We start from the raw sequence: 72,089 nt of genomic DNA on the forward strand, positions 1-72,089 counted from the left end.
GACAAACTCAGAAGTCCAGGACCAGAAACTAGTCAGGATCAGACATTCAGAATAAACACAGTGGGGTAAGCTTTTACCTCGGCTTGAACAATCTGGCACTGATGGCTGGGACAAAGCAGTTAAAACAGGAACTGGAACAGGTGGATCTGATGAATGGTAATGAAAGCTGGGCGGAGCTTGACAGGTGTATAGAATTAACCAATAATCCATTGATCAGTGCAGAGATCATAACATTTATGTCAGTGTCCTGACATAGGCTACGTTCACACTGCAGCCTGAAGTGACCCAAATCCGATTTTTTTGCCCACACGCGACCTGGATCTGATCTTTTCATGGCAGTCTGAACAACACAAATCCGATTTTTTCCAATGCGACCCAGGATACTTCTGATATCTGATACGAATCTGGTCTTTTCAAATGTGACCTATGTCTGAACGGCCAGGTCGGATTCATCTGACCTGAACGTCATTAATACCTGACAAAGGTCACTATTATGCATCTTGCTATGCAGAAGCGGCAAGAAAAACAACAACCATGGCACATGATGATGCGGAGAACAGTATTTATGTTTAACCATATTGAAAAGGTTGTGTTTTTATAGTTGGAAAAGACAGCTAGATGCGCTCCGGCACTACCATTCATGTTTACTTCCGGAAAAAAAGAGCACGCTGGCCCGTGACGTCATCGCGTCCTCTACTGCGCGTGCTAGACACTTGCATTGTATGACTGCGGTTCACACAGGAGATCATAATACAAGTCGCATACATTTGGAAATATGAACGGCAACGCAAAAAAAAAATCGGATTTCACAAAAAATCGGAATTGAGCATCAAGGCCTGCAGTGTGAATGTAGATATATTCATTGTATGTCTTGCAGTTTAAGGTTTGTTCTGGTGCAAAATAAACCCCAAATTGCATCTTGACTTTTTTGAACCCTTAAACAATTTCCTTGAGGATGGTTTTGTTTTCAGGTACAGCTATCTTCCAGTTAGCTCTTCCAGTCAGCTTCCCTTTCTCTGCACAGTAATAATATCACAGAAGACAGGAATCCAATAATTGTTTATTGTAATATTCCAAAGGGTATACATTCACACTTTTTAAGCTAGAGAATACTGGATGGAGTCATAGCTTTTCAAACACAAATTAAAAAAAGGGCTAAGGTGCCTGACAGAGACTTGTAAGAAAAGTTGAGAAAAGAGCTGTTTATTAACCCCGACCAATATAGCAATTGTGTCTATGCGCAGACAAGCCATAAAGTAGAGACTTTGATATTCTGTATTAGCTTTAGCTTAGTAACCAGTTCAGCTGTACAGTATAGAAGCATGGCTCATTAACACCTTTGTGTTGTTGGGTATCTCTAAACATAAAATCTCCTCAGTGTTTAGTGTATTTATATAATCATTGAAATACTTACCTGTTTAATCCTTATAAAAAATTACATAATTTGGTTTGAACACATATATGTTTGTATACTTGATATATCTGAGTAAACATTTTAAATGTGAATATTAAATTTGAAATATTGCAGTTTAAAGTAAAAAAAAACAACAACAATGTTTCTAATTATGATGTTCATTTGACTATCTAAACACTTTTGTAGGTTAAGTTTCCCATTGATCTCCTTATTGTTATTTTGAGTCTGAATGATAAGGATTTATATAAAATTTAAATATTACAGGTACATTAGTAATATTTATGAGTTCATAGTTTTTCTTTTAATGTTGTTTTAAAGGTTTTTACCTGTTTTCGACCAATTGTAAAGTCCTCACACATACAGAAATGGGTGATGAAAAAAGATCAATGATTGGTCTTTTGAATGGAATCCAGTTGGGGAAAAATGTGTAGATGCATCCATCCTTTTTAAGTGGGAAACTTGCATAAACATAAGTGTTATCTGTACAATGCTGACAGTAAGGAAGGTAGAGAGAAGCAGCATGCCTCATATCAGTAGTACTTAATTTAGCATAGGGATAACAAGCTAATACCTGTAATTTAAGCATCACAACTTTATACAAAATAATTTTCTTCGTGATTGGATGATATATCATGTTTGGTGTGTTCTGGCCTTTATGGGCTGGCCATGTCAAGTTTGCAGTTGTTTGCAGCTGCAGTACTATATGTATTAAACTGAGCTCTATCGGTTGCTCAAAGCTCGCAATATTATTGTATAACCATAATCTGCTCAATAATGTTATAAACAAATCCTTGAGGCAGTCACATGTTCAGATTTCAAATTAAATAAAATCGCACCCAAGCGTTCTCAGAGACACCAATTGGGTGAGTTTGGACGGTAGTCATTTTAACTAATATTATTTTGAACTGTCAGAAGAAATTGGTTATGCCACATTTTTTATTTTATATATTGTAAAAAAAAAAAAAAAAAAAAACTATTTATAATTTCCCTATCCATGGCCTCTTTATGGATCCAACCCTAACGTCAGCCAACTTTCCCCACATTTTCAATGAATGCTTTTTGATAAGACTCCTTCAGTGCTTGTCTTCGAGCCCAAATGCAGCTTTTGATCTGCCCCTGCTTCTGCACACCTGAATCAAATAATTGCAAATACCTCCTCAGCTCCCTCCAAGGGCTCCAGAAATCAGGTGATCACCCATTTATTTGAGTCAGGTGTGTAGACAAGGAAACACCTCAGACATGTAGGACAGTGGGTAATGAGAATGGGGGTTGAAAACCCTGCTTTAGATGATATATTTGTGTATACAATTTTCTAATTCTAATGCTAATAATCTGTAGCAATGTTTACTCCTAATTTACCAATTATTGAGTAGCAGAAAGGCTAATCAATTTAAGGGGAATTTCTTTTTATTAGTATACAGCCAGGTTAAGAAAATTGAAAGAATGAAGAAACACACACACTCATACAAAAACCACTCTCCTTAAAAGAAAAAAAGGTTTTATTTAGATCTTTAGTAAATTTGTTACCAAAAGCCTTTCATAGGAAAGATTTCTTTAAGTTCTTGATGAAAAAAAAAAAGGCCACAATTAATACCTCAGAATTCGGCTTACAAAATCCATTAAATAGATTTTTATATTGATTCGGTGATCAAACATTTTGATTTATGGAGATGAAGAGAAATCTGCTTTAAGTGACTGGTACGTTCTCTTCTCTCAATAGAAAAAGGGCTCAACATTAAAAAGGAAGTTTTATTTATTGATGTAAAGCTTCTAGACACTTTGATTGGCCCAAAAAATTAAATTGGAAATTAAAAAGTTTTTTTTTTTATTTATTAAGAGTTGTTCATTTTGAGAATTAGAATTCATTTTCAAAACTGAATAATTGATTATTATGTTAAAGCATTTTTTTGTTGTTGCATTTTTTCAACTGTTATTGAAAGTCAATTTTTCTAAATTAATTTAGTTTAAGGTTAGGCTTCTTCACAATGCCTAAATTTATTTAAAATATAATTTTTAACAATTCTACATTGGTATCAATAATCATGAATGCTATTTTTTGGCTCTATATAGTTTTTTCTAGGCCTTGCATTCCTCAGTGAAGTTATTTTATGTTCAAAAAAGTTCATACTGACCAAATCCTTGACGGAGAGTGATACAGGGTACGCAAAGTTTTTTGGAAATCTGTGGACATGTCTTGGCCTACATCCTCTTCCTATGCATCTGTGCCTTTAGCTGTGCTTACAGCTCATGTAAGAAAAAAAAATATCCCTATATTATAAAGTTACTGCAATGAGTTTAATCTAAACCTTTCTTTTCTCTACAACAGTCCACCTATAGTTACCTCTCAATAAATTCAATTCTCATTTAGAAATTAATTTACATCAATAATTTCATTCAAAAATGCACAAGTTATAAATTTCTGACGTCTGAAATGTCAGGTGTCAATTAGTTAGAAAATTAAGACTGACAAAATTTTGGTTCTTCAGAAAACTGATTGACAATATTTCGAAGAACAACATTTTGATAAAGAAATATCTCCCTACTGTATGACATTTCCAGTGGTTTGTTTCTAACTTTTTGTTGGAATGGCTATGACCTGGATGACTGAGAATCTTCACCAGCATACTGTATGGCTCGAGCTACTGTATACACACACTGCACAGTATATTTTTTCAACATTGCTCAAAGCTTTTTTTGCATGAATTACTGCATAGAAGCATCAGGGCATGGAGGTGACAAACCTGTTTCTCTGCTGTGGCATTCAGTTGCACATGTTGCTTTAGGCTTTTTTTTGCATTCAGCTTTTCCCTTTGTTGGATATTTCTCTTCCCCTTGTTTATACCCCAATAGAACACCCTTTAACATTGGTTAAAGCTTGAAAGAAGGCTTTTCGCTCCTATTTTTTAATCACCTTATTTTCTTACAAACAGCTTTTTGGATCCAGCTGCTACACACCAAAATTATCAACATAAAATAAATAAATATTTAAAATATATCCATCTGAGTAATCGAGTTCCAACTCTGAAGTGAATCACCTGTGAGGCCTCGCCCTTTGAAATACGCACACCAACTCGTTCAGGCAGACACATGACGCCGATCATTTTGCATAAAAGATTTCAGACACTTTTATTATTGTACAAGTGATACCGGCATAATGAAAGTGATAATACCCATGAACATGAAAGACAGTTTTTCCTTACTGTATATACAGAGAAATGTCTTCATATCAGTCATACACACACCCACACACACTCATACACAAAAAATGTCTCTACACTTTGAACAAATTGTAAATAACATAACATTAAATAAACTTCACCTACCTTTAGGTTTACAGCTGAGTATGCATATGATGACCATCTTTGCACTGCATAGAATTTATACATATAATTTTCCTTATGACCATTGTGGGATTTTCTAAAAATAATAATAATAATAATAAAAACAATAATAATACTGCTCTCATAATGCATATCGGTAGCCTGTAAATTAACATTAAAGAACTAAGTCTTTGGCAAACGCAAATACATTCACTTGAAAGATGGAGAAAAAAAATGACTCCAGCTTCACTGGAAAAAAAGAAGGACTTTGCCTGAAACATGCAGGACATAAAGTTAGGAGGGGACATGTTTAAGGCATTTATAGCTGAATTTGTCACCCTGCTTTTTGATTTCAGAATCATCCAATCAGAGTGAATCCAAACAAATTAGACTTGGAATGGCTGTTATATCCTTACTTCTGGGGTTGAATGCCAAAGACTTAATGAACTTAAACAGTGAGAACATAAAGTAGTATAGTGCACATCAAGTCAGTGAGATGATGAGCTTTTTAAAACTGTAAGTGCCTTTACAGACTGAGACGCATTAGACTTACAGTCATCTTTTTTTTTTTTTTTTACATAAAACAAATATGCACATTTATTATTCTGCATAACCACAGTCCAGTGTTGCAAACCTCCAAAATAGTGCAAAATGAACATAAAAATAAAACGCTCAAAAGGTTTTGCCTGATTACCTTCCTGACAAATAGAGAACAAGTCAAACATTAGCCAAGCTGTGATTTAATCCATACAAATTATAAAAAAAGGAATTAGGAAAATTATTTCAAGAATATCTTTCCTGGAAATCTTGCAAACAGAGGATCATGGTGCTTTAATATCATGACTCCCTCTACTTTTCAAACAGGCATTTATTCCATTTTTCGTGTTTACATTTTGATTGTGTCTCACAGATAACTTGTCCTAATCTTCTCATGGCATCAAAAGCAATTGATTTTTTTTTTTTCCCACTCAAGCTGGATGTTTGGTCAGTGCCTGCTCAGATGGACTGAAGGAAAAGCCGCTACAGCCTGCGCAAGTTGCTGCTCATCTCCCCTGATCTCTGTGCATTGGAATATGATTTGAGTGGGAGACAAAGGGCAAAAGGAAAAAAAGAAAATATAGTCGATACATTTTAAGTTGTGGACAGTGTCCCTACTGGAACCCCATTGAGAAAAGGAATGTACAGTATTGATCCGCTGTTGGATGAAATGGTGGCATCACAGGAGGGGAAATAAATTCAAGATGTTTTTTTTTTTCTTTCTAGAGTGCTTGTTTTTAAGCCACTGCTATTAGCCAAGGATTCAAACTTCCAGTGTTCGTCATGGTGTTTTTATTTCTTTTGGCTTTTTGTGTCCATAAAAAATCCAGAGAGAAGACGGCGGTCATCTTGAATCCATATATTTTCTTTCTTTTTTTTTTTTTTTTTTTTTTTTTGAGAGTCGGGAACATTTTATGCACTTTTTTGCCCAGTGTCCAGTGGGTCGTGCTGTTCACACCTGGGCAATATGGAGACTGAGGCCGTGGTCCTGCAGGTTGATTTGGTTTCCATGGTAACTAGTGACGGTCATAGGCAGTGGCAGCAGTGGGAGGGGCGGAGCCTCTCGATGCGGCACTATAATAATAAGGGGAACCTGAAAGTTAACAGAAGAATGAACCTTTTGAAACAACAAATTACAGCTTTCACTGTCATTTGACAAATATTGATAAGTGATAATACATACATTAAATTGCTCAAGAGTTGTATATGCTCTGATTGTAGATATTGGTATATTTTAAAGTCTAACCATTGTCTTTACCCATATTAAAGTTATCGAAGAAAAACACATCGCCTGACTCTACTAGAAATTCCTTTAAAGGAATAGTACACCCAAAACATGATTAGCCTTCATTTTCTACTCACCCCCATGCTGAACAAAACTCTGGAGTACTTTTTTGATATCTCAAATGCATCTGGAGATCTGGGAGGCTTCTTGCTGTCTGCTGACATTCAAATAATGGAGGTCTATGGCGCCCGAGACAGAAAGGTCCACAAAAGTCCACAAAAACGTGTCAATATTCCTCCATACTGCTCGTCCAATGTAATCCAAGTGTCCTGAGTGGGTAGCATCCAGAATTTACTCGAAACGAAGTCATTTAGAACGTTTTAGAGCCTAAACAGTAGTGTATAGGATTTCCTAATAGCGCCCCCATGCGCGCTCACGATTCTACGGAAGCCGGCAGACCAAACCGGAAGGAAGTGCGCATTCAGCGTCTGCTCTTCCAATAATGCAAGCGTAGAAGAAGAAATGTGCTGTTTACCTGTGCAAAGAAAGAAACAACGAAAGAAAAATGTCTGAGGACTTCAGTGTTGAGGAAGAGCATGAGTTCTTTGCCGAGCTGAATGCGCTGGTTTGGTCTGCCGGCTTCCGTAGCGTCGTGAGCGCGCATGGGGGCGCTATTAGGAAATCCTATACACTACTGTTTATGCTCTAAAAACATTCTAAATGACTTTGTTTCGAGTAAATTATGGACGCTACCCACTCAGGACACTTGGATTACATTGGACGAGCAGTATGGAGGAATATTGACACGTTTTTGTGGACTTTTGTGGACCTTTCTGTCTCGGGCGCCATAGACCTCCATTATTTGAATGCCAGCAGACAGCAAGAAGCCTCCCAGATCTCCAGATGCATTTGAGATATTAAAAAGTACTCCAGAGTTTTGTTCAGCATGGGGGTGAGTAGAAAATGAAGGCTAATCATGTTTTGGGTGTACTATTCCTTTAAGAAAAAAGTCTTCATAATTACACCTCAGGTAAATATTAAGTTATGGACTACTATTTAGAAGTTCAATGACTTTAAATCTTTAAGTAAAATTAGGAAAATTATATTATTATCAGTGGTTTTGTGAAGCTCTGTTATGTCTTCACTTAAAGTCCTTTACTGACTGAGTAAATACGCTACTATATAAATGGATAAAATACTTTTCTAAATCTTTTAGGTGAAAACTGCAAGGAAAAATTAAATTCATGAGTGAGAAGTCTAAATATATTTTTATGATCATTTAATACATTAAAAGTACAAACTTACTAGTTATAGCTTATCAATGCATCAGCGATTGTATGTTTGCAGTTTGGTGAGTTCTTTTTTTAGTGTGATAGAAATTAAAGATGTTGGTAGTTCCCTTCTTTTCTAATGGATAACTTCTAATAGCTCTATTGAGGAATCTGCAACAATTTTATATTTTATAGTCTTTAGAGGAAAATCAAACAGAATCTGTCGAATCTCAAACTGACAGATCAGACCTAAAAAGAACAAATCAGTAATCTGCAGGAAAAAAATCATAACATCTTCCCATAAATACCTTATTCTGATTTTTTTTCCCTGAACATTTGTATATTGGTAAATTTATCCATAAACAGCTCAAATCATAAATTTGTTTGGAATGGGTGTGTGGCAGCAGTAAATCATAAAAATCTGCTTTCAAATGTAGCAAAATCTAAAATAGTGTTGCACCGATACCGATACCAGTATCGGACAGGGCCCCGATACTGCCCTAAAATGGTGCTATCGGTATCGGCAAGTACCAACAAATAGGGCACCGATACCATTTTGAGAGCCATAAGTTTATTCAACTATTGTCACCCACTCCTGGTAGGCAATAAAAAGTTCTACTGGATTCACTTTGTATTAGATTCTTTCCTGCTTCACAAAGGTAGGCAGCAGCTTGACAAAGTCATGATGGCAATTATTTTACATTATTATGGTATCGGTATCGGCCGATACTGCACAGCCAGGTATCGGATATCGGTATCGGGGCCAAAAAATGGCATCGGCGCAACACTAATCTAAAATAATTGTTTGAAAAATAAGAATCTGAACACTTGCTAAATATACTGCAGTAATTTGAATAGTCTGTTAACAGCTATTTAAAAAAATCGGTTGATGATCTGGAAAGCCTCAACTCAAACATAATTTTGTTGTTGTGGATCTAAAATAATATGTTGTCTTTTTCAGTTTTTTTTGTTATAATTTGAATATACAGATAACTAAAGAAATGTTTATTCTTTAAACCTTTGCATATTTTTATTCAACGACTACTTTATAGTCAGGTAGGATAATTTTTAGTAGTATAAGCAAATTGTGCTTGTAAAGTTATTTAGATAAGGACATTTAGCGATGCACAATCTATTCTAAACAATAAGTAGGGATTTAGTGATTTCTGGATCCACTTATACCTAAGCTGATGGACTGCTATTAATGCAGCAACTCCAGTCAATCTCTATGAGGGAATTTGTTTAGCCATTTAATTTTCATGAAATTGTACTTACTTAGTAACGCTGGATTGCTGAATCGCCAGGCTTCATTGTAGGTTGTGTACTGTGGATGACTGTAGGGGTTCCCCGAAAACTCACTCCCTGCAAAACAAAACAACAAATCAATTAGCATTTCAATGCATCTAAACCCATGCAACTTCACATGCACTCATCCGTCGTCATTCAAAAAGGGACGCAATTTAAGACGGAGAGTGATAGTCATCAGTGTGCACCCAGTCAAGCAAGTAATTTATTTCTTTTTCATTTCACTTAAGTTATGCAACACTGAACAATACAGGATGTGACACTGAAGGTGGCTATCCCTGTCCCTTTTTATGGCTGTCTAACCCTTTATTTTGGGCCCTGCATATTTCAAGCCACTCTAATAAATACAGAGTGGTAATAAACAGCTTCATGCGTACATTTTTGATTTGTTGCCATAAATCCTGTTAATGTGTTAAAAACTGCAACCCCTCTGGTCTGAGCTCAGAGGTTTTATGCAGTAGAGTTTCCTTGTAGGTGAAGCAACTTGGAGCATGTCAGTGAACATTGCTGTGTGTATAACAGGTTTCTTTCTTTTATGAGACAATAAAGACTAGATTTTATATGAGGTTGGTGAGAAATGACTTTCCTTTAACAGTGTTTGGGTCCTGTCACTAAAAATTAGCTGTTGTGTATAGGATGAGTTGGTTATAGCACAAAACCACAAGCCATAGGATTAAGGTGCTGATCTTTTGCTGTTTGTCACAGAAGAACAAATGGAAAGTAAAAGCAGGGCTGTGTGGATTATTTCCCCCCCGTGTGATTTAGTTGTTTCAACATCTATAATCCAAACATAAATGTAGACTGCATTGCTACTGGGGGCACTTTGCTTCATTTTTACTGGCAGCTGTTATATGGACACTGCTGTTTGCAGAGATATAGTGGTAAAGCCTATTGATTTTAAAAGAACACATGTAAAGCTGGATTCTTTTTCTTTCCGATTCTGGTTTATTCTTTCTGCATGAAAAAAAAAAATACAGTAAATTAAAGTCAGCACAGCATATAACGGGGCAAGATTCAACACAAACAGCAAACATTTTACTTTCATTCTGATCTTTCTTCCGATTTTTATATAGAGTGCTACTGACTGAGCACTGCTGTTTACATATTTTTTTATCTACTTTTTTAAGCTAATGCTCAATTTTATTCTTTTCTATAGAAAGTACTCCTTATCAGGCACTCCTTTTAATTATTTCAATCAAAAGTTTAAGCCAAGACTGTTATTGGAGGACAGGATGAGACCTTATTACTTTTGTAGGATTTATAAACATGTATATTTTGATGGCAAAAATGTAGGTCAATATAATAACAACAAATGGCCACTTGCCCTAATATATATATATATATATATATATATATATATATATATATATATATATATATATATATATATATATATATATTTATTTATATATATATATATAGAAAGCTTCTTAAAGAAAAACATGAAAAACACATAGTGAAAGACACTTTTTTGTTACAACGTAACCTTAGAGTATTAATGCTTTATCTTTTTAGTTTAGTTTTTTTTAACCTTTTTTCCTTGACTTGTCAACTTTTTTCTAACTTAATTAACGCTAGATAATTTATCATTCAAGAGCTCATCCAATTGGTCCTGTACAGGCATGTAGCGGTATCTTTGCTGAATGGCTAAATATGAGGGACAGGGGGACTTGTAAGGGGTATGCAAGTGATGAAAAACTTTAACTTGCCCTTTAAACGGTTAATCCATACTTCTGATTTAGGTTTTAGTTTTGTAAACTCAAAAGCTGACTTGTTGCTTTTGGTAGCCATAGAAACTGTGCTTACCTCAGTGCATCTGTGTTAAGATAACACAGATTTCTTTCTTCCCATTTAAGGTACCTCTGGATCAGTACATCTTTTTTTCCCTTAACAAAGCCACTGTAGAACCAATTTGCTGCCCTCTGCCATCTCCTTAATTATCATACCCATAAAGATTGTTTCTGGTGCATTGAGTTTGTTTTCAGCTGGATGTTTTATCCTTCTTTCGGGTCCTAGATGAATTTGTGCTGCTATCAGCCTTGCAGATTGTTTGCTTTTCTTTTGCATTTCACCTACAGTCAGGTCAGTGTTTCTGTGTTTTTCGGTGGATGGAAACAGTGATTGACCTTTCTTTGTTTTTATTTTTATTTTCATGTAATCAATTTCTGACCCTGTGCTTTACTTTAAAACACTGCATCTTTCCTGAAACAACAAATAAACAAAAACATGTATCTATGCCATTACAATATCCCCGACTTGGTGTTTTTAAGGATGAAGCCATGGGTGGTACTGATGCTCAAATATTCTAATCCCTTTTTATTTTTATTTTCTTTAGAAAGCATTCACTGTTCAGTCCCTTTATGTTTAACTGTGTGTATTTCTTGGATGGAGCTATTGCAGTCATAATTTATGTAGTTTCAGTGTTTTTTTGTTGTTGTTTTTTTTACATAGAAATCAATATTAATTGCCGCCCTGCATAAGACAACATTAATATCTTCTCACCCAGATTCCAGCTTCTGCACATTTTCATTTGGAGTGTGACACCACATTAGAGTTAACCCTAATAACAGCAGGAAATACTAACGCATTTTCCAACTCACCAGGAACCATTCCAGCGAGCGTGGAGGTTGGGTAGCTGCCCTGGCCTGTGGGGGGAACGTGAGGGGGATACCCGGGTAAAGTTGTGTTGGCCATATCCCGGCCTGCAAAGACAAAGTAAAATCACCTGTCATCCAGGGGTCAATGTGAGACAGTTAATCTCATTTAAAAAAATACAAATATTGTTAGTTTTATGAAATGCAAAATAAGGCATTTTAAACAGCATGTGCTCCTAAAAATCAAAATATAAATGCAGGAAACATCAAGAAACATCAAATCACAATTATATAAAAATTCTAATAAAAAATAATACTGCTGCTAGCAAATGGGTATTGTGTTATTAAAAAGATGAAACCTATAGAAAATGTAAACTATCAACCCAAGAGGGCTGGTCACCAAGAAAGTTTAACCAAATAAAGCATGTTGGTCCGTTTTGCTGAAACATCATCAACAAATCAAAATGGTACTGAGTATTTAGCTTGTATGTGTTCCTGGTAAATTTAGGGCATTCTCATTTTAAGATGAGGCATAGTGTCAGGGGTTACCTCCTCCCAGATCCTGACCTGGGCATCATTATGCTCTGTAGTGATGCCCAGACATCTTTTCTTGTGACATTGAATGGACCTACTGTAACCTGATGCCACAGAGTTGTTCTGTTGGATTTTGGTCATGGGAGTGTAAAGTCCAGTCAAGGGTAACAATTCCTTTATCCTTTAGGAACTGCCTCTCTACCTTTGCTACATGAGGCTGGACATTTTCTACACTGACCCTCTGCACAAACTATAAGTCTTAGGATTTCACCCTGATACCTAATGCCAATCATGGTGCCATTTTTGTATTACAAGTTTGTTACTCCTTGGAGTTGCTTTGCCAGGCCAATACTACACCACCAAACCCTTACACCCCTGTCACATAAGTGCAGAGTGAAGCTACGATAGCTTTTTTCAACTATTGCTACTTTCTATGAGTCCTTTTTGCAAATAAATTTTCCTTTAACATTTTACATGGTTTACGCAAACAGCAAGTTGTGCCTTTGGCTATTCTTCTTTGCACAATGGCTCTAGATTATCCATTGTCCAACGTTCTTTCTTATTATCTGTTTTCTTATCTTCAGCTCAGCCCAAAGGTTATTTATAGGATTTAGTTTTGGGGGACTCAGATTGTCATATAAGAAGGGTGATACTGTGTCTGGTGAACCATATATTTAATCTTGTCCATTATGGTTTGGATCATCATCTTGAGAAACTTGGTTTTCAGACAGTGATACACATTTCCCATTAATTGAAGTCCAAATCCTTACTACACTGGCTCCCTGCTCATTTTAGAGTTCATTTTAAAATTCTCTTAGCCACTTTTAAGGGTTTTATGGTCTTGCCCTACCCTGTCTCACTTGGTGACTCAGATCAGCTGACCAGCTCTGTTGCTGGGGGTGCCAAGGACCCAAAGGAACCTCATGGGGGATAGGTCTTTTTTTAGAGAGGCCTCTTCACAAATCATTTTTAAATCTGCTCTTAATACCTGTCTTTTCAGTTTGGCTTTGTATTCACTACATTTGATTTGTTTTGTGCTTGTGTTTTATTTTTTTTTTTAACTTTAATTATATATAGAAATTACTTTTATTGCAAAGTGGCAATATGAACATAAAAAAAAACCTAAAACATCTTTGCCCAAATTTATTTTATTTTTTTTATAATTCCTGTTGTTTTAAACATTTAACATGTTTATTGAGTGAAACATGGGGAAGTTTGGAGAAAATTAATTTTTTATGTCCTTTTACCAGTTTTTTGACACATTTGCATAGTTCAATAAAAAGTTCCTTTCAAGAAATTGCCTAAAAGAAACCTGCTTTAAACCCCAAGGGGACAGAATGTTAATCTGTTTTATTTATTTAAGGTTCCTTCAGTTTTATTTAATGTAGAAAGTAGATGAAAATTACTAAAGGTACTGTTAGGAGCACATGCAGTGTTGTTCAGAAATACCTATATTCCAATATGATATTATTTTTACCCACCGATGAAAATTAAAAGTTGGACCATTACATTGTTTGTGTGTAAGGTTATCCTACTGCAATGAAAGCTGAATTTATTTTTAAGTATTTTTGCACCTTTCTACCTTAAAAATGTGTTTATAATAATAATTTTGTATGTTTTTATCATTTCTGTGTTAAAATCTGATTTCACAAATCGAAATTTCTAAACATTTTTTAATATATTGTTAGTATGTCTCAACAAAACTATCACAAAGCAGTCAACACAATATCTTCTGACCAAAAAAAACTCAACAAGATTCATTTCTTACATTATCTGAACACACCAGACTGTATTGTTTTGCTTGCAGTTGTGCTACTTAGATGAACCCAGTGCGCTAACTAATCAGTTAAAACTGGTTAATCTATACCAGCTTAACAAAACCCACGTTCCTGCCTCTTCTTTATGAACCGTACAGTCCGAACATTCAGGCTCTTTTCAGAACGCCATCCGTTGGCAGTCTGCAGATATTCAGCTCTGTAATTGGGAGTGACGGCTGGGCTGTCCTAGCTAGTCACAAGGACATTCGGACCCCAGCATGTATCCCCAATCTACACAGCGGATGGGGTAAAGGAGGCCCCTTCTATATTGTCATCCATGTGGACCCCTTGAACTCAAGAGAAGCTTGTCTCTAAATAGGGATTTAATGATGAATTAGCGGATGAAACGACAGTTGTTTATATTGGTGTTTTTATAAAACAAAGAATGTAGAAGAAGCGTTAACTTTATGGTTACACAGAAAGTATATCAATGGGTTTTGATAGCTTTTATAAGTCAATTTAGGTTGTTTTTCATTAGTTTGTCTGTCCATATTCATTAATTTATGGTGAACTATGTTTTTGTTGTATTACTTCGGTTGGCCTTTCAAGATCTATGCATTATTAAGGTTTCCTTTCAAATTTCCATCTTATGCTGCGTTTTTGCCACATATCCATTTTTTTTTCTTAGCCACATTTTTTAACCTTCTAATATATTTCCCCTCCTCAGCATTTTACCTTTACTCATTACATTTTTACACAGTCTTTTTTTTTTTTTTAGATGTATTTTTCCTACAGGAGTATTCAAAACCTGTGCCTACTCCTACATTGATTTAAAGAAGTCTAACCCCTGAAACTTAGATTTACTTAAACTTAAATCTAATATTGTTACAATGATAAACTGTAATGTGATTTGACTGGAATGTATTCGATGAACCAAAACAAAGCCATTTATAACAGTGAAGCAGAGGGAAAATTATACACACATAAAAAGTTTAATGTTCATTTGTTTTTACCCCATTTACTCTGGTGCGCCTAAACAACAAAATATCAGGAAGTCAAGTGCATACGGCTGTTCTCCGACTGCATCAGAGGATTATTAATTAACATTAGGGTACATACAGCATGATGCAGCCAAGAAACACAGCAGATAGGTCACAGATCTATTGTGAAGTTGTAGAGAGAAAGGATTAGGTTATGAAATCATCATCCCAAGCTTTGAACCCATAACAGAACCAGCTTCAATCTATCATCCTAAAATACAAGAGAAGGGTGGGGACAGAGAGCATTAATCAGAGAAACAGTCAAGATGCCCATGCTAAATCTAAATGAACTATCCACAGCTGAATGGAGAAATCTGGAAATCAGAACACAGCGACAGCATCGTCCTGTGGTAAAACCTTTCTTAAACAAGAACTAAAAAGCTGATCAGAATAGAATTTTTAGCTGCAGCTACATAACAATTTCAATAAGAAAGTAGAGGGTGAAGATAATTTTTAAACTGTGGGAGATGTTGATCTTCTGGGAGGACAAGCACTACTAACATGTACTGTAGTGAGGGCGAAAAAACGAATGGTTTAGATCAAAGTCTGTTGTTTGGTGCAGTCCAAGTTCAGGCCCAACTCAGATTCTGTGACGTAAAACCACTATTCATGGATCTTCATTCAGTCTGACTAATAAAAAGCTTAATAGTAAAGAGGAACTCACAACAAATATCTGCCTTCTGTTTTTCTCTCTATTTGTAACATTTCAAAGGGTATGAAATAGAAGTCTAGATATGAACAATACAGCAAAAACGATACAACAAACCTTTTACTATATTGACGCTAGTCAAAAGGCCCTAAGCTACTGAGTGCATTTCTACTGATACTTTTAACTTAGAAAAATGATATTTTTCCAAGGGATATTTCAGATTTAGAATTCATTCCGTAGACAAACTGGCTTGTGTTTTAGGACTATTCCGATTAGGGCTGCAACTAACAATTATTTTTCAAACTGATTAATCTGTTAGTTATTTTTTCTATTTAACAATAATAATTGGATAGCCAAAGGTTCCTAAAGTATAGTTTTTACAAAATTGCCTATAAATGGAAATGTTCATTTTACTGCTAAGTTGCTCAATTACTGTTGGAAAGCTGTATGCATCGAAATTTCATTTTGTATACACTCTGTTTATACAAAATGACAACATAATTTGTCTAAGTCTATTACAAACATTAATTTGAAAACTAAATGTACATCTAATTAAGTCCTGAAATCTAGTTTATAGCGACTTTTTAACCCTATTATTTAGTATTGGAACTAGCTTGAGGATACTTTTTCTTGTGTGCTTTAAAAAATATTTTAATTTGAAAAAGGTTTTATGTCCTCAAAAGGAATTGGATCAATTGATTAAGGGAAAAATCCACTGAAAGCCTATAAAGTCCTATGACTTTGAAATATCTGCTAAAATAATACAAAATATTGTCTGTTTATATATATTTTTTTATGATCAAAAATAAGCAAATGCAAATAATTAAAGCTTAAACTTTTACGTTGAACAGCTGTTTAACCATCTCTTGTTGAACAACTGTTCCCTTTTGTTTGCATCGATGACCATGCTGTATGAGTGGCTGCTGAAATGTGTCTTTTTGTTAAAGTGCTCGGACTCGACGGTCGAGAGTTAAAGAGCTTTGCAGAGAAGAGTGAGGTCATTCTGGACCTTTCATTTATTATAAGAATTAGTTAGCCACAAGCCAGTGCACATAAGTCAAAAGGAGCCGTGGGAGTACTGTAGTGGGGGGTCCTGCAGGGGTGAGGCCATTGTGTGCTTGTGTGTGCATGTGTGTGTGCAGACAAGGGTAACTACTGCCAGTCTCTGCAATCTGACTCTACTTTTATTATTACTGCAGCAGTCATAGCTGTGTCAATGAATGCCTTGTCTTTTCAATCATTTTCCAAATGTAAACATCTGACTTAAAATCAATGGTATATATATTACAGAATGTAAAAAAAAAAGGTTCCAGGATATCTTCAACTCCATGTCAAGAATGACATAGTCTTAAGATGATCAAGTAAGAGAGAAGAAAATTGTTAAACATCAATGATTGACTATTAAATTCGTTAAGGTGGTTTGGTCTCTTCATCAATACAAGTCCTGATATTGATTTCAAATCAGGGGATCAATGCTTTCAGGTCTAACCTCATTGGAGATTCCAGCCTTCACAATGACATAAATAGTACCATTAAGACTCACTTCATTATAGTCAGTGTTGTTACAAAACAGGTTTCTAATAAAAAAACAAAAAGAGCGATGTATGCATGCCTGCAATGGTTTGCAATTGCATTCATAATCCTTAAACTTCTACACATTCTACAAAATTACAACAGCAAACAGCAGTGGTTTCTAATGAATTTATATGTTGCAGGCAACTTTTTTTTTATATTTCATAGAACTACTCTGTGTTTCAACAGCTAGTCGTATTTTCTAGGGCATGTGTTTAATTTCAGCCTTGTGTTTGCCAAGTTTCTTGGCAAAACAGCCAATCTTAGTCAAACTGGATGGTAAGCATCTCTAACCTTCTGCGGCTCCTAGAAGAAGAAATTCTTCCATGATTACAGTTTCTTTTTGCTACACAAGTCGTGCCTCACCACACCTTGACGATGGTGTTACTATTTTTAACCGTGGTAAGATTGTCCAATACAATGTCCTGTGTTAGTTTTCCTCCATATATACAGGTTAGCATTTAGTTTGTTCTCAGCTGATCAGAGCATCTTCTTTCACATGTCTCCTGTCTCCCAATCACAACGTTGGCTAAATGCAAACAGGAATCTCCCAATGGCTTTCTTTCATCAATGGCTTTCTCTTAATTAGTTCCAAATTTCTAAAGCGTTGTACTATGGACTATCTTTTTGTCAGATTCTCTATACTGGCAGGACCCTTAGAGATGTGGTTCTATATAACTCCTCCACAGTCCCCATTGATCTCTTAGCTGATTATCTGATCTTTACAAGCCTGTTAGTTCAGCTAAAAGGCCAGGTTTTGGTAGGTTTGCTGATGTTCAATATTATTTTCTGCTTTTGGACTTAGAAATTGAACAGAGCTATTTAAGATTTTCAAAGCTTAAAATATAGCTTAAGCTTTGCTGATAATCAGTTGTTGTGTTTCAATTAACCATCATGTTACAAATGTTTTACTCTTTGATGAGGTGGTTTTTCTGTTGCATCAAATTTCTTACAACACTGCAATGGAAATACTTTTTAGCATTACATGAGTTATGTGATCTGTAGCTGGACTTCACTGCTTTGTAAAAAGAAGAAAAAGAAGACTGGAAATAGTTGGAGGATAATGGCGCAGCATATTTGGATTCATGTGCAGACATTGTTTATTTTACATCTAGTTTGCGACAAAGGGCACAGGTCGAACTAGAGCTGTGGCTGAAATAGGAATATAACTCATGTTTAAATCCACTGCTGCCTTGTTATTTTTTGGAATTATCATGTGAACAAACCTAGTCATGTGAAATTTTAATTGTATTTCTTATTTAATGGAAATACCATAGTTGCAAAAATTAGAATTTTAGAAATGTGTGAAATATTGACATAGTTTTGTGTATATTTGTAATGGAAATGCAGCTACTGCATTTTACTGCTCCTTAACTTTCTCCCAAAAAAACTCTGAGGTCTAAACAGAACAGCTATATTCACACTAGGGTTTTACTTATGAGGAAACATATGATCTTAATTCCAGTTGCACTTAACTATTTGGAGGTATCAGAATAAAGTGGGTTGAATATAGGACTGGAACAAACGATTATTTTGCAAAGTAATTAATCTGTTGATAATTTTTTTCGATTACTCAATTAATAATTATATAGCCAAAGGTTCATTAAAGAAGATTTTTACTAAATTAAACCAGGTGAAACTAAAAGTTTTCAACTTGAGGAGTTCTGGACAGAGCATATTGACATAAATGAGAAATGTTTATATCTTTATTGGTGTTGGTTGCTTTCCCAGCGAAAGGTATGTTTTACAGTCCCTAAACTCCAGTTTAATTAATTAATTACTAAATTAGTTGACAATTATTTCAATAATCGATTAATCAAGATCAATCTGATTAATTGTTTTAGCCTTAGTTGAATACATTTACATGTAGATTGGATTTTTATTTTTATTGTTTATTGTTGACAATTTGAACGCAAATTGCTCTTATGCTCATCTTTGTCCAAGAAAAGGCAATTTTGTTCTCTGATATTTTGTCAGAGAATGTGAAATACATCAAATATAGCATTCTAAATGCTTCAATGCTAAGTATGTCATTTAACAGTCTGAGCTGCGTCAGGTTTTTGGTGGTGGTTGCCAGCAGCTCTCTGATGCCCTTGCTTTATGTCCCCCTTTTAAAGCCCTCTTTCAGAGATTCACAAAACTCTCTGCACAGCAATGATAGCCTCATTAGCTGCCTCCTAGCCTTTTGTTGTTTTTACAAACAGAGATGTGTGTTGAGGTTCTCATTAAAAGATGGCCTTCTTTATTCTTTTTGCTTCCTCTGACAGTCCCCCCTTAGATTGAACGCCAACAAATCAAGCTATTTATTTTCCTCGGCACCCCCTTTTCTTCCCTCTCTACCCCTGTGAAAATCAATTCAAAGATTTTTTAGGTTAACTGTTACAAAAGCCTGTTGATTTGTGCCTCAAATTGAGAAATGGCTCATAGGAGTAGATGCCGAGGTGGGAATACAGCTCTCCTTACAGAACTCTAGGTTTGTTGATGTATAAGTATATTTTAATACATACACAATTACTTTACTACTGGAAAACAGATGATTTGATTTATGGGTTTTATTTTATGGCTTAGCATTGATCTGAACTCGTTTTCTTAACACGCACACACTGTAGAAAAACAGGGTGACCTTCTCTTTATTTGGCACATGAACAAAGTCATTTGTGAATGACTCTTTTGCTTGCGAGAGTATTAAATTTAGCATGACAGGGACACCTTTGTGTTTGCTACAACAACAACTAAGAATCTCTGACCTCCATTTTTCTGGGCAATATGCAGAATGTGGCAATTTATCAACTCCCCCAAAAAGGAAAAAAAAAAACGCACACCCTAATTAATTACAACTTAGTAAAGAATGCTTGGAGAGCCAAATTGCTTTAATTCCCCAAACACCAGCTCAAAGTCATTCATTATCAAATGTGTGCTCAAAGGTTAGTTTGCTTTTGTAAAGAAGAGATGAGCATTAATTTCAATGTTTTCCCCTGTGGGACAAAATGCCGAGGGTTTGGAAGGATGGTGGTGGTTTTGTTCTATTCTCTTTAAATTTTAGAACTTTATGTGAACCTCAGAGCTTCCTCACTTTAAATACTTTAGATAGATAAAATTCTAATTTCAAAGTGTAAAAGTTTCATCATTTTATTTTCTTAAGTGCAATTCTACTTTAAAGACTTATTACATGTATATATAAACTTATAAGTTAAAGCATTAATACTCTAAGGTTACGTTGTAACAAAAAAGTGTCTTTCACTATTTGTTTTTCTTGTTTTTCTTTAAGAAGCTTTCTATATATATATATATATATATATATATATATATATATATATATATATATATATATATATATATATATATATATATATATATATATATATATAAACTGCTAATGCTGTTATGGTTAACTAATAATAACAAAAAACAAGCTTTCATAGAAATTTGATAGAGAGGAGGATAAAAAATGTATTTATTGTAGGGCTGAAATATTTTTTTTATTAATATATTATTATTAATTTATATTAAATAGTTCCTTGAAGAAGATTTTTGTCACAGAATTTAGAACCTGTGGAACCAAAACCTTTCCATGATGAGTTTTGGATAGAGCAGATTTTTTTTTTTTTATCCTAAATTGCAAAATGTTTATATATTTTTCGTACAATTTTGGTATTATTTCTGCTTACCCTGTCAGCTAAAGACATGCCTTTGAGTTGCTATACTAAAGTTAATGATTAATTGATTACTAAATTAGTTAACTATTATTTCTATAGAATTTAATTATGATTAATCTGATTAATTTTCAGCCCTAAATCAATGTGAAAAAGTTTCGCCACCTAAACTCTATGTCCTTGAACTCTACATTGTACACCTAAATGTTGAAAATGATTAATTTGACTTATTAATCACATCTTATTATATTGCAATATTTCTTTTAACTCAAATGTATTAAGATAATGTGACATATTCAACATTTTGGATTAATATAAACTATGTGAGTAATAATTAAGCATAACCTAAACAGCTAAATAAAAAACAACTAAAATTTTATAATGAAATACCTTAACAGATTTTGACAATAATGTTTTAATTTTTATTTCTAAAAACTTGTGCTTTTAAGTTTATCAACTTAACAATATAAGTTCTGTAACTTATTTACTTGGTGGGGGATCCTTTGTATGAATTTTTGAATAAGTGCAGCCGGACATGGAGAAGATCTGTTTTGCTTGAGACAACTGCATCGTTGGCTCTGGTGGCTCCCATCTTCCTTTTGACAATACTCCATATATTATCCATTGAGTTCAGACCAGATCATCTTGCTAGCCAATAACAGTCATTTTTTGATTAGGGTTGAAACAATTAATTGGATTAATCGGGATTAATCGATTATTGAAATAATCGTCTAATTTAGTAACTAATTAATCATTAACTGAAGTATGCAGACTGTGAAACATGCTGTTATCTGAAAGATTGACCCACTTAAAGCAGTAACTATATGAAAATTGTGGAAAAAAAAAAAAAGAAAAAAAAAAAAAAAAATATATATATATATACTATATATATATATATATATATATATATATATATATATATATATATATATATATATATATATATATATATATATATATATATATATATATATATGTATATATATTTATATTTATAAACATTTTGCATTTTAAATAAAAAAATATATGTTTTTTTCTGTCAATGTGTTCTAACCAGAACTTCTGAAGAGGAAAACTTTTAGTTTCCCCTTGTTTAATTTAATTTAAAAAAAAGTGATCTTTAAGGAAGCTGTGGCTATTCGATTAATAATAATAATAATTCATTAATAATTAATAATAATCGGAAAAATAATCAACAGATTAATTGATTTGCAAAGTAATCGTTAGTTGCAGCCCTAGACATAATCGTTAAGTCTTGCAGGAAAATTAAATCCGAATCTTTGTAAAAAGAAAAACATGAACTGCTCTGAAATTCCTGGTAGAAATGTACTTTTAAATAAAACACAATGGACCAATATCAGGAGATCACACTAACACCCCGGCTGAATCTGCAAACCTTTTGCCGGACCTACAGTAACTTGTATTCTACGCCTCTCAACTCTTCCTCTAGAGTCTGGGAGAATGAATTTTGTCAAATATATTGCAAAATATTTTTATATTTGAGGAAATTAGCTGACATGCTGAGCAGCAATCCACTAAGTTTTTTTTTTTCCTTAATGCAGTTAGGCCGTTTAGAATGTTGTCTTTGGTTCAGGTGTAAGTAAGGTAAGAGTTGTAGCCCTAAGTCTCAATATGCATGTGTGTGTGGCAGCTGCTGAAGCTTCAACCCAGCTCCAGTCAGCTCTGTGTGAATCTTTTTCAAACTCTTGAATTACCTTTACTTAATTTTTTTTTTCAAGACTACAGTAAATCCCTGTTTTCTTTTTCTACTGCAAGTTTTCCTTCCACTCAACTCTTCATCAACAAAGTTGGATGCAGAGATTGCTCACTTAGCAGTTTAACAGGGTAAACCAAAACCAAAGTTTTTTGTTGTTGTGTGTCACTGATGGTGATGCAGTCTTCACCATGAGTGGTATAGTCGGTAACATTATAATTAGATAAAATGGATGTATAAAAAACCTCTAGCAGGCCAAATTTCACTAAAAATTAAAAAGTAAAGGTGCATAAAAGTTTCCTCCAACAGCCCAAGAAGAACCGCTCACAACCTCAAGATGGAGGCTGAAGCACCATCAAGAAAAAGGCCACGCTCAGACTACTTTCAGGAAAATACTAAAACTTTCTATTGAAATAGTGGACAATTGGTCATATCGAGGACCATCTCCTCATTTTTCTCTGAAAAACATGCACAAAAAAAGTTCTGAGTTCCTCGTTTGGCTATTCACCAATTCCCCCACACAACCCCTCACTATTTGAATTTTAAGCAATCTGAATGAAGAAGAATAAGAAGCACTTGAGATGAAATCCGTCTCTTGAAAGGGAATTCATCAAAGAAATGACTTCCCATATCAACAATAGAAATTACCTCACAATATGCAATTGTCCTTTCCACATATTCATGGAGCCCTTTGGTGTTTTTATAGGGTAAGAGGGACTATTTAGCAGGTAATACAGAATTAATGTGGATGAGAGGAAGAGAAAGAGAGAGAAAAAGCAGTCTTTTAATGGAAGTGCCTTCTTGCCTCAGAATTTTGATGATGTGCACAATGCCCTTAAATCCCTTTTCTTATTGGAGGTACTTTTTGAGCCTTAATAGGATAAGCAGAGGACACAAAAGATTTCTATCTCTCAACTCTTTCAGCTCACTGAGAATCCCAATCTCTGGCAATGTGCAGTTCATGAATCATTCATATTTTAATAGATTATGCAAATTCAAACACATAAAATCAACAAGATCAATCGCTGGAGGCATTTTTAATTGGCATTTAGAAGAAGAAAAAAAACATCTTAAGGATGAACATACTCACCAGTTCCTTTCACCGTAAAGACACAATTAAGTTGAAATTGGATCTTCGCCTAAATGCTGCAAATGATTTGCTCCTTTTTTCACAGCTTAAAATTCCTCTGGTAAGTTTATCACTGGCAAGTAAACTGTAATACTCAGTCATTAGGGAGACCACACACCTGAATATCACATTATCCACAGTGCCACTAAGGGGGGGAAACCAAGAAGAGGAGCCACTAACCAAATAGTAATTACCAAGTGAATCAAAGCAATGTTTGTTCCAATAGTTTGACCTCTGGATGCTTTATGTCTTTGCCTCCTGTGAGAACACAGACATGGGATAAACCTATCGTTTTCCTCAGTAGAAATATCTCTAATAGGCTCACTGATATGAAATTCCCCACAGATGTCAGAAAGTAATCCACTCGTTTAAATAGACCAAAACAAAGTAATCCATGTAAAAACGTCACTACAATAAAGTAGTAAGTCCACACTAAGTACTGAACACATAAAGAAAAGAAGCTTCAAAGAGGCATAGAAACCCAGGAAAACTGATAGAATCTGGTAGTTTTTAATGCCATGAAAAGTGTGTAACATGAGCAACAGTTTCAAACTACATAGATACTGTGACAGCTAAACAAGGAGCACTTTCAATAGACCTTGGCAAACATAATTTAGAAAAACTATTAGATGACAATATTTAAAGACATATTTCATATTTAGGAATGTTTCAAAGAGAAGCACTTGCTCTATATTGTAGATGTAAAAAGATCATAAGTTCATAAACCAGACATTAAATGGTGCGTAAACATGATCAAAACAGCTAAATTGAAAACAAAGACCACTTCATTGAGCTTTTTCAATACTATGGTGCAGTTTTTTATTAATATATCAGGTTATATGAGACTTTACAACAATGGCTTCTCTGCACACACTGCACAATGCTCCACAATTAGGGAAACAGTGTGTTGAAATTAATTGAAAGTTGCAAAATGAAATTTTAAAAAGCATGTGAAATAGAGAGAGAATGTCTGCTCAAACAAGGATAAGACCCAATGGATGCCGTTGCACATATTTATAGAAAAATAATGGGACGTAAACCCCAAAAAAGCCATGCCAAGAATAGAATTTGGTATAGGAGGAACTATGGTGCCAGGCTGTGTTTCGGTTTATGTTACTGGCAGATATAAAATTAGATACAGTAGAGGATGAATGAAGACATGTTAGTTAAACAAAAGACACAGCCGATAAAACTTTTCACTGGTATCAGGGAAAGAAAACTAAAAAAGAAGAATCAACAGACTGAATCCAGTGTAACATTTTGGAAAGAGCTGAAAATAGGAGAGCAGATAAGAAGCACCAAGACAATTTTCTGAGAATGGTAGAAATTAACACCTGAGCGAATACACTATGAGTTTCTTTGTACAAGAGATGTTTTAAAAAGTTATTACCCAAAGAATATTTTCTACTTAATAAAAAAAAAAAAACATGCTTAGTGCAACTTTTATTTATTAAGACTTGATATGTGGACTCATTTATATGAATTGTTTTGAGTGGATTCCTTAGTTAAAGGAGAAGTTCAGTTTTTTACACTTTAAGCCCATTTTCTGTAGTGTCCAGGATGAAATCGAATGATCGACACCAAAGGTTTGACAATTGCTCCTGTCTCTGCTTTTTGGCTCATTTAGAATCCCCCCCTGGCTGCTTTAGAATGGCTAGCATAGAGCATGTCCGATAATGTCCTTAAAACAACCTTAAACGTTCTTTTTTTAAAATATGCTACTCACCGGGTCGTCAGCGCTGTTCAATGACATTCAAAAAAAAAGTTTCGTAAAGAAAAAACGTTCCTGTAGTGTTTTATTTAGCATTTTGTAAATCCCATTGAGTTCTGTTGGAATAGTCAATATTCCGCTGCCACCGGAAACGGAAATGGGGCCTGTTTACACAGTTGTAGTCTTTTCGCTTCACTCTGTGTACTCCGACGTCGAGAATCAAGAATCCAACTTTCTTATTCCATTTTCAGAGTTTTTTAAAGTGTTTAACAGAGACGTTAGCACCTCGACGTCGGAGTACACAGAGTGAAGCGAAAAGACTACAACTGTGTAAACAGGCCCCATTTCCGTTTCCGGTGGCAGCGGAATATTGACTATTCCTACAGAACTCAATGGGATTTACAAAATGCTCAATAAAACACTACAGGAACGTTTTTTCTTTTCGAAACTTTTTTTTGGAACGTCATTGAACAGCGCTGACGACCTGGTGAGTAGCATATTTTAAAAAAATAACGTTTAAGGTTGTTTTAAGGACATTATCGGACATGCTCTATGCAAGCCATTCTAAAGCAGCCAGGGGTGGATTCTAAATGAGCCAAAAAGCAGAGACAGGAGCAATTGTCAAACTTTTGGTGTCGATCATTCGATTTCATCCTGGACACTACAGAAAATGGGCTTAAAGTGTAAAAAACCGAACTTCTCCTTTAAAAGACATCTGATGTATGTTTCATGAAAACAGCATCATTTGAAAAACATTTTAAGAAGAAAAATGGTGATGTATTGAATATTTATATTGCCCTGCATATTTACTAACACCAAAAGCAGGTCAGCATGTTGATATGATCACATGCCTGTCTCCCACCCCCCAGTCTCTTACTATGCACCTGTGAATCAGTAAGGATAGCCTTTCTGCAGAGGCCATCTCTAATATTCCAGGTGCAAACAAAGCTGCCTGCAGACCCAGGTTTCCTTTCTGTTGGACCATACACAAAGGACAAACATCCACCTTTCTTCTCACGAGGGGCCCGCCTCACAAGGGGAGAAATCTACCTCCCACATATTAATGAGAAAAGGGCTCTTTCTCTTCCTGTAAGACCTCTTGACTATCATTTGAGAAGGAGAGCTGCAGTAATTTTCAATCCCACCACCAGTCCACACACACAACCACACACAGAACTCAATGCCTTTGATAGCGTCTGCATAATTATATGAATTTTAATAAAAAGCTCCGTATATTAATCTCGGGTACCGACAGTCATCGTAAACTTTCAGTAAACTTAACCTTCTTCTTGGTAATAACACTGCAACAACGGAACAATATTTCAATTAGCCAGGCAGTCATTAACTGTGACAAGGAGAGGAGACGAGGAGGAGGAGGGGAAAGAAACAGAGCAAAGGAGCGACAGGAGGGTGAAATAAATGATCATGGTGTTAGAGTCAGGCGGCAGAAATGCCAGAGCGTATTTACCGAAGCACATTACTCCTGCTCTGAGCCACACAAACTGCCTCCTTGTGAAAAAAGAAAAAAAAAAGAAAAATAATCACAGGAGCAGCTGACTGTCTTCCACAGTAGCTTTTTTTCTCCCTTGCTCCCCAGAGACCTTGCTCCGATAGTCATAGTTCTGATCCACTGACACCCAAAGGTCCTTTTCCAATTGGGACTGAAGAAGTGCCCAGTCTTTCTTAAAATGATGCTTATTCAGCAAAAACACAAGAGAGCAGCTATAAGTTGTTCGCATTAGTCCATTTTTGTTTTAGCTCAGTATCGCATAATGTGTTTGTTTTTTTTTATTTTCACTTGTTTTACTGTTCTGTCTGATATTGTTATCTATTTTTCCAAAGAAAGGGACTTAAATGACAAGAATCGGGTGATTTTAAACTTCAGAGCTGCCTGACAGAGAATAAAAAAACTCCATCTAATGGGTGAACACACCAATACAACATTTCAGCAAATAAGCACAACTAATGGTCTTTTGCTGTAATTTGGATCAACTAAATCTTTAATCTTTAAACAGGTGGTAACAGGGTCACTGTTAGTGAAAATACTCAAAGTTAACAGCTTTAACTATCAGTGATGAGCTATTTAAAATGTAAACATTTTTCCTATGAAAACCTAAGTCTCTTAAAACTTAAGAGACGTAAATAAGCCTATAAATATATTGCAGGTCAAACTAAACAAAGTACAGTAATGTTCCTTTGTTTTATTTGTTGGAACCTCTTTCATGTAAACTCCATTTGTAGGTATTTCCTACCTCCTTATATTATTATTATTTTAAATTGGACTCAGCTAAAATGAATTCCACAAGGTCAGTGCTTCACAAAAACGAGGAAATTAGCCACAATTTCTTAAATGGTGCATCTCTGTAGTTCCCTGCCACCCAGCTTGGCAGTGTAAAGCCATATTGTTAATGTGGCACATGATCTTACCTACAGGGTAGCTTTGCGACACACTGGGGCCCAGGTCTGGGTTGGCGCTAGAGGATAAACTGGGCTTGACTTCGTCCAGGCTGGAATTCAGGACAGGAAGCGAGTACTCATTAGCCTGGGAAAAAGAAAAAAAAAGGACAGTTGAATCATTACACAACCAAACAATACCGACATGGAAATCCTCCTTTTCTCCTCCTCCATTAAGCACTCCACAATAGCCTGTGTGAGTATAAATTTGGAGGAGCATTGTGTGTGTGTGTGGCCATGGATTTGCTACCTAGAGGGGACAGAGTAAGGCCAGTTTCCCAGGAACATGCTACATATTGGGGACTCCAGTCAACTGGTCCCCATGAGGAAATGTTCTCCTCTTAAGTTGGGGGTCAGGTTTATGAATAAGGTTTGAAATGAAAGTTTAAGTTAAGGTTAGTCTGAGTTATATGTCAGTAAGGGCAAGGGTCTGGGTTAGGTTGTACAAATAAATGCAAAATGAATGGAAGTCAATGCAAAGTCCCTGCAAGGATAGTGGGGCATAATGTGTGTGTTTGTGGATGCATGTGTGTGCATTCTGCAGGGTGGCAGTTCAAGCATATCATGAATGTATTTTGGTATTGTTTGAGAAAGGAAGTGGGATTTTGAGATGAGTGAAAAGCCAAGGCGTCAGCTGGCCCTTTGTGCTTGACTGCAGTCCTACCCCTGATCAGCCAAGGGAGAAAGCAGTTCTGCTTTGTTACAGACACACCATGTGGTCCTATTTAAAAAAAAATACAATTCATTGTTTTCCTTTAGCTTGTGGCTCTTAATTTGGATTCTAAACCATGTTTAAATAAAATAAATGAGATAACTGCATGCACAGCTTTTGATTTACTCTAGAGCTCTAACAGTACCACCTTACAGAGAAAAAACAACATATATTTCAAATTTAATCATAAAAAATGATTATTCCTGTCGTGTTTGCTTGTCTCATATCTTTTTTTTCTCTAGAAGTAAGTGAGCTAATTGCTAAGTTTATAACAGCTTGTTTCAAAACCATTTCTTTTATTTGTTGAGGTTTTAAAATCTCCAGATGGAATAAATGTATCCCTTTTACCATAATTGAACTTGTAGTTAATTATGTTTCAGTTTCATTATTAATAAGATGTACCATAAATAAAACAATATGCCTGATGTTGACTCTAAATAGTATTAGCACCTGTTTTCTACATAGATTTTACTTTGAGGGAAAATCTCTCCATCTAAAACTTTTTTGAAGTTTTGAAATCAAATTATTTAATCTCATTGTTAACAAATAACCCTTAATAATAGTGATAAAGCAGAATGTTGAAATTGTCTCTTTGTTTTGTCTCAAAAAGAAACCAATGTCAAATGTTTGCAGGTTTTTTTAATGAGATGAGACTTCCGGACACTTAGTGTTGACAATGCTTATCCAAAGTCAAGTGTAAGCGGCTCGGTGGGCTGTGCTCCCACAGGGCGGGATGCCCCTGACCCTTCTCTTGTCTGTCAGTATCACAGATAAACTCTAATTGTCTGCAACAACTGTTCGCTGGCATAATGTTGGATGTTTGGCTATATTCTAGCAGGCTTCAGACGCCACACAGACGTTTTATCATGCAGATAAAGGGCAGGAGGGATGGAAGTGAAAAGATGGGTCTGAAAGGGATGACCAAATGGCTGGCAGAAGTGTGGGAGGGGTGAATCCATTGAGTTTTGCATCTCCAGAATGGGTTTTTAATGCTCCTCGCAACAGAACCCAGACACTGGCTAATAGGGCCACGTTTTCCAGGGGAGAAAAAAAAACAAAACCAGAAACAAAACATGAGGCACCCATGAAAGGGCGACAGTACCCTGATTAATATTGGAGTAAATTAAAGCAGATTTATCTCTACCATTTCAAGACCTACTTTCTTCTTTTTTTCTCATGTAACCATTTTTTCCCCTTATTTAGCCTTTCCCCCCTGCCTTTTAACACTCTCCCTGACGCTCTTTGTGATTGCAAGTCATTTCCAATTCGTTTCGGTATTGATCTTCCAGTAGGAATCAGTTTTGTAATTAGCTGCAAATTAGGCCTTCTTCTGGAGGTGAGGCCTGTCCTACTGATTTATCACCTGCGTAATTTGCCCCGATTGGTGAGAAATTAAAATGAACTCAATTAGGGGACTGCTTTTTATTTTATGGGTCTGACTCGTAGTTTGTGGGGAGAAATTAATAGTCTCTTGTTATTTAATAGTATAATGAAAGAACTGTAAATAAAGGTTATCCATGGTAATAAGCCAAGAGCCTTTAATAAAATTTGTTTTTTGACTGTAATTTAATAGTGCACTCTGGCAGTTTTCCCATGTCTATCCATTTTCTCTACATAAAAAGCATTGTAATAATATGTTGATATGTAGTGCTGGATGCTGTTTGCAAAGTTCTGCCTCAAGTCGTTGTCTCTGCTAGGTATGGACCAATTACCTTTTTATAATGTACCAATGTTTTATTAAAATGTAGGCCATACTTGAAAACAAACATGTCATTTCTTTAACTTTAAACTTCTTTTTCTTACAACCTAATGGAACGTAGCATAATCCAGTGTTGCTGCACACTGCCCCATAGGCTGGCTGAACAAAGGCTGCAACACTTTGCTAAGAAGAAATGCAAATATGATGCTGAAAGCAGTGGAGTGATGCTTTAATGTGAAGACATGTAACTAAAGGTACTGTCAGATCGTTTGGAGAATTATTCCCCAGTTTGTCTCAACCATGCTGATTGAGAGCTAAAGTTTAAAATTCCCTATATGCCTGACTTTCAGGGAAATGGGATACACTTCAAATGCTCAGAATAAACAAAGTAGCTTATATTAATTATTTTGGGAAATTAATATTAACTGTCTATTGGGACCGAAACCCAACCTGATTAGAAAAAAACGAAACAAGAATGCAAAAAGCTGACAAAAACTTAACTAGAAAACAGTTAAACAGTTGCAACATAATAGCCTTATATTTCAGATTGGCTGTTTTGCTTCTTAGCTTTCGATATAGTTTCAAACCATCTCAACAACAAAAATCTCAGAAAATAAAAAATTCCTAAAGAAAAAAACAAAAACAAAATAACAACAGAAAATGTAGAAAAATACATTGTTAAACCCTTTTGCCCTTTGCGACGGCCAGCTTAATATTCAATAAAAAAAGAAATACACGTTGTCTTAACTCATAAGATTTTCAGATATGCTTTCCTTGTATTCAGTTTGTCAGCATTGTGCATATTTGCAATTATTATTGTCTTTTTTTAAATATATATATATATGCATACAGAGTTTTAAAGAGTCCCTTATTTGTTCAGGAACCTGGCGCATGAAGATGAATCTCATTGTGATTAAAAAAATTGGGTGGGTAATAATTTTCTCCTCTTGGTTTAAATTATATCCTCTCAATCTCCAAACTCGGGCAAGAAACAACCAGTTTACTTTGATTTAATTGTGTTATAAGCAGGATTAGATTAGACTTTATTCATACATGAATGGGAATATATGACTGAATTTTATAGAATGTTTTTTTATTTATTTTAAAATAATTTTAACACATGTAATTGGATATGAATTTAAACAATTTATCCAGTTTACTGGAATTTGAAGATGTTTTTTTTTTCCTTGTAAATCAGCATTAAATTTATAAAACGGAACTTAAAGTAATCAGTGGAACTAGATATATTTGGGGTTTTATCTCTATACTAATATAACTGATCTATGCAATTTTATCAGTAGCAGCGATAGTTTAAATGTAAGTAATTAAATCATTTCATAAAGTTTTACTAAAGTTTAGGTTTTGAATTCTAAATAAAAGTGGTATTTTTATTTTAAGTCATTATTCCATGAGAATCTTCTGCTAGACCATGCTTAGCCTTCACAAATAAACACATAAGGCAGAACTGTAAACAACAAAGGTAAAAACAGCTATAAAAACTAAAGAAAATCTAGATATTGATTCATTTCATGCTGCTTCACTGTTATTCTCAATTACAGCAGGTACAAGGAAAGTGTTTTTCATTACAAAATCAATAACATGTGGGAGTTTTCCTGCTGATCCCTCTAGTATTATACAAGCTCAGACTGTGTTCTGTGTTTAGCCATTTCTAGCTGGTTTTTAAATTAGCTGTTTACTTCACAGTATATTTGCATTATATTTTGTGTGTTTATGTGAAAAAGTGGAGACTAACCTGTTCCGGTTTGACATGATCCGATGGGGGGAAGACATCCGTGTACGAGGGGCGCTCAAAGACCCGGTCCAGGGCTTCCAGCTGCTGCTGTGTGAAGGCGTCTGCCCTTAGGTGCTTCCGTAAACTCTCCACGCTACCCTGAGAATCACTGTTTGGGCCAGAACCATCTGAACCATCTACAAGAAGAGAGAGCAACAATCGAGACACTGACCCCGGGAAGCTGGCCTTCACTTCAAGCTGTGCACTTTATATTCTCCTCATGTAGCCCTCTAAAGGGGCTCTCACCTAAAAATAAGGTGGGTGGTGATTGTTTTCACCTAAACGGTTGCTGTTAACCAGTTGCTACATCACATGTAGTTTTCCCTGCACAAAATTAACAGCACAGTCGTCTGAGGTGCTTGTGGTAATTGATAGATTGCAGTCACTTGTGCAGATATAATTGTTGAAGCAAGCGTGTGAAATGATTAAAGACCAGTGAGCCCATTAAAGTGATTTTATTAACTTTCATTCCCGCCTGAAAACCTCATTCTTCCTTTCTCCTCTTGAAAAGGGCCCAATGTATGTTAAAATAAGGGGACTTTTTAAAGTACAATCCTCCTTTTCCATTTCAATTGTGCCTTTATTCTCTCTGAGCATGCAGTTCAATTTGGAAGCAGAGGCAGAGAACAAGAGGCTGAATAAAACTGCACAGTCTAGTTCAATCATCCCTACTCTCCAAACATGGGAATTTTGTCCTGACTCCTGACCTGATTACCTTGCTGTTCAAGAGAGGATACCTTAGCTTTTATCGCTGTGTGCAAATCTTTTAAACGTTTTTACTGGCAGTCCTTTCACAAACCCCACCACCCCTATCACTGGCTGTAACGTAGTTCCCCCAGAATCCAAGAAAAGCTTCAGCTCCCTTACAAATCTGTCATTCTAAATTTGCTGCAGATTATGTTCTTCCCTCAGCGGGAGAGCAGTGATATATGATATGCAAGGCCCTGCTATTGATTGCCTGATCTGGTGGCAAGAGGGAGCCGAAATGAACTCGAAATGAACATCATGCCTCAACTCGTTGTGTGTATAATACTCTACTTAATCCCACGTTTTCCCCCGCCGTTGAATTCAATTGATCAATCATGTCTGGGCGATAGCACCATTTGGAAGGGTTAGTGCCTTTCCATTCAGCTCTGTGACCTTTTGTCAGGGTCAGAGGATGAACCTGGCTCTCCAAAGACGAGCTGGAGGAGCTATAAAATGGAGTGAGAGAAGGAGTGTGTGTCTGAGAGTCTGCAAAATGTGCATAACTAGATCTGTGCTGACAGCTGCAAAATTATGAAGCAATGATTTGTCTGGTAACCTTTTTGCTGCTAAAAATAATGATTCATCATTTGAAATTTTCAAACAATTTCATAGACCCTTTGATTTGAAGCTTTTCTTCTATATTATTTTCAGTTCCCTGTGTGTGTTATAGTCAATTCACTACAAATCAGTTATGAGTCTAAATAACACACATATAGGAAGGTCATTAATGAAAACCTTGTATTTGTGTACGGTTTAGCTCTCTTTCAACATGCTGATAATGTCCACATAGGAAGAGGGATGTTTTTACCTTTACTATTTTTCATATGGGTGTAATGGTAAAAAACAGGAGATTTCTCTTACAAAAACAAAGATCAGAAATCAGGAAATTGACAAAACCAGAATGGAGTGTATTAAATGACGAAAATAGCAGGTACAGCCTGTGTAGGATGTTTGGCTTTATGAAAATGTAAAGCATACACTGATCATCAGAACATGATAAATACTGGGAGGAGGATAGGAAAATACAATTACTATCTGCAATGTGATTTATCAAACATGAAATGGACTGTGGATGCAGTTTTTGCATCTATTTCTGTTACATTTGAAATCAGACAGGTTTGCAAAAATATCTGCCATCACTGTGGAGACATAAATGCAATAATAGAATATGGAGAGAGAGCACATTCTGTGCGATGTCAACATATTATGACTGTCATCAAAACAAGGGGAAAAATAGCTTGCAAACGTAGCTAATTATTCATCTAACGAATTACAGTGGAATATCTATGAAGGAGTTCTTTTATTAAATATATCTGTGTTCATCAGTGGTAAAAATCATTCTTAAATTATATTTTCATATCAAACAAAAAGCTTCACTCTGCATTTTCAGATCTTATGGCCACTCTTCACACACCTATATTACTGGAAAAGCACAGTCTGTCATCTCGTTATCTAAGTTATGTATTAGGAGTTATCATTTTTTGGTCAGAGAAAGTAAAATAAAAGCTTTGTCTTCTGTTTTATTTGATGCAGTTAATGAACTTCTTTGTTGTGGAAAGCCTCTGCTGGCAAACCAATTACTTTTTCCCTTTTTTCTGTAAACTAAAAACATGATACTTTCTTTAATAAAAGAAAAACAATACAAACGTAGGGGGTTTCTGAAGAGTTGTTTTAAACATTATTTAAAAAAAATTGAAACAATGAGCTTGATTGGTTCCAAACAGTAAGGGTGTTAATGCCTCAAAGTAACACAACTGCATTTTCTCCATGTAATAATAACTCATATGATCTGCAAGCAGTGCTGATGCAAATTGAGGCTACTTTTGGGAGGTACAAAAACACCACTCTGCTACCCTCCTTTCTTGTGACAGGCAATTTGTTAATACACCAAATCCTCAGTTACACAGGGTGGTCTGCAATGCTTTTACACCTGTCAGCAATTGCTCTTACAGTTTTAGAAAATTACCTGCAATACACCTACCAATTGTATGAGCACAAGCAATTCAGTGCTCATTATGTTTTTGAATTGAAATTGATCAGACCCTTACTGTAGTATTTATATAATCTCAGAGATATAGATACTACATTAATTACTATGTTAATGTAGGCAAAAATGTAACTAGCATGAATATTACAGGAATCAAACGTTGCCACTTCCACATTGGAAAATATTCTTAATGTTGTTGTTAAGAATATTAAGCTTTTTACTAAGGCAAATGTAAAACATGTTATGTGTACTGGGGAATAGTTGATTGTTTAGTACATAGTAGATTGATAGCAGATAAATTTCTACGACATCTTGCAAAAGCTTCGATATAATAACCAAGAGACCAAAAACTAGAATGTAACATTGTCACTCAAAATGGGACTGCAATAAATACTAAATTCATATAATAAATGTCTAAATATGTGGAAAGGAACTTATACCATCAAGTGTATGCCGTTGTATGTGATGTATTCTGGCTTGAGAGTATAATTAGCAAATCTTTCACCAGATAATGTTAGTTGTCACTTTTTTCCATACATGCTGTGACGTCAACTGCTCTGTTATTGCTCTTCCCTGTTTTTTCTAAGAGCATAAAACAATCAAATTTATAATATTTTAAAGGTTGACATTGATCTATTCTAAAACAGCTAATAAGATATGTATTTTGCTATGGTATTTATCTTAAAACTATTCAGTGTAACAAGTGCTGTCAAAGCCATTTCATGTTTTAAGGTAAAAAATATATGGAAATTTTTTTTTTTTTTTTTTAATATATGGAAAATTTAAGCCTTTACCTTGTTGTACCATTTAATTCTTTAAAAACGTTGTTTTTTTCATAATATCTTACAATATGAGCTCCTGGAAGAAAAAATTGGTAAGGTAGAAATCATTTTCATTACTTCATGCAACAAACCCAACCTTTTTTAATAGTTAATATCTTTTTAACTCGTACTAATTTCTTTAAAAAAAATATGCACCAGCTCCTGCATACTGTAAGAAACAAACATCAACTCTGAAAGTTTGGCACAATCAAATGAATGTTTTTTTCTACACGGCCACATGAAGACCACTCACCTGTTACTACAGCTCTTTGTCACTATCAAGCTGAGTTGTTCTCTTTTCTATCAGAGTAAATAGAGTCATTAATTACACTCCATTAGCTAGCCTGAGCCACAGCACCTGATCAATACCCCCCTCCACAACCATATCTGTCATTCACCACTTCCCACGCACAAGACGACCCATCCTGGGTCAAGCTGCACACTCTTATCCCCACTCAAACTGTGGACAGTAGAATCTGGCCTTTTCACTTTTAACAAACCTGCAGCCCTCTGACACTCCAGTAATGATAATATGTAAATATAAGCCTACACTCACTACTTTAATACAATTATAAAATTGAGCCATGGGCCTGTATGAGATTCTCACAATATGACACACTGAAATAACATGATAGTTTCTAAATTTACATCCTGTTATTTACATCCTGGACATGTTAAATGTTAAACAAAAGCACCAGGTAATGAGCAGGGAGAAAAGCAACAACAACACTTCTTTTAGATAAATACAATCAGTAAAAAAATCTCCTTTTTTCCAAGTTTTGATATATCTATACATTTTTTATTTATGATCATATTTTTTCTCTAAAGCTTGGGATATTTGCAGCATACAAGCAGCCCATTCTTGCCAATAAAGACTCACACCTGCTATTGATACCCTCTATTGAAGAAGCCTTGTAAGCACATATACACGTATACTCATGCATATAGACCACAGGTGCTTTGTTCCAGGTGTCCTCGGGTAAACACCAAATACTAATCTGCAGCTACATATATGTACTACTCTGAACCACATTGTGTAGACATCATAGTTTTTGCCTAATATATGCACAGATTGACTAGGTGCCTATGGGATACTCACTGTCATTGGGGCAAGTGTTTTATTTTTTGGTTAATTTTGTTTTCTTCCCTGTTTTTTCCCCTCTTGTTTCATGCAGGTTGGGGACAGACTTCTAGGAGTCGCTGTATATTTCCCATGTTGTTTGTTTTTCTTTTTCTTTCTTCCCTTTCTCTGTATCTTTCTCTCTCCACTTAATTCCTATCCCCTCTCCCTTTCTCAGCTCCCTTTCCGTCTCTGTGTCTGTTACATACAAATTAAGCTTCATATATCACAAAAAGAAAATAATCTCTGGAAGGAATGCAACGGTATAGCTGTCCTAAAAGTAGTAGGGACAGCCTCTCTGTAAGCTTCCAGAAGCTTGTATTTATCAATGTGGAGAGTATGTCATAGCCTTAATGTTCATAGGGTTGTGAAAGGAAACCAGCATACCAACAGGAAACCCACATGTGTGAGTAGAATGTGCAAACTCCTGATAGAAAGGCCCAGATTGGAACCCAGGACCTTCTTGATAAAGGTAACAGTGCTAACAACTACTCAACCTTCAACCCCTGAATAATAGGTTTGTCCTGACCATTCTTAAATCGCTCTGCTTGTTTCCGCATCAGACTTTGAATCCTAATTTATAAGTTTTGAATATATTATTAATGATGCTTGAAAACTAATTCTAAAATCTTAAATATTAACATTTTTAGCCTCCACAAACTGTCCATCAGTGAGGATTCCAGCTATAGGAACTCAAAACAAGCAATTGGACATACCCAAACGAGCCCATTACACAGCAGTGATAACAATCTTTGACCTCAGTGGCTTTGAATGTGTGAGGGACATGCCTGCCCATTCTCTCTGGTCATTCATTGATCATCCCAGGAAGTGATAATATTCATCTTGACATCAGTCTGCTTTCACACGGTGGTAACGAGGGAACAGCCTCCATCAGATCGGATAGCCAGCTCTAAAGCAGGCTCTCCTCTGCGGGTTTGGCACCCAAAGGTCACAACTCACAGCAGGCAGCTTCAGCCAACACATCTCTTAGGACTGCTCCGACTCTGAGAGACTGCCCACAGAGAACAAAAAAACCCTTTAAAATTTGCTTTAAACAAAGTTGGCTTCTTCCAAAAAAAGGGAAGACGGAAGCCTGATTGAATGAACTAAAATTGGCGCTCCTAAAGTGTTTGATATGTGGAAAAGTTTAGCAGTTACCTTAAGTTCAGAGAAAAAAACTTTACTTTCCAAATCTGTTTTCCTCCCATCCAATCTTCAGTTTTTTATAAATAACATGCCAACATATATTTGCTCTTGTAACCTTAACACACCGTCATACATTTCCACTATAACACACCTAAATAATTCTCCTGCCTGATTCAATTTCGGCCTAAATGGAATCAAATTAAAACTCATTTGCATCCATTTGGAGGAACTCAGCTGCATTTTGTTTTTCTAATTGAATGTTTTGATTATGTAAACACAAATTAAAATAATGTCTGTGGAATGTAAAATGTTTGTTCTGCATCTCCAAAGATCTATAAGCAGTTTCTAAGGACTGGAAACCAAATTGCTCAGTGGATTGATAGAAATATAATTAATTTGCAACAAAATAGCAAAAATGTGTAGGTTTATGCATGATGAACTTTGTCTGATCGATTACCTGCAAAATTGATTGTCCAATGTCCGATTTATCGTATTTGAGTTGTTTTGTTTAGGTGCAGATATTTTGCAGCTTTCTGACTTCCCATGCCTCGCACCAAAAATGGAAAAGCAGCTCTAACATCCATCATTTTTAGTCCACATGATGCTCAGAGATGAAAAATAATTAATTCAACAGTTACTGTAGCAGACAATCTCATACACTCTGATTGCCCCGGGCTATCTTTCTTGGCTCTTAAATTTTATGAAGATGGTCTTCATTATGAATTTTGATTGTGTTTCTCTTATAAATCAAAACGAAAAGCATTGTAAAATAAAAAAAAGGGAAAAAAAAAAGAATTATGGCTATCCAACCCCAAACCCTGTTGATTAAACTGGGTTTAATAATCGTTACAATAAAACAAAAAAAATATATTTTTCTCTGGTTTTATCTGAATCAAATGTTTAATTTTTATGAAAACATCCTTAGGAGATTACTAAAATGATAAGAAATTAGCTAAAGAAAGAAACTATTGGTGTCTTTCTGTAGGTGATTGTTTCTACAGATATTGTATTAAAAAACTTCTTAGTTGCATTTATATATAAATGAACTTCAGGTTTGGCTCTTTTTGCGCTAATCTTATTTTGGATATCCTAAAGAGCCACATGTGACTTGGAGCTGCAGGTTGTTCTACCATTGTCCGAAGGAAAGGGTCCACTTTGTGTTTATTAATTGTTTTTTCATTAGAACCATTTTTTATGCAAATTTAGGACCTGGCATATATGTGCTGGCATATGGATAAATCCATAATGGTTCCACATACACATGTTGACTGGGTACCTCCATACCAGGGCCCTTTTCTGTCTGGTCTAGTCATTTAGTGGGACGGTGTTAGGGTGTCAAGTTCTCAAAACCTACCCTTTAAGATTTCATGAATCCCTTTCCCAAATTAATTTAATCAAATGATAGCTAATTATGAGCCTCTGCAGAGTAAAATGACAACTGTTGAGAGAATCCAGTCAATGAAATGCAGGTGTTTGAGAGAAGAAAGGCATTCAAAAGTTGTAGGATGGTAGATCTCAAGGATTTTGGCCACCCTTCTCTGTTATTTGCAGTTGTAACAGAAGGAAAGAACTGGTTACCACAGTTGAAATTTGCCTAAAGATTATGCCCATATTTCCCAGTTGTTTAGGATTGAATTGTGTTCCTTATTTAAGGCTTTCGGTTTCTTCAGTCTCTGCTAAAATGAAGTCACATTTTTCTGTTTTCTATTGAACCAAATTATGTTTTACAATCTCTTTAAAAAAACATTAAAAAAATGCTTAGACTGGACTGGTCCATCCATGACAAGATCCAAAACTGATTACAAACAAGCTGTGATTTATAAAACCATTACCAACAATAACTAAAACAATACAGAAGTGGGGGCAAGTGTGTTTAGATGTGCATTATTTATGCAAGAACCACCTGCGGCTTGATGTTTGTTGTGTGCTCAGGTGGTTTTATACTGTTGAAAACAAAAGTCATTGATTAAATTTGTTCCTAAATAGTGACAAATTGGAATTTCTTTTCTCAGTAAAGAAAATGTGGAGCACCAAATAGAGTCAGGAGCAGTGGGGGTGGTTAATAGCTACTTGGATGTTAATCTCAGAGGTAATAGTGTTTCTCAGCAGAATTGTGAATTCTAATATGTGTCAATTTGTAAAAGGTTGGGACAGCCATGTTCACCAAAGCCTGGTCACCGTCTCCAGGGGTCTTGCCCGTGCTCCCACTCCCTGTCCGTTTGCAACAATAGCTGCCACTGTAACACGGTGCTTTTAATTTGCAATAACATGTGACAATGGTAGATTAATGGCTCTTATGACACCTGTGTCCCTGAAGCTCTTCTTGCAGAGACCCAGTGTACATAACGTGTGTCACACTACATTATCTCTACATCCCTCCTGTAATGGGGTGGGGGAGCCTTTTTTAAGGACACTACTGACTTAGAAACTTAGGAGCTGCCTGCCTGCTTGGCAGAGAGCCACAGCCACAGCCTAAAACAAATATTCCAAGCTGCACAGACAATCCATTTCATTAGAGCTTGTGTTCCACTCCCCTCCCCATTCCCTCTGTACGTTTTCTTTTTTTTTTGTTCGGGTTTCCATTCTTTGATAATGACTGCTTGTGCCATAATAATCATGAGGCTTACCAACTTAAATTGGGCTCAGGGAAGCTACTGCACTGTGAGGAAATTTAATCCAAGCATTAACTCAGTATAGACTACAGCCTACTGAGCGAAGCAAAATATGTCTAAATAGCAAACAAGCCACCGTGGAAAACATGACAAAATCAACAAGCAAGCACTGCAGTAGAATGGCACTTTTTTTCTCTTACCACTTCGTTTCAGGATTTCCCAAATGCAGCTGCTACTTGCAGGATATACACTCATAAACATAAAATAAAACCAACTTGCAATCTAATGAGGCTCATTTGCCAAATTGAAAGTACTTTTTGAAAGTTATTAAATATATTTTTGATTAAGTCAACATCTTAAATGTTTTCTTTTATGAGTCAGATGCAATATTCTAATTTAAGATGTCATATTTCCCTTGGCTGCAAATCGAAAAATCATCATAATTAAGAGAAATAAAGGCTTTACAATGACATCCTGTAAGTAATTTATCAGTATAAGAGGTTTTGTTGAGAAGATCTAATTTCAGAAATAAGATAATTTTGCTGTGCTTCTCAATAACCATGTGAAGCTGCACATTATTTGATATATGAAAGTTAAAGCAAATGTACCAAAACAATATACCATACGGATTAAAGGAAATGTTTTCATCCTTTTCTGGAAATGTGAATATCAAAATTTGAATTTAGAAAGTCAAATATAGGAAGAAGGTCTATGAATATCAATAGAATGTATATATATATTTATTTAAGAGCTGTAGAAGAAAATAAGCTTACTAGTAGCCATCAAAAGTTTTTTCCTAATTAAACTTAAAAAAATATTTAAGTGAATAACTATTGTTTGATTTTATAAGAACGTAAAAATGGTCAGTGCAAGTTGTTATGTTAAATAGATGCATTATATTGTAGATACACATTAAGCAAATGTAAAAAAAACAACAAAGGAAAATACTAAATGTTCTTTTAAAAAAATTACTCAAGAAATTATTTTTATCACAGTAGAAACCAAAAACACATTTTTTTCTCCCTCTTTTTGTTGAGGTGCTCTTTGAGGGAGAGCAAGAGGATGACTGTGTCAACAGGGTAGCACATTCTGTAATATATTATTTTTACAAACTGTGGCCCAAGGCAAGACATAGGGTCTGCAACCGTGTGCGCATCTCAGTATGTTTGTGTGTATGATCTAAAGTTTATGTCCAGAAAAGATAAAGCATCTACAAACCTGTGATTCCAGGTAGATGCAGACCAGCTGCACATAGAAGTATAGTGTATATATATATATATATATATATATATATATATATATATATATATATATATATATATATATATATATATATATATATATATATATATATATATATATATATATATATATATATATATATACCACTCTCAGTGCAAGTCCTGCTCTGACACAAACACGGACCCTTGCATCCACCCACAGAACAGCTTTCTTCTATTTCACAGTAACGCTGGCCGAGCACCTAAATCATGGAGATGGCAACACATCAAGAGAGTCATTTGAGGCGGAATAGCTGTAGAAACATGGCGCTGTCAGCTGGAAGACCTCCACACAAAAGAGCCCTGCCTTTTTCCCCTCACACATTACCGCTTATTCCCCTTATGCCCTTTAATACCTCTTTGCCCTTCAGTAGCAATCTGCATAAAAATGCCTGCATTTCATCATTCAGTGACTAGACATTACACCCCAGCTAATACGAGAGGGTCCTCGAAACGACTGAAAATGAACCTCCTGAAAACACCAGACGTTTGCATTATGCCCCTGCGATTGCATCTCTTACAGGGAAAAGACTTGATTATGTCATTTGCCATGTCCACGTCATGCTGGTTTTTATATCTTTGCCAGGAAATCTACCTCTGACAGGTCATTAGTCATCCCTCCCCTCCCTGCACGCACATAAAACATCAATTCCACTCAATATCCCACAAACCTCTACTCCCCCCCAACAAACGGAGAACAAAGAAAGACGCTATGTAAACTGCCGTCGAGCTCTGATTAGCTCTCATTCCAGAGAACCACAGAAATAAGGCACTCATTCCCCACCCTGTTTGAGATAACTGCTCCGTACCCATGCATGCCTTCTAACTCGGCTGCATCTGTTTAGCTATTCTCATCAGCTTCTTATGTAGTGACATTAGGGAGGCCTATTGCTTACAGAACCAATAATCTATATTGCCTCAGGCCTCCTGATACCCACTAGCCCGGCAGAAGTGAAGCTACTTTTGGTTGTTGGCAGCTGGTGGTGGAGGGGTGTTGAGAAGCCAACCTAAGAGCTACAGCAGCTTTTTTGACTGACCTGGGTGGTTGGCTACATCATCTTGACATGTAATTATCTAAAGCCCTTTAATCACTTCCATAAAGATTAATTGCAGGAGACAACAGCGGAGGTCGTGTCTTCAAATCAAAAGACTCGTTGGCAGGTTGACACAGCGGTGTAACAGAGTCCATACTCAGGTGTTTTATAGGGGTCATCGACTGGAACTGAGGCAGGCTTTAATGCAAGCTCAGCAAATTGGACTTTCTTGGAAAGAGCAGTTCAAAATGCAAAACTTTCTTTTATCTTTACAGATATTATCTATTAAGTAAATGTTAAAGATACACTTCTTACCGTCATCTCTTTTCCTCTTCTCTCCATTGGATCGAGGAATACCCAAAATCCCATTAATGGAATAGGATCCCGCAGGGTCATTGGAGGCGCTACTTACAGGTGGGGAGGATGTGTTTGGTACTATGGAAAGAGGAAAAAGAGAGTCTATTGATTATGTGACTATTATGTGTTGAACATTTGAATGTTAACAGCTGTGGCAATTAAGATAAAGCCATCAGTAATTCATGCAAGTTATATGGCTGAAAAGATTAGGATAAGGTTTATTTTTGTTTAATACTAACCATTGAGTTTACAAATCAGTAACTGACAATATGGCATTATAATGTCTAGTTAAATTTGGGTCCAGAAACGCCACACCAACACTAAGCATTTAAAACATCATAAAAGGAGACAACAAAACGGAGCTTTACATTTTAAATAGACTGTGTTCGTTAAAATATAACATTCTCAAAGTAAACATAACCAGTTCCTTTCTGCATGCAACTATTTGGAAAAGTTATTTTTTTGTTCTTTAAAATGTTATCAAAATGTCTACCTGATCTAATATTATGACATGGCTATAATCTTTCTTATTTACATGTACATTTTCATTAGTATGCAGTATCACCATTTTACTTAAGAATCAAAATCTATAGGATTTTTATGCTATTTTTTGGTACAAATGCAGTGAAATGTAATTAACTTTTTCCCCCTAACCTCCCTCAGTAAGTTGTTCAAGAGATGTTCCTACACCAAAGAAATGCAGAGATAATTAATAGATTATTTTATTTATGGCATGCTACTTTTTTAGAGTTTGATTGATTATGATTCTTGCAAGTAGATCCTATCACATTCTACAACACCTGGGAATTTGGTTTCATGTACTTTGTTTGTTAAAATTATTTTTTTAGATACAAAAATGCATTTTGGTTCTATTCGAGTTAAGGCTAAAAAACACTTCTGCTAAGATAAATTTTGAGGCTTATTATTTTAAAGTTACTGTAAATTCTAAAAATTAAAACTAATTTTTTTTCATCAGCAAATAAAATAATTTAAAGTGATTCATTAATAATTAATAATTTAAAATTTAATTTCAAGTACATCATTAATGTACATTTCAATTATGTTTATTTATATAGGTGCAATTCAAGGCCCTTTACAGTACAATTCAACCAGATCATACAGTCAAACTGATTCAAAGTTTTCTATCTAACAAAAACCAGTTGATTGCATCGACTCATTGACTCAAAGTCAATCCCTCACACCAAGCATGCTTGTAGGGACAGTGGAGAGGAAAAACTCCCTTAATGGAAGAATCCCCTTTACCAGAACCCTCTGGTACACCCAACATAGTGTATTTTCAGGATCAAACACATTCATTTTTACAAAATGTTTAGATAGTTGAGTAGCTCAATATCCTGTTAAAAATAGCCAGAAACCTCTAGATACAAGAAAATTCTTATCAAAACTTGTTCGGAATTTAAGTATATTTTGGTTAATATTTCTGTATTGTTGTTGAGATCCAATAATGTTAATGTCGGCTCCTACCTTGTACAATTTTTCACCAACTTAAAGAAAGACGACCAGTACTGTATAAGGACATTATTTTTTTCCCCCACCGATTATACCAGATATTATTGTTTCAAATGGAAATTTAATATGTACGTTTATTCTTTACAAATTATCTCCTTAAACAATATTTTACAATATGCATTAACAGTCCACTCGGTTTTATCAGAAACTTTATATGATGGAAATTTGTTTACCTATTGTATGGCCTGGTGCTGAAAGTGATGAGCCATCAGGAGAGGGATGGAAAGGCTGCTGAACCTTGGTTCTGATGATCCTGGGGAACAAAGAAAAATGCCGATGTCAGGAGTGATAACTCTTTTCTTCAATTAAATTTGCCTTAGTCTTAACAGAGATAGCCAAAAATACAAAAAAAATAAAACTTTTTAGAAAATGTTTAAATAAAGGAAACAAAAAGAAAAATGTAAACAGATATAATACATAAAAACATATATATAAATTTAGAGCAGTCATGTCATCAAGTAAGAAAACAATACTAAGGCTGTTTTGTTATTCAATAGGGAAACCCTGGAAAGTAAGAGCATCTATTGCAAGTCACCTCTGGCCTGTTTGGAGTTTCACAGCCTTGGATGGATAGAAATATCGTTACACAATATTTTTTACTCAATAAACCACCTCTAGCATGCTGCCAAGAACAAAAGAGGTTTTCTTTTCGACTGTCACCATATGCATGGCCAATATACAGGCTGCAAAGTTAAAGCGTGAAGCATTAGACTGTAGACTGTAAACATATTCATGCTCAAGAGGACATCGAGATTGGTGCAAAACCAGGGACTCAATTCACTTGCTTTCCTTAGTTAGAGTTTTACCATCTGCCGTTGAATACAGCATTAGAATCTATTTATATGATTGGAAGCAAATGACCATAAAATTTTGTAAATGGAATGGATCTGTTCACTTTATAAAAAAGACATATTAGATTTTTTTTGAATTTCCGCAATATTATTACGATGAAATATAAAGTTTTGAACTAATGATGACACAGCAGCTATTACTCCTAAAACTGTTTCTGACTTTTTAGATGTACTTATTTATTAACCTTTTTATTAACCTGTTTATTTATATTCTACTTTGTTACTATTCCTATATGTCATATCTGGTAGTTACTTTTTTCCACTGTTGTTAATCAATGATAATTGTATAATAGAAGATATCAACAATTACATAATGCACAAATATCTAAAGCCTTAAGACTAAAGAATAAAGAATGAATGCGCCTTTAATCTGCTTCAGAAAACAACACAGCTTTCACTGCAACTGAGTCTTCCTGCAAGCTAAGGTAAATGCTTCTTAACTAATGTTTGTTCATTGTGTATCAACAGAAGACCTGTAGGATAAAAGCAAATTTGATCAGCAAAATGGGCTGGAACAATTTTTTAAGACGTTCTTCTATCACTACCACCACCTGAGTATCAAAAGCACAACCAGAGAAACATATTCTGATATAGATATCAAAAACAACTCATAAACAAACATCGATCTGGGGAAAGGTTTCTAACTTAAGGAATGAGGTCCTGAAAAAAAGACTCTCTAGTGCACTTTTTGGTCTAGGTGATCTTGCAAACAAAGCATGAAATCACATCAATTCACCTCAATGATCAGCTTCACTGCTTCTACCTGGCCAGCACTAATCAGCACCCTCCACCTCCAACCCCCTCTTGATCCAGACTGACCCAAGTTTGGAGGGGGCTTCATAGTGATAAAACACAACACCTCCCCCAACCCAACCCCATGTGCCAATGCGGATGAAGTTGTATTGATTGAGGCCAGCGTGAGGAAAAAGTTGGGGATTAGTCACACAGGCAAACAGATGCAAATAGAAAGCTATAAATTATATGTGACAGGAAAGCAATAGTTCCTTATTGCCTTGCACAAGCTTACGCCAGCATTAGATTCCTTTAATCTGAATGGCACTCTGGGATAAAGGGAGCTGTCACAATAATTTGTAAACTTTAAAACTATTTATCATGGATGCCATGGGAGCCACTTACGGGAGGTCTGCTGAGAGACGATTTTTTTTCTTTTTCTTTTTTCGCACCTTTGTCCTCTTTATCCCTGAAGATGAACAGTATGACACGAGTCATTTTATATACTGATATCAATTCAGGAGCCAAGAGGTTTTTGAGAAATTGACAATAAAATATCTTTTTTATTATTCTACAAATAAAACAACCTCTTGGAACTAAATTTGTCTAAAACAAAACCTTCCCAGAAAGCAAACATTGATATTTATTTATTTTTTTTACTCCCTCTTTTTTCTCCATTAGAATTATTCGACCCCTTGACTCGTCTACGTGACATAAATCTAACAGATTTTATGCTTTATCCGTGTTCTTCACATTGAATAAGCAATTTAGCAGAATAAATTAATGACCTGCTTGTTGCTAAAAATCCCCTAGAGATATATTAAAATTGCTTTACATTTGAATCAATAATATCGAGCACCACTGAAGACCTTTTTCTTTTTGCTACTTTTTTTTTGTTTTATGTCCGATAGAAAGTGTTGATTTTGGTTTCTCTGTGTGGTTACAGTGCTATCTCTGTTGCATTTAATAATGCATGCAAGAGAAAGGTGTTTAAATCGAGCATCCTCTTTTGTTAACAGTTCTGAGGTCAGACTATCCACCACTGGAATCCACTGAAGCACCAAACCAGAAAAGGGTCTGGCTCTAGATTTTATTTTTTTTTCTCCGCTTGTTAATTTAGTTTCTTGTTTAAAACAGTCGGTCCGAAAACTCATATAATATATTTGGTTATTTTGTTTTAGAACTCTTAACTTGGAATTAAACAGTTGAAAATATACACACACACACACACACAAAAAAAATCGTCCTTCTTGTCCTGCACAGGAATTTTCCATATTTGCTATGGGTAGAACTGGATTGCAGAACAAGAGAGAACAACAGTTAAAATTTTTTGATGAAGAAAAAAAAGGGGAAATAATCAGCGTTTAACCTAGAAATCTACTGTGATATTACGTATGAGAAATGGCTTTTATTCTAGGAGTCACTGTCTCAGAGGTTACCACAGTCACGCAGAACATATCTGTATATGAATATATCTGTCAATTCAGCTCCAAATAAGATTTCTCTTATATGCAGTCAATGAAAAAGTTAGAGCATAATGTAAACATTTTGTCTAATGACAATGAAGTGCACATTTCCAAGTAGCCATAGAGCACTAAATTAAAGGATTATTTCATAAACTTCTAAAAAAAAACTTGCTCAAAATCTAACATAGACTTTGATCAACACAAAATATATTATCTAGAAAAAAAAAAACAAAGAAATTTGTAAAATCTCTATTCAGTTTTTAACAATGTGCAGAAAACACAGCATGTTTTAGTTGTTTTCTAACCATTAAAGCTGTAAAAAAAAAACATTGAGAGAAATCCTAATACATAACAAATCACCATGGATTAGAGATTCTTTAAAGACAGTTAAGATTTTTGAAACCTGTTTATGAAATAACTGTTTATGAAATAAAAAATATCCCCCTGAAACATGTGAGGCAGGAGGAGTTTCCTCTGGGCGGTTTTCAAAAGAAAAACTGTTGAACTGATATTAGGCTGATAGAATTAGAGCTCTTTGTTTTCAAATTTTAATTTTCCAACATGAAAAAGACATGCAATCGCTCCTCTAATTCCATTTCCCATTCCAAAATAAACCCATCTTTACCTGGGATTGAAAAAAAAGAACTTATGAGGCTTTCTTGATTATATTAACATAGTTTGAATTTATCACATACATGTGTCTGAGGCTCCTTAAATGGGGCTTTTTAAGTAGCCACGAAGCATGAAATGAATTTTCTTCTGTCTTTTTTTCCCCCTTTCTCTCTTTTTTTTCTCTATTTAAAAGATGTCTTGTGTGGAGCTGTCCAGGCCCTCCAATCAGCTCATTAAAATGTAATGCTGATGCTGCCTCTATATGGAACAGTGCCTCTTAACCAAAGTTCATCACCACAGATCTCTGGTGGTGGCGGTAGGGAGAAGAGATGTGATCTAAGGGAAAGGTCCTGGGTTTGGGTATTTCCAAAACAAAAACATCCAAATTTTTTATTTTTATTTACACAAAATCCGATTTTTGAACACATCCAGAGCAAACTTTAATGCAGCACTCTCATCAATTGCATTGGCATACCAGAATTATTATTATTATTTTTAAACTTTTTGTTTTACAGGATGTTTAAAAGGTTAAGCAACATGACCAGCAGTCACTCTCTGCCTCTCTCTCTCTCTCCTTCTGTGCAGCCCTGCTGCACATTAGATGCGCTAAGAAAATTGGCCTTCTTTATAGCGCCACGGGATTCTGGTCACCGCATATTGATCGGTTTTCATCTCGACAGATTCACTGAGTCCTGAATGTACAACTGCTGATTGTTGAAGAGAAGGGGGCTGGTTAAGTTTCAAAGATTGAATTGCACCTCTGAGGACGTAGCACTTTGCGGAGGTATCTGCGCAAAGTTGCTCCAAACATATTCCTGCGCTGTCAGCCGCAGAGATATGGCTGATATAGAATATATATATAATTTATTTATTTATTATAATGTATTATAATTAATCAAATATCAAAATTTATTACATTTTGATTATTTTCGCATTTCTGAAGATATTAAAATAAAAGCAAAGTTTTATTTTATCTATCTACATTTTTATTCATTAATCAGTGAATACATAATTTCCTGATTAAAATGTTTTCGTCCTACCAGTGAGTAATTCACTTAAAAATTAACCACTTAAATAGAGACAAACACTTTACTTAACAAAAAAAAAAAAAAAACACACACACACACACATATATATATATATATATATATATATATATATATATATATATATATATATATATATATATATATATATATATATATATATATATATATATATATATATATATATATATATATATATATATATATATATATATATATATATATATATTTATTTATTTATTTATTTTTTTTTTTTAAGGAGAAACAAAGTTATTAATTAGTTTACCTTTTAAAGTTGGATAGTTTACCTGTTAATGGATGAAACGCTGGGAACAGTGTCGTTGTCGCAGATGCCCTCTGCCAGCAATCTGTCTCTGATTTCCCAGGCAAACATGGTGGGATTTTGTCTCTTGTAATCTGCAATTTTTTCCACCACTTTCGGAGTGGCCACTTTGGGTTTAGACCCACCAATCACCCCTGGTTTTATGCTTCCAGTCTCGTAGTATCTGTAGGAAATAAACCAAAAAAACTTTTTAAAACTTTTCCTGCACGTGTCAAATTTTAATTTGTTTCATGAAAAGTTAGTAGGCCATTTTTAAGTTTAAGTAATAGCACAAAATAAGTTTCCATGTCAGAAAACAGGTATAGTATAAAACAATTCGAAGCATGGAAAGTTTTGCGCGCAAAAATAAAGAATATCCGATTTAATAGGCTAATAAGTTCCCATCGTTCAAGTTACTTGAGATATGAAAGATCCAGGGGATAAGCCTGGATTTTAGGTTTGCTTTTTCTGCTGAAATCACTTCTCACCTCCCGAGGATCTTGCTGACACAGCCGTGGCTCACCCGAAGCTGCCTGGAGATGTCGCAGGGCCGGACGCCCTGATGCGCAAGCTCCACTATCCGCTGCCTCACCACGTCCGGGAGGGGTCTGCCGTTCACGAACACCCCACCAAGCTGGTTCACACCTCCGTGCCCTACGTGGGATACAACAGCAGCAAAAACACACAGACGTAACATTACATAAGGTCGCTATGAGAAATCAAGGAATGTGCAGCTAATGGAAATGGATTGATGAAAAATTCCTTTCTAACGAAAAAACAAAACTATGCAGGAAAAGTATGAACAAAGAATTGAAACATGAGAAACAGTGTTCACAGCAAAAAATGCCTTATGCAATTAATTAAATAAAATGTCTAATTTGAGGGGATCATGCACCAATTTTCAACTTTTAATTCTATCTATCTATCTATCTATCTATCTATCTATCTATCTATCTATCTATCTATCTATCTATCTATCTATCTATCTATCTATCTATCTATCTATCTATCTATCTATCTATCTATCTATCTATCTATCTATCTATCTATGAGAATTAGGAAACATTTTTAAAGAGTACACAAACTGCTTATTTTGAAATAGTTATTTTATGGATTACTTCTGTTGTAATAGGATAAAATTTACAATGACAATTTTTAGAACATATTTAATTTAAATAAAAAAAAAAAAAAATGTACGACTATAGGTTTATTTATTATGATTATTTTTTATGCGCCACATTGACCCGGTCTTAACGTACGTTGACATTTAGTAGCTACATTAATTGAGAAGTGATGAATAATTTAAAATGTGTAACATAACTTTAAATTCATCTGCACCTACTGGAATATTTTTTTTGCATATCCCTTTCAGGTCACGCATGAGTCCATGATTATATTTTTCTACAATTTAATTGTGATTACTCAGATTGCACACAATCTTGTAAACAAAGAAGTCATCAATTATGAACATGCACTCCTCAAATTAGGAATAAGCACCTTTTATGCGTGTTTAAGTCGAATGTAGCTCCACAGATAATTTAAATAATAGATGTGTAACTAATATGTCTTGACTTATTAGGTTTTTTTGTTGTATTTTTTCATGCGCATGCTGTGCGCGCGGAAAGATCCTGGCTGCTGCACGAGAAAAACCCAGAAAGCACCTGATGAAAACAGCATTTTTTTTATTTTCTAAGGGAAAATTGTATGTTTATTGCATTTTTATTTATTTCCTTTTTTAATTTATTCATCTATTATATTTCATTTCGCATAGATACAATGTAAGAGGCAAATTGAGAAAATTTTATAAGTTAATATCTTATATTTAAGTTGGAATTATCCGATTATACACACGTTTAGCCTTTGTTCTGTGTTTTTTTTTATTGCACTAAGATGTTGGTAGCCGTTTAAAAACTGCTGCACTTTGCTGCAGTGTAGGAACTAAACATTCCCTTCTCCATATATATATATATATTTATTTCTGTCCGTGCAAAATCAAACAGAATAATGAAATAAAAACCCTTGGGTTGTGCTACTTACGGTGCATCGCCGTGAAGGGGTCTGCTTTGCAGTGAATATCCATTGGATAGCAAAGGAAAGACAGATAATCAACTGAAGTCGCCGTTTCGCCTTCCTATCGTGGGGGTAATTGTGGAGAAGAAAAAGGTGATTCTAATCGATGGAGGGACTTATATTTTGGACCCCTCCAGCCCCGATCCAATGCCAACTTCTTCCCCCTTGAAGTTACCCCCTTTTTCTTTTTTTTTTCTTTAACAGTCCGGTCCGTCAGCTGGATGTTTTCTTGCAGGTGCGCGGCATGACCGAAGGAGCGCTTCTCAGAGCTGGAGGTAATTCTCACAGCATGCCAGCGAGCGAACCGGGTCCCCCTTTTTTCTCTCACAGGAATCCCTCAGTAAAGGGCCCCCGATATGTCCTCAGTCCTGGTGGTCTTGGTAAATAAAAAAAAAATTAAAAAACGCCGACTTCTCTCTTCTTTTCTTTCTTTTTTTTTTTTTTTGTTGCGATGGGGTGCGTGAGGCTGGATTTTAGGAGCTGAGAATGAAGCCTCTTCTCTCTGTCTGTGGTTCTAAAAGCTGCAACCCTCTCCTCCTCCTCCTCCTCCTCCTCCTCTTCACCCCCCCACCCCTGTGCAGACCCCCCTTTTTGCTTATATGGATGACTTGTCAGACAAAGGCAATAGATGCCAACACTTTGTGATTCGCCAGCACAAAAAAAGGGGCTCCAAATGAGGAGGTCTGTAGTTCACCGACAGGAAGGGGAGGGAAAATAGGGTCCGACTTGCAAACATGTTTATTGGACACCAGAAAGTTGTCCACTGTCTTACAGTACATTTTGAAATAAATATAATAAATATAACAAATTCATTAAGAAATCATTGTGGGCTAGTTTTTGGACCAAATGCACGGTAAAAGATATTAACTAACATAAAAAATAGTTTAGATAAAAATTCCTGCTTATTATAACCTAAATGTTTTCAGTTTTTCCCATCATTTATATATCTTTGCATTTCAACCCATGTGGGCCTTATAATTTGGGCTATTTTCTAAGCTTTTTTTTATTATTTAATATGATATCAAACATATGATCAGGTTAATACCAAATGTGTTGACTTTCATTGCAAACAGCTGATTGTGTGATGATTGTATCTACTGCTCCAAGGTGGAAGTTACTGTACACTTTGATGGTCCTAAATGAAGGTTCCTCTGCACTCATAACAACGCCCCTCACCCTCTGTAGATGGCGCTGCATAGTTTCTCAAACCTGAGGAAGGATGTAGTATGACACTTAATAAGTAAAGGTTTAGGATCCACTTAAGTGTCCTGCAAATTTAGAAGTTAAAAGAACACTTTTCAACAACAAATCATTAGATATATGTATGCATATATGTATGCAGTTTTTGAGTAATTATTTTTAAAGTGTATGGCATTATAATATTAATGATAATTATGATAAATAATATATATGTTATTAAGTTTTTTTTATGAAAGAGATAAAATGCAGTGATGGTCCTAAAATCAATTTAAACACAGATAATTGAAAAAAAATCGTCATACATGTGAATTTATCAATCTTGTAGTAATAGTAGTTAAAAACAAATACAATAAAGATACATTCAAAGGTATTTAGGCCTAATTAGTAAACGTGCCGACGACTAATTACTAAAATTAACTCATATATATAATCATTAATTGCTAAAATGCTTAGACATTGCTTAACTTTACAGTTATTTGACAACAGTGAAACAACACATTAAGAAATATGTTTTTTTTTTGAGTCAGCATCTGTAAAGAACAGGGAATAAAAAAAAAAAACACCTATAGCTAAATGCTCATAATAATATTAGAGCAACATTTCCTGCCACTTTGCTGATGCTAAAGTGCAGGATTGCAGCTGCTGCAGTTTTGTCACAGATTGTCACATCTTGGCAGTGGTTTATAAAAAAGGGTTACAATACATCCTTGCAGAGTAGATTAAAAATCTATTTCACCATAAAGCTTAATGGCTAAATATGTCTTACATATAATTGTTAGGAATAGGGAAAATAACAGATAAATGTGATGGGTGTAAGCAGGTTTGCTGAGTGAGTAGCCTACATTTTAAAAAGTACGGGAAACTTGCATAGTTTATGTATCTTTGACACTGTAAGCATCTGTTCTCTTAAGGCCAATATTACTGCACTCAAATCTGTTTTCTTAACAATGTTGAAAAAATTAGATTTTGCCACAGATATATTTTTTTACCAGTATTCTTAGTGGGTTTATATAATATTACTTGTTCATATTAGATTTTAATTGCAAAATCAATTCATAACAACATGAATTAGCTTGTGTTTGTTTAGGATGAGTGTATTTTAAAGTCAAACATGGTAATTGTTTCCAGTGTGTTTCTCCTATTTAACCAGCAAATGATTCTCTTTGGCTGTTGAATGTATCTAATTTATGTATTTTGCTTAATAATCACCCAAATAAATCTAATTCTATTAATTGATTATTGAGTTATTACAATAAACATGTTATTGATTCCCTTCTAATATTTTGTTTAATAATATGAACCTGTCACCCTATTTTGGGGGTTGGGATGGGGGGCATCTCTTTGGTGCAGACGGCCTCCTGGTCAGGTTAGAGGATGATTTCTCTTTTTGTTACTGTTTTTGGAGAGGGCTTCTGGTACAATATGTAGCACTATAGGCTGTAATTTCACACCCGGCTGCACATTTCCCTTAAAGCTACACCCCTCCACACACGCACCTCCTATAAGATCCCCCAACCCCATCGACACCCCCTTCTTCAGTTTTATACCCCCACTTCTCTCTCCTCCTGCTCCCCTAATGCACCACCCATCTAATGAAAAATATAATAAAAATCAAAATAAACAAGGAAGAAAAAAAATAGGGGATAAAATCCTAATTTTCTAAATTGATTTAATGCTTGTCTCGTGTTTAAACGCGCAATGTCGCAATGTGTCTTCCCTCTTTAATCTAAGGATGCAGGCCTCCTTTCATCATCTATGGAGATCAGATAGTTCATAACAGGGGCTATTCAGGAGAGTTTTGGCAGACAGATCGAAACTATTTTTCTCTAACTTTTAGGTTAATTTTAGGCAAAATCCGAAAAGAAAGAAAAATAAAGTTTGCGCAGAAAAAGCCTACCAATTTGTGCAAGAAGACCCATCCTCTGGCTCACAGCTGCAACGTTTAAGACGATGCCACCACATGTCAAGAGTTTGCAAAAATGTTTTCGGAGCCTGGCGTGCACCCATTAGGAGAGGTGTAATGTATTGACAGAGAGCAATTTATCTTTTGCCCCGCTTCCTAATGGCCTGTGCAGAGAGGAGAGGTGGCTTGGAGGAGGTGGAGGAGGAGGAGGAGAGGGAAGAAGGAGCATCGGTGGTCCAGCAGCTCCGCACATTATGGCGCAAATTCAGTAAGGAGGATGAAGGCTTTGGAGTGCTGGTGTCATATCTGTCCATATAAATGCCCCCTTTAAATACAGGTTGTATGATGGTGCGTTCAATGCGCGTTTCTTTGAGCTGACACCCTGGTTAAAGTTCTTTTGGCCTTAAACAAGATGCTCTATCAGTGGGTTAAAATGTAAGCATTCTGGGTGACGACCTTTAAATGAACACTTCTGTAAACAAAAATAAATCCCCAAAATATCAGTATCGCCTGCCCTTTTAATTGGACAACAACGCAAATCATATCTTATCTATCATCTAAAGAAAAAACAAAAAAACCCCAAAAAGGTTGCTACAGTGTGATTCCGTCTCACAAATCTTGCAGGAGTGAGCAGATGGAGCTTCACTTTGAAGGATTGATTTTTGCTCTGCTTTTAATTTTGTCTATAATTAATTGAATCATTGTGACTGATTTCCATTGACTCCCCGGTTAAAAGACAGAAGTGGAGCCTGAATTGCGCACTTTCGTTTATGGAATTACTTTTTCTTTTTTTGCTTTTTCTAATCATGAAATGACTGGCCATATATACGTATATATAAATATATATAAATACATATTTTCTTTCATTTATAGTGTTGATGCATTTTTTAAATTTATTTATTTTAGTATCGATGCATTTTCCCTGTACTGTAGCGCGTTGTTTCACATTGCTTTGTTTCATGTTCACTAGTGACAAGCATTTCTCCTGCAGGATGACAACTATCCCCTTAAAATCTGCATTAATCCGCGTCAGAAAGCTGAAAAAGAAAAATGCACGATTTTGACTGAAAATGCAATGGTAGTAATTTCAGGTCTACTGTTGCTGCTTTGCATAAGTTTGCAGCAGTCCAGATCAACCTTTTAATTGCAAATAATCAAAAAACTAACTACAGGCGTAAAAGTCAATGTGAGACTTTACAGCTGCCACGCAGGATCGTATACTTCAGGTGATAAACCCACAGTGGAAAGAACGTCCTGCTTTTCTCTCTGAATAAAATAGTATTTTAGGGGGGGAAAGCACCTCGCCTCCCAATCACTTTAAATCTACCACCTGCCTTCATGTTCGGCTTAACTCCAATTAAAACTCCTCAGATAACTGCTGAGTTTCAGCTGATGGTTGCACAACACTCAACACATAAACTCCCAGCGGTGGAGGGGATTTTACCTTATTTTAAGAGTCCGAATGCAAGTGAGTTTAAGCAATTTAAACATTTGAGTGAAAGATCCCCACCATAAATATTACCATCATTTTTAATGAGTCGTTTATATCGAAATAAAGGATCATTTTTTATGACTTTGTCTTTCATCTCCTAAAGTGATTTTATAAACTAAATTGGGAGATAAAGGAAGAGCTGATGTTCATTATGCAGATTTGGTAAGTACTGTTAAATATGTCCTGCGGGGTCGGATTTAAATAGGACGGTATCTTGTCATTCTTTTTTATAAAAAGTGTTGCATTTGTCGTACTGGGAACAAGGACTAAATCCCATTTCATCCCCATCGAAGTTTCCACATGAATAGTTAAATGTGTGCACCCTCTGGTTGCGACTTAAAGTGGAGACAGGGCATCAGGAGTTAAAGAAAACAAGATCTGTTTCTAAAAATAGAAAAAAAAATCTAGCCTATATTGTTGTAGTTATGCTATTAAAAATATAGTGTCACGTTCTTATACTTATATTTTAAGAACCAATACTTTTAAACTGTATATAAACTGGTACTTATTAAATTCTTTTTTTTTCATCAATATACCCAGTTTAAACATTTTCCCTAAGTCCTAAGAATAATCTTCACTGTTTGCAAGCAGCAGATCTGCACAAAGTGGATAAAGGAAGCGCACTATGAGCCAACCCTCCCTACAAGGCCCTGCGTTCATCACTGTGGGAGAAGCACAATCCTCCAGTGGATCACTCTTTCTCCGCGGATGTGTGACTGCGTGTGCGCCAGAGATCAGCCCGAGGCGGCTGAAGGAGCCCCGCCAGCTGCTTCTGCCCCAACCAGACAGCCAACAGCTTCCAATCACATGTCAGCAATATGGGAAACAGAGCTTCTGTCCAGTGGGCCGCTGACATGTGTTAGCCTTTGGCATGTGAATGCATAATGTAGCAGTCATGCACCTCATAGCTGCAGGCTTCAAGCTAAAACACATTTATATTTCCATGATCAAAGTCCATTTCAACAATTTCTGCAAAGCTTTTGGTCTCATAGAGAACAACATACAGAAATTGTAACACCAAAACACATACATGCAACTATATACTCATACTTGAAACACTTCCCCCCCTCTTAATTACTTAGAAATAATTGGACCTACACCAACCTTTTATTTATATATCAAACTTTTATATGTCTGTTAATTGCCCATTCCCTTTTAAAGTGACATATTTTCCACAAGATTTATAGAAATACAAAAAAGTCAGTTTTATAGAACAAAAGTTGACCTCTCTCTTAACACCCACCCAATTTTAAGTTATCCTCTCCTTTTTGCATACCCAAAGAGAAAAGCCAAATAACTATGGAAAATAAGCCCAAATTACATGTGTGACACATAATTTGAAAGCCAACACCTTCAAGTTTCTAAAAACATGAATGAAAATAGTGTGACTAAAACAGAGCCTTAACAGCAATAGTTATATCATGACTCAAAAAATTGGTCTTAAATAGCAGTTTTTGAATATCACTAACAAAGGCATTCTTGACAATAGGCATGTGTAATTGTTTTACATGTATTCTGCATCATGTCAGCCACAACTGCAGAACATTTCAGACCTCTAGGTATAACAGTTCCAGAGCTTTGGGGCTTTTACCTTCTGGTGTCACCAGTGTCTCCAAACCTCTCTAAATGTGCCAAATTATGCCAATTTGTGCTTATTGCTTTTACACAAAAATGTTACACCAAAAATCACACTGAATAATTTTAATAGCCTCAAAACCTTTTTTAGGGAAATATTTTTTTATTTTTCTAACTTTCCATCTAATTATCTAACATTGTGCAATGATCCAGGACCAAATCTGCCTGTGTACAGTTTGTGACCTGTGATATATCCATGCTACACAATTCAAATTTGCCTTTCTTACCCTACTTTTAAAGGTAATTTCATTGGCTGTAGAGTTAACCATTTCCTGTGGACTTAACAAATAGCAGCCACATTTTATGATGAATAATATGAGGGGAAGCATGCCTAAAGATGGCAGCTGAGAGGGAGCGCTTGTGATACTTTGAGGGCTGTCCCGGCATCAAATCTCTGCTGAAATTGATGGGGGCACTTTCGTTTTGTAGACTGGAAGGTGAGGAAAACAAACATAGCAAAGATAAACCTGAGAAGTATGTGAGAAGTATGGTAATTAGTAAGACGTTTAGCATTAGCTCTACAGATGGAACTTTTCTGATGGTAAAAAACAGACTTTATGTAGCAATTTTCTCATCATGGAATGTTTTTTTTTATTATGAATATACTGGATTACTTTTCATCTTTGGACCCTTACAGATAAATGGAATATAAAGAATCTAAGATTGGATTTATAATACTGCCTAAGGATCGCTGCTATTGTAGGAAGTTGAAGGTTTATTTTAAAAATTCAGATTTAACATGCTGTTAAGCATTGTAAGGATGTATAACATGTCTATATTAGTAAAAGTTTAAACCCTGCTGTGTAAATACACAAAATGGAGTGCCGGTGATCAGGGGTTTGTTAAGAGGTTTAACAAAACAGCAAAGTATTATTCAGTAGCTCACAAGTGCACATACATTAACCTCAACCCTATCCTAAAATAAAACTATGAAATTTAAAAAGTCTTATAATGACTATCATTAAACATTTCAAATTAACACCATTAAGACTTAATACATAAATAACATAATAAAAGTTTGGAAACAGATAACACTTTTAAACACTAAATTTATGAGCAAAGACATCTTAAGAATATAAAGAAACTTTCTGGAAAAAAAACAAAACCTAATTCTAATGGATATTAAATTGAGAATCAAACAACCCCCCTACCCTATCAGTCATATCCACATGTAAAGAACAACTCCACCTGTGCCATCTTTTCCCATGATTCGGACATCTACAGTATCACTAAAGCCAACCTACCCTTGATTTTGAGTGTCATGATTTCCTTAAAAAGCCATACATACCTACAAATATGCTCTCAGAAGTCCAGAGGATGAATTTAAACAGCTAATTCTGACACAGTAACAAGAATAATTGAATTACCCTGATCCATTAATTCTTGAGGAAACAGATCAGCAGCATCTCCTAGGGCAGGGCAGGGGTGAATCAAAGGAATACCACACTGTTGAAGGACAGGAAACTTACTGGTAGGAGTGGAAGATAAGTATCAGTGAGAGTTAGCAGGAATCTGGTAGAAGAGGTCTGTGTGTTGGTTTGTATGGAGGAAGATGGTTTGAAGGGAAGTCATGGTGGGAATGAGAGCCATGTTTACTCCAGGATGTTTTCATAATGTGGAGCCTTTGGTTGCCAGTTGTCTAATGGAGATCAAAAGACTGTTTGCAGAAAGCCCGATTGAGATTTGAGATCAGGGAATAATACAGAACTTGGTCTCAGGTAGGAGGTTTTCTTGTAAAAATTGCATGGAGAAGCTTTAGCTTAAAAAAGCAGTACGCAGTAAAATGAAATTACAGGGCTTTGGTTACCACATGGGACAACTCTTCGGTAAAAATGACTGTCAGTCAGCTCCTAATATACATAAGGAAAGGCCATATTAAAATGGCTCAATGAACATTTTTTTTTTTTTTTCATTTTTTTCATTTTTCCCTCCATACTTTAACATGTATTGTGTTTGGCCTACAGGTTGGCCTGGCATTTCCTTCTCCACATCTCTGCTTCTCTTCCGCATCTAGAAGAGTCAGTTGAAGTGGCATGGACATCTTTACAGATGCTTCCTGCACACCTCAACCCAGAGGTGTTCCAGGCATGTCCAGTTGGGAGGAGGCCCAGAATACGGTCCATGACATGTTTGAATCTCTCAGCTGGCGTGGGAATGCCTTGGGCCTTCAGGAGGTGTTTGGGTAGAGGAAAGTCTTGGAGCCTACCCAGTGATAATGAACTATACTAACCTTTTCGCAGTTCAAAATGAACCAAGGAAGGAAAGCAAGGAAAAAAAAAAACAAGCAGCAGGGATTACTGGGGTAAACATACAAATTAGAGGTCTCCATTCTGGTTCTCAAGGTAGAGTGTCCTGAGTGTTTTGGAGATTCAGGACACATTCACCCCCTGCTCCAACACAGCAGATTCATAGGGTTGAATTACTGCTTAGCATGTCATCAAGCATTATTGTTTTAATCACTAAATTACTCAGATACGGGCCTCTTTGCAAAGCCTGCACCTGGAATTTTGACTGGTATGGTAGATCTGAGCATCTATTACTCTGGTGCTCAATGCTTGCTCCTCTGCAGCCATGATCAGGGCTTCTGTGCTGTCCTTCAGTCTGGTCCTCTCTAGCCACTGGTAGATTTGGTCATAGCAGCCACTTTAGCTATCTGTTACAAAACCAGATCCAACAATGTAGATGAACCTCTGTGCTAAAGTGCTCAGTTGTTCCCTAACAACTGAGCACTACCAACTAAGCCTTGGTTCTTTGTTATCTGAAACCACAATCATCAAAATGTACTAAATAATGCAAGAAAGATATCAACCATGTGTAAATTAAAGTATATTTGACTTGAAATAGTGAGTCAGTGATATATACTATGTTAATAGGGAAAAAACAAACAAGCAACAAAATTACAAATATAACAAAAAAATCTGTAAATAATTATTCATACATTTAGGAGTATGGGATTAGCTTGTTGGGTCGGGGTGTGAGAGGAGCCAGAAGTTTATATACGCACCCCACCAATCCCCCTTTGTGCCCCACTCCTAATTTCCTCTTTTGCAATTTTGTTTTTGTTCCTCTTCACTCAGTCTTTGCCCTTGTTTCCTTCAGTGTGATGATTTCATGATAATATGAGGAATGATGGCTGCACAGTGTGACTGGCTGATTAGCTTGCGTTTGTGTGAGTGGGTTTGTCTGTGTGTGTAGTGGGGCTGTGTACACACACACCTTCCTCTCCACGGAGGTCTACGGATGAGCAACTCCCACATAAGCTCCTGATCACTTCTGTAAATGCTTCCTGTCACCTTCAGTGGTGTAATGATAGTGAAAATTGTGACCTTGATCTATGGAAAGCTATAATGTGGCTGAATGGCCTCCTCCCATGCACTTTCTCAACCCGGAGGTGCGCTAAAAGGATGGCTCTGAGGAAGATTGTTAGGCAGCAATAAAAAAACTCTGGTTTGGCTTGTAATGGCATGTGCTATACCCTTCTCTTCAAAGCGATTTGACTAAATCTTCAGTTACGGCGGGCACTGTGAATGTAGATAAGAGCTGGGAATGATGATTATGCTACAGGCGCAGAGGAAATTTTATTGTCTTGAGGTCCAACATGATCAAGCACACAACTGTGCTCACTGAGGAGAAGAATCTAAAAATCCCTCTTCCATCCAAGTCTCAATGCATAAATCTGCACTGAAAACAGAGCCTGTGACTATTAACATTACAATGCATGTCTTTAATCAACATTTTCTGTGCTTATATAGATTAACTCTAGTCTCTGCTATTTATTTTTCAGTTTTGGTTTTCTCAAAGGCAAAACCAATGGTATCTGCAGACTTATATCTGTATTCATCTAATTTGTTAATTTGAATAGATAATTTAGGGAAGGATGGAAATATTTACAGTGAGGAATAGGCAACAAGTCCTGGGAATATATATAAATTTTCTACATGCAAAATTTGCACCAAATTCCAATCTTTTTCCAAGCTGAATCCCTGAGATAATAAGAACGGAAATATTTATAGTTCAATGCTGCTTAAATTCTCATTTAGTTTGGTAAATCTGCTTTGCGCAACATTGTTTATGATCACACCCTTGCCAGCTTTTCATATTTAAACGAGCAAAGGTTTAATTACCAAATGATGACAGTGTCATATGGTGCCATGATGGCACGGGGTGTCTAATGAATGCAGAGGAGCGAGGGGTGTGCATGCGACACTGAGTGACAGTGGGATGCACAGATCAAAACAGGGGAAAATATAGAGGGAGGAGGGGGGAGACAGTAAAACATCTGTAATTTGCACTGCTCTAATGTTCAATGGTTGCTCATGGATTAAGAATTTTAAACTATTGTCTGCCAGATGGAAGAGAAAACAGAGGGAGGGAAAGGGGGAAGCAGAGGAGTGTGCTTTTGAGCAATGTATTTACATCTGTATATCAACCCCAGATTCAGCTATCAGACAGGAAAAACCAACTGCCTCTGAAAACACTCTCAAGGCGTCGCATCTATTACCTATTTTCCAGCAGTGCAAACATTAGAGAGTGATTTTTGCCATCCTTTTTCTCTCAGAGGTGTATTTAAATTTACCAAGACAGCTTGCAGACTGCGGGGAGTTTTCCTGCACAACCCTTCTCTATCCGTCTCTATATAATCATGAGACAGCTTAGAGCATCGGACCCGCGGTCTCCTCACACATCAGAGTTAATTTCACCAGGATGTTGATGCATTCTGAAATATTGCTCTGAAGTAGTATCAGTTAGTGGGCCTGCCAGAACATGTACATGCTTAACCAGGCATGAAACCTTACTGAATTACACTGCATTTATACTTCTATCAGATCACAGCTTTTGTTGTTAAAAATGTAGTGAGGTTGCCTGTCTTCTTTATGCTTAGATTTTAAACTGCGTAAAGATATTTTAACGTAAAGGAGAAATATTAAAAAGTTTCACTTAACTTGTCAAGAACTCTGTTCTCACTGCTTATGTTGAAAATGTAATTATTCATTAATAAATATTCATGTAGATTTAATAAATTTGTCAAATTATAGCTTTAACGCTAATTGAATATGTCATTTGAACATGTTGCCAAAGACCAACAAACAATAGGATATTTGTAAAACTAAACTAAAGTACATGGTTTTTCAAATATGTAACAGTAGATATTAGAGTGGGTTTCATTTGTATATAACTTCTTTATCTCCAAAACGATTTTTGTGAAAATAATTGCTTTAAAAAGTTTGCATTAAAAGTATATACAATATATACAGAGATCGAGTGGATGTCCCACTCGTTTTACATTTCAAATTCCTTCCTTCCTTCCTTCCTTCCTTCCTTCCTTCCTTCCTTCCTTCCTTCCTTCCTTCCTTCCTTCCTTCCTTCCTTCCTTCCTTCCTTCCTTCCTTCCTTCCTTCCTTCCTTCCTTCCTTCCTTCCTTCCTTCCTTCCTTCCTTCCTTCCTTCCTTTGTTTGGTTTCACCATAAATGAAGGCAAAAACCATAAATAAATATCCAGAGCCTCAATGAAATTATTTATACCAGTGCATATTCTTTGAGCCAATGTCCTTGTCAAAACTGTACCTCATGTACAAAGGTGACAGAGACACAAATAAAAGATATGCAGCTGTAAATGCAGAAAAAAGGGTGACTCTAGAAACCGTTGACTCTAGGATGTTACATACATGCCACAGTTTTTCTATTTTAATTTGCTAAATATATTCTAAAGATTCGGTTTTCCTCCCTGGAATTAAAAAAATGCTTTTTTCTTTCAATTCATGGTTTGTTAAGAATCACTGAGATGGTACATTCAAAAATAGATCAAATAGTCCTCAGGAGTATGCTCTAGAGTGCCTGCCCTGTCTGCAGTAATTAACTGCTATTGTTTTGCTGTGACGTAATGAGTTTACCCTGACCAATAATCCTTTGACATTGAGGGCTCCTCCCTTTGAAAACAGCACCAAGAGACACAACGGTGCTTTTACTTGCTCAACTTTTTAAAAACAAATGTTTACTTGTTCACTTTTAGACTATAAGTTCATCATATCTATATTGATCCACATGGATTTTGTCTAAGTGTTTTGTTGTCATTTTGAAGAAAGAGCCAGCTCCTTGTTTCCAAGTGAGCTGGATGTACACTGAGGCAAACATGTGTCGTAGCAGTTGTTGTAAACGATCCATCCAGGCCCTGTGACTGTACAGGTCTCTCACGGCCTCCTCCCCAGAACTGCAGAAACATCTGTCACAGCGGCTGCTATTTTCCTCTGTGGTCAGAGCGTCAGGTGAAGGTGCTGCCTGCTCGCCTCATGACATGGTACACATGGGTACCTCCAACAACAGCGCTCATTAACAGGCAAATGGAGCAGGAGCCCCAGCAAATTGAGCAGCATTTTTGCCAGCATTGGGCTTGCCAGATTGTTCAAATAGCCAAAGTGACATCACCAAGTGCTAGCCCCCTTTGCCCCCACCTCCACTGCAAAGAAATTAAAATCCCTAATCATGTGCCAGGCTAAACATTATTCTTCATGATTCAGATCAGCCATGCTTGCCTTCCACTCACAAAGTATCTCTCTTCTCCCTGGGCCAAAAGCAGCCAGCCTTGGACTGATTGCTCAGCCTTTTGTGCCCTTCGTTTGGACGAGTGGTGAATAAATTTGAAAATCATCAACTGTGAGCATCTCTGATACAGAGCTGTGTGTTTGAGCAATGCAGATTAAAAAATGGAATCTAAGACAACAAGAGGCGTAGTTTTTGTGAAATAAGCATTGATACATGGCACTAATGGCTTAGTGCTTGTCTGTTTAACTCAATTCCTCCAGTGGTCAGAGAAACAAAGAGAGCTTTGCTGCCATAATTTCAGTCTCGCTGTGTTTTGATCATTTTCCCATTAATTCTTCCCAATTTCTTTGTTATATCCCTCAGCAAATATGAGCATTGCTGGTCATATTGAACCCAGTTCTGCTGTTTCTAACTGTTTAAGTGAGTGGATTCTCTCCTCTGTCGCCACGTGCTTTCAGCAGTGGAGATAATACATATACTTTTCCAGTCACTAACTCCCTGCAATCAACTACACGTCCTTAGATTCCCCCCCCCAACATTTGTCAGTATAGATCAACTGAATAATTGTTCTGGGCTGTAAAAATAGGATAACTGGAATCACTATGATTGACTTTGGCTGATTTAGAATCTATATAACTGAATATAACCCGGACCTATCTGTTCTTTAAAATTAGCTTGACATTTGTCGGCACAGTGCCATATAAAATAAATAAACAAAATCTAAAAGATGTAAAATAATTTTAAAAAAGCAACTGAATTTAGCTCATTTCAACTATAGTGGGATATGCTGCGAAGAGTAAAGGTGCATGAAAAAACTTGAAGTAGCTTCTTTTCTACTAATAATTTGATCTTTCTCTTGCATAAAATGCACATTTGATGCTCATTGTATAAATCAAATTAATTGATTACTATGGCAAGTGTTGTTCATCCAAAAGGAAAACGTTTACCAAACAAATCTAATGACTTCATTTTTGATTAATCCAGCATAGCCTGTTTTAAGGAGTTCCCGCTTTTCTTCTTTGTGCGGATTATTTCTGTATGATGGAAAAAGATGTCCATCGAAAGCTTTATGACATAAGATACTTCATTTGATAAATTGACCAAAATATTTAATCCTACAGAAGTGAAACATATGCACTTCCTTTTAAGATGAACACAAAAACATCCAGCTTAGTGCAAGCAGTAATCTGCTGGAAACTGGCTCACAAGGGATGTGGCAGAAGTGAGACAGTTACATTCCAGGGTAAATACATCACAAAAGGAAATTGCCTTACAGATCGAGGGAGATTTTTATTGGAATTTTTTTTTAAAGCTTAATAACAGTTCTAAACAACTGGTTTATCATGAGAAGAGACACAGGTGAGCATAGAAGCTGAGAGTCATTATAAAAAACAAAGCAAAACAAAACAATGAGACATGATATACATTATAGCATTGTAAACTGCTTGGTTGAAGAAACAGACATTGCAAAACATTATTCATTCAGTGTTACTTTCGATTGAACCCAAAAAAAATACAAAAACAGAGAATATACAGAATTAATGGTGGAAATGATCCCTTTTTATTGTGATTCTGTAGAAAAAGATCTAACTATGAATAATCACTTGCCTGTTTGTAATTTATATGAAAAAAAAGTGAAAAAGGAAAACAATTGACAACAACAGTTGTATGATTATGTTCAATAATATACATAATAGAGACAGAGCAAAGCACATAATAACTTTTTTTAAGGAAAAAATAATAAAGTGAGCACTCGATTTATTATTTGATGCATGAAAGAGACAGAGCTGAACAAGATCACTGGTCAAGGAGCAGTTTTATAAAAAAAAAAAAAAAAGTTATACACAGTAAATTGCAAAACATTCCACCACAGTCCAGTCTTTTAAACCTGAGAAATGCACTAGATTAAAAAAGGCTAACATGAATAATTTTTTACTTAACAAAAAAAGGAGATTTACAAAGATCATTTTTGTAAAATTATTAGATTTAAAGCTTTCTTTAGGTAGCTCAAGAAGATAATCTATAATAAAACAAGAAATAGCCTAAAACTCTCCCTTTTCTTTTGCACTGACATCATAAATGTATACATCTGCTACAGAAAAATGTTTAAAACAAAACAACAGGGAGAAAAATCACCATGAAAAGAGAGAAAGCTTGGCATATTTAATTAATTACCATGTATTAGGGTTTGTTTATAGAAATAAGTGCTACAAGAGCTCAGATGTTAATTAATTTATAGTCCCCCCCTCCCTAACATTGTGCTGATTGGTGCTGCTGAGGTACTTTCATGGCAGGTAAACTTATGTCTCATTGGATTTCCATCAATGGCTCTGAGGTGTATATGAAACAAAGGGTTACAACACAGATTAGCAAGACTGTTAACATGGTTAGTGATTAATAAAGCTCATTAGAACTCACAGCAAAGCAACAAAGAAGAGCAGATCAGCCTGATAACGATAATAAGAGAAGAAAGATGCAAACACAACAAGCACTGAGATGCCTCACTTGCTTCTTCTCATATTTTCTGTTTCCAGCTGACAAATGTCAAACCGTTTCCCTCATGAAAAAGTCAAAGCACAGTTGTTTTCTTTCAGTTGTATTTTTAGATTTTGCAGAGTAGTGAAAAGAAGTTAGAAGTGCTTATCCGTGTGTCCTTTTTTATGTGTGTTACCGCTTCATCAGTGCTGGACACACAGTATAACTGGTGTCTCAGGAGGCCGCTCTCTGGACAATGATGTATTTAAGCTCCTACAGAGGTCAGATGGTGTTGTCCAGAACATCACCTGCAATCAATAGTGTTGGTAAACCAGGCACAACTGAGCAGACATGGAGGGTCCTCTTCTAAACACACTGTGAGGGAAGAGCATGGGCCATTGCACCACTAAAACGGGAAAAAGAATAGCTCAGTGTGATGCTGCTTGAGCCTGGGCCCCTCAGGAAGTACCTATTCATGTTAGATATCAGACCACCTTTTAGGATATCCACCAGAACTCTATTAAACAGCATTTATTTTTGCTTAGCTTAATACAAAAAATATCATCAACAACCTTTAATATTTTTTTTTGTTTTTTGAACTTTGACAGCAGCAATGATATTACAGAAGAGTGCCGTTATCTGAAAGAATATTTTACAGGCTGCAATTTGTGGTTAAGTCTAACAAAAGCGATTTTCTTGACAACTTTTGCTTCTTATTTTCATTTTTATCTAAACCACTCCCTTAGTATATAGCCTACTGGTTAAATCAATAAAACACAGTTATCTAAAATATGACCTTTTATGTACTCTAAAGTGTCTCTGCAAATTACCTAATAGATATTGAATGGATGACTTAAGTGACATTTTAACAAAATACACTTCAAGATATATGCTGTGAAATAGGGGTCATGTAAGGCTCTATTCACAAAGAAACACTTGGTAAAAATGCATTATTATTATTTTTCTGAAGAGCTATGCTTCTCTGAATGTGATTGCATGTCTGAGTATCTCCTATATGAATAGTTCTACTCATCTTCTGATTCGGAAGTTAAAAAATAAACTTAAAAATAAATACTTTATGATAATATAATATGTAAATTATGCTATATTATATAATATATAATATAACATAATTTATTAATGATTGATCTAAATCATGTGCATAACTCTGAAGTACACTGAATTTGAATGTTTGCATGTTCAGAATTTGGAATGGGAAAGCAGCTCCAGACCGCAAAGATAGGAATCTCTTTTCTTATACTGGCTAATGAGCACAATGTTGGTGAAACCTTAGATAAAGACTCCCTTTCCGATTTAGTAAGGCTTTGTGACCTGCCTGCTAATGTGTTTCTGCACTGAACGGACTCTTGTCTAAGAAACTCTATAATCATCTATTTTTCTTACCCCTCAGTGTTTTCCAGCATTTTTTTTCCTACTCCAGATAAACTAAAAGTGAAGATCTAATAAACACTTCAACTTTTTACCAGATTAGGTGTTATATTGAATCTTTCGTTCCAATTCTGAAATTTTCCCAAGAAAAAGCATTACATTTTAGAATTGACATTATTATAAAACATTTTTTTCACGGGTTTAATACTACATCAAATGATGATTTACAGCATACATTAATTGACCAATGGAAAAAAGTTCTAGATTTTTTTTTCTTTTTTCAAATTTGCTGATGATATTGCTGAACATGAAATGATTCTCCTAATTTCATAACTTATTATAATTTTTTATTACTCAACTATGTGCAATAACCATGTGTAATAATAGTAATTTATGTACTGCGCAGCATTGTAAATACTGTTGATTGGATATACTGAGATCCTATCTTATTTTTAAACTTTTATAGGGTTGTAATACACTGTATTAAGAGGAGGGTTGTAATTTTACTGTATGGGTTGTGGTTTTACTTATTTTATCCTGTCTTATTATATTTTATTTTGCTGAATATCCTCTGTAAATGGGTGCACTGCAAGAAAAGAATTTCCCACAAGGGATTAATAAAGTCATTCCGATTATGATTCTTGTGACTCTATGATATATCTAACAGTGATTTTATTTTCTCTTTGAACAACTAGTTGCTCAGTAAAGGCTGATAATATCATAACTACAACATTTACGAAGACAGATTCTCATTTCCCTTGTAATAAACATGTACGTCTGGCATTTACACAGTTTCTTTTCATCTTTGACGCATCACTTTAATATTGTTTTAATTATACAACTTATCAACACTTCACATTATAAAAACATGCTTATCTAAAAATTCAATATTATTGGCAAGATTTTTATAATCCCTTTAAACAGAGCACAACTCAATATTCTACTGCCTTTGCACCATATTTATTTATTCTGCTCTGCACTGAACCTTTCCATATCAATGCCTTTGCACCATTGCTTATAAACTGGTTTTCCTTTTCTCCTACACTGTTTACATTCTTGATCACTGCTGCACTTTATAAATAGTAATGTTCATTTTACTGTTGTAAGCTGCATGCATCAAAATTTTGTTTTATGACAATAAAGCTATTCTAAATCTAAGTTTAAGAAATGAAAAATAACAAAATAAAGCAGACATAAATTGAGATAATAAAATAAAACAAAAAAGTATATAATATCTTGCACTTTTTAAGCCTGATAAAAATATCAAATAAAATAAATAGAATAAGTCTAGGTCACTGTGTTTTTTGTTGCAAAAACATGGATCATTATTATATATTTATTTTATTTATTTTTGGATTTGAAACTCTGTTTCAGAACTTGCAATACGTGTTTTACTTTTATATGTTATTTTCTTTTTTTTTTTTTTATGAATCAGTAGTTTAGATTTCACAGAAAACTGAAAATTGGTATCAGACTGCAAAGGCCCATCAGACAAATCTGTCATAAATCGGTACGGAAAAATTCATTCTCCATTTTAAAAGAGTCATCAAACTATATTTAAGATTTAAATTATATTAAACAACATCACAGATGATTTTTTTGTACTTTTGTTTGTTGTTTTTTAGCTGTTTTCATTGGATCATTTCTCTATTGTACTTTTTAAACTCAGTTCTTATATCTCACAAATTGAAAACAAATACGCCAGCAGGCAAAACCTTTTATTGTCAGAAATCTGGACAGTCAAGTCTGAGCTGGGAAGTCATGTCTGTCTGATCTTGAGTGTCCCCCTCCCCAACCTAACAAAAAAGAAACAATAAATTCAGACCCACCGAGTGTCAACTGCAAGTGGGTTTTGAAGAATTGGCGAAGTCATTTAGGTAGCACCTCACATCCTTCACAAACAAATGAAGTCTCCAGTGCTTCAAAGTGAGATTGATCTCCTTTTGAGAGTCGGCACAGAACACTGGGATTCTGAATATTGAGAAAGGTGCCTCTCTCCATGGAAACCCAGAAAAAGCTCACTCCCTTCTGCTCCCTCCATCCCATCCTCCACTGGAGTGATGTTAAAAACCAGCATCCAATGGCGATATTTTTTTTATTTCAAACTACATCAATATTCACTTATTCATTGTGAATCTTGGCAGCAAATTCTGAACTGTATTACCGGATGGATGTTCCCCTTTGTCACTTTGAAGAGTGTCTAAAATGGAATTTTAAATTAGAATAGAACAATTCCCAATTTTTATGGACTTCGGTCACAGCCATATGTATCACTTAATGGTGGGAAACTTTTCAATTTTACTCAATAGGTCTTTGGCACTATTCAGCCATTAAATAGGTCAGGGATGGATGTGCATAGTTTACTCTCGGCTTTTTAAACAGATGAAAAAAATCATTCCCTATGTTGACAAAACACTTTATTTGAAGAATTGCAATGAATAAGTTAAAGGAATGAATTTCCTTTTTTCCTTCAGGGTCTCAAGTGCATGAGAGGAATTTCTATAATCTGTGTGATGAAAAATAAATCAGGTGTTAATAAAGAGGTTTAACAGCCAGTGAACCCAGTAAGTGCATGTATCAGCGATGGTCAGCCGCGTTTGCACTGACCCATGTGAGCATGGGTCACAACATCTGCAAAAGCCTGTGACAGAGAGGCAGCAACATCTCTTTATGCCGAACAGTCGATACATGATGTAATTTGGTTATGGCATGATTGACGTGAAAAATGTCCGACATGAAATCAGATACCAGGGCTCCCTGTGAAAAGAAGAAACTTTCTGTGATTGTCTTTTTATAAATAATGAGGAAAGGGTCTCACAAATGTATCCCTTTGCAAAAAAAGAAACATTGATCTATGGTAATTACTCCTTTGTGTAATATAAACCTCTAAAAGCACATTAAGTGTTCTTTTAATAAGCTTCAAGCTGAATTAATCACAAATCTGTTTCAAAATAGTTTTTTGTGCTATAAAAATGTTAATTACCACGAGGGGGGGGGGTTGGACCTTTCTTTTGGCATTGTGTATTCCCAGCTGAGGACAAGGCCCTTGTCCACTGTTGCCACTTAATGACGGTAATATTAAACGCTTGCTGAATGTTGTCATGCTTTTGTCTTCATTTATATCAAAATGAAGTTCTAGGAGGCCCACATTTATCAATCACCACAGGGCTCCAGCTGTTCACAAGTCTTTGGCCTGACTTCAACAGCCAGGCTTACAAATTGTCTTTGAATAGCGACGAGCAAGGCCCCTTCAACCCCTCCTTTTGTCGCTGCCTCCTGACAAATGCTCCTAGGCAGCCTCTCAACAGACACACGCCCCCTTCCGACCTTCTGCTCACTGCTATCAGATGGCCTGTTTTGCATTCTTGCATGGCTCACGGTGGGCTTCTTTGTGCGTGAGTGTGCTGGAAGTCTCAAACATCTGACCAGGCTGAAACTGTTCTGCTCTTGGTTCAGACTTCATAACGCATAATCTCTCCTTTTGCTCCGTTCAAATACCCTATTTTTAAAAAGTCTCGATAACTTTATAACATTTTGTAACATTACATCTATTATCCTTAACAGGGGTGTGCACAGACATTTTTGGGGGCATGTGATCAGTAAGAAAAAGGGCACCTTATACTTTGCTGTCACTTAGCCAT

The 72,089-nt window shown here is 35.6% G+C and overlaps 1 protein-coding gene across 8 annotated transcripts; it reads right to left on the bottom strand.

The window, feature by feature from the left end:
- Positions 1-4,511: 4,511 nt before the first annotated feature.
- Positions 4,512-52,290, bottom strand: pax2b (paired box 2b). Of its 8 annotated transcripts, none has more exons than XM_038272701.1 (10): positions 51,783-52,290; positions 50,234-50,414; positions 49,732-49,929; positions 44,890-44,969; positions 43,145-43,264; positions 32,044-32,219; positions 27,857-27,967; positions 11,673-11,774; positions 9,043-9,129; positions 4,512-6,345 (listed from the first exon to the last, which is right to left on the bottom strand). In XM_038272701.1, the coding sequence occupies exons 1-9, from the start codon at positions 51,823-51,825 to the stop codon at positions 9,043-9,045; spliced, it is 1,098 nt and encodes a 365-aa protein (XP_038128629.1). In that variant the 5' UTR covers positions 51,826-52,290; the 3' UTR covers positions 4,512-6,345. The 8 variants fall into 8 exon arrangements, with proteins under 8 accessions (XP_038128629.1, XP_038128627.1, XP_038128626.1 ...); XM_038272699.1 differs by having other exon boundaries at positions 4,512-6,364; positions 27,853-27,967; positions 50,234-50,399; positions 51,783-52,286; XM_038272698.1 differs by having other exon boundaries at positions 4,512-6,364; positions 27,853-27,967; positions 51,783-52,286.
- Between the last annotated feature and the right edge of the window lie 19,799 nt (positions 52,291-72,089).

The sequence above is a fragment of the Cyprinodon tularosa genome, unplaced genomic scaffold, assembly GCF_016077235.1.
Source record: "Cyprinodon tularosa strain WSP-4 unplaced genomic scaffold, ASM1607723v1 ctg84, whole genome shotgun sequence".
NCBI classification, from domain to species: domain Eukaryota; kingdom Metazoa; phylum Chordata; class Actinopteri; order Cyprinodontiformes; family Cyprinodontidae; genus Cyprinodon; species Cyprinodon tularosa.

What these genes read in the sequence shown, in the direction of transcription:
- pax2b (XM_038272695.1), bottom strand. Translation starts at nt 51,825, where the DNA reads ATGGATATTCACTGCAAAGCAGACCCCTTCACGGCGATGCACC. An exon ending in CCCCTTCACGGCGATGCACC is followed by an intron (nt 50,415 to 51,782) that starts GTAAGTAGCACA and finishes TTTTTGCTGCTG; the next exon opens with TTGTATCCCACGTAGGGCAC. An exon ending in GTCAGCAAGATCCTCGGGAG is followed by an intron (nt 49,930 to 50,233) that starts GTGAGAAGTGAT and finishes TATTTCCTACAG; the next exon opens with ATACTACGAGACTGGAAGCA.